Source organism: Morchella importuna (assembly GCF_003444635.1).
Source record: "Morchella importuna strain M04M26 chromosome Unknown Morimp01GS014, whole genome shotgun sequence".
NCBI lineage: Eukaryota > Fungi > Ascomycota > Pezizomycetes > Pezizales > Morchellaceae > Morchella > Morchella importuna.
Genome location: NW_025763411.1, coordinates 776,202 through 845,592, shown reverse-complemented (window position 1 = coordinate 845,592; position 69,391 = coordinate 776,202). Strand labels below are relative to the sequence as shown.

The 69,391-nt window shown below is 46.2% G+C and overlaps 15 protein-coding genes across 15 annotated transcripts; 8 read left to right on the top strand and 7 right to left on the bottom strand.

The window, feature by feature from the left end:
- Nucleotides 1–1,877: 1,877 nt before the first annotated feature.
- Nucleotides 1,878–2,984, top strand: LAJ45_05395 (uncharacterized protein; the record flags this gene model as incomplete). Its single annotated transcript, XM_046114966.1, has 1 exon — nt 1,878–2,984. One exon carries the CDS (start codon nt 1,878–1,880, stop codon nt 2,982–2,984), a length of 1,107 nt encoding a protein of 368 aa, XP_045972003.1.
- A 6,128-nt stretch (nt 2,985–9,112) lies between these two features.
- Nucleotides 9,113–10,019, bottom strand: LAJ45_05394 (uncharacterized protein; the record flags this gene model as incomplete). The annotated part of the gene is made up of 2 exons (XM_046114965.1): nt 9,113–9,525; nt 9,641–10,019. The coding sequence occupies 2 exons, from the start codon at nt 10,017–10,019 to the stop codon at nt 9,113–9,115; spliced, it is 792 nt and encodes a 263-aa protein (XP_045972002.1).
- Nucleotides 10,020–13,054: 3,035 nt separating this feature from the next.
- On the top strand, nt 13,055–14,050 carry LAJ45_05393 (uncharacterized protein; the record flags this gene model as incomplete). The annotated part of the gene is made up of 5 exons (XM_046114964.1): nt 13,055–13,061; nt 13,122–13,178; nt 13,227–13,327; nt 13,392–13,604; nt 13,661–14,050. The coding sequence occupies 5 exons, from the start codon at nt 13,055–13,057 to the stop codon at nt 14,048–14,050; spliced, it is 768 nt and encodes a 255-aa protein (XP_045972001.1).
- Nucleotides 14,051–17,042: 2,992 nt separating this feature from the next.
- Nucleotides 17,043–19,618, bottom strand: LAJ45_05392 (uncharacterized protein; the record flags this gene model as incomplete). Its single annotated transcript, XM_046114963.1, has 6 exons — nt 17,043–18,458; nt 18,526–18,711; nt 18,765–19,058; nt 19,112–19,154; nt 19,244–19,390; nt 19,485–19,618. The coding sequence occupies 6 exons, from the start codon at nt 19,616–19,618 to the stop codon at nt 17,043–17,045; spliced, it is 2,220 nt and encodes a 739-aa protein (XP_045972000.1).
- A 9,446-nt stretch (nt 19,619–29,064) lies between these two features.
- LAJ45_05391 (uncharacterized protein) lies at nt 29,065–31,125 on the bottom strand (the record flags this gene model as incomplete). Its single annotated transcript, XM_046114962.1, has 4 exons — nt 29,065–30,405; nt 30,467–30,535; nt 30,588–30,879; nt 30,965–31,125. 4 exons carry the CDS (start codon nt 31,123–31,125, stop codon nt 29,065–29,067), a joined length of 1,863 nt encoding a protein of 620 aa, XP_045971999.1.
- A 1,111-nt stretch (nt 31,126–32,236) lies between these two features.
- Nucleotides 32,237–33,251, bottom strand: LAJ45_05390 (uncharacterized protein; the record flags this gene model as incomplete). Its single annotated transcript, XM_046114961.1, has 2 exons — nt 32,237–33,066; nt 33,140–33,251. The coding sequence occupies 2 exons, from the start codon at nt 33,249–33,251 to the stop codon at nt 32,237–32,239; spliced, it is 942 nt and encodes a 313-aa protein (XP_045971998.1).
- Nucleotides 33,252–34,365: 1,114 nt separating this feature from the next.
- LAJ45_05389 (uncharacterized protein) lies at nt 34,366–35,637 on the top strand (the record flags this gene model as incomplete). Its single annotated transcript, XM_046114960.1, has 5 exons — nt 34,366–34,649; nt 34,712–34,788; nt 34,840–34,860; nt 34,910–34,968; nt 35,038–35,637. 5 exons carry the CDS (start codon nt 34,366–34,368, stop codon nt 35,635–35,637), a joined length of 1,041 nt encoding a protein of 346 aa, XP_045971997.1.
- Nucleotides 35,638–35,951: 314 nt separating this feature from the next.
- Nucleotides 35,952–37,751, top strand: LAJ45_05388 (uncharacterized protein; the record flags this gene model as incomplete). The annotated part of the gene is made up of 4 exons (XM_046114959.1): nt 35,952–36,013; nt 36,104–36,266; nt 36,465–36,678; nt 37,165–37,751. The coding sequence occupies 4 exons, from the start codon at nt 35,952–35,954 to the stop codon at nt 37,749–37,751; spliced, it is 1,026 nt and encodes a 341-aa protein (XP_045971996.1).
- A 3,274-nt stretch (nt 37,752–41,025) lies between these two features.
- On the top strand, nt 41,026–41,271 carry LAJ45_05387 (uncharacterized protein; the record flags this gene model as incomplete). The annotated part of the gene is made up of 1 exon (XM_046114958.1): nt 41,026–41,271. The coding sequence occupies one exon, from the start codon at nt 41,026–41,028 to the stop codon at nt 41,269–41,271; it is 246 nt and encodes an 81-aa protein (XP_045971995.1).
- Nucleotides 41,272–43,241: 1,970 nt separating this feature from the next.
- On the bottom strand, nt 43,242–43,761 carry LAJ45_05386 (uncharacterized protein; the record flags this gene model as incomplete). Its single annotated transcript, XM_046114957.1, has 2 exons — nt 43,242–43,635; nt 43,688–43,761. The coding sequence occupies 2 exons, from the start codon at nt 43,759–43,761 to the stop codon at nt 43,242–43,244; spliced, it is 468 nt and encodes a 155-aa protein (XP_045971994.1).
- Nucleotides 43,762–45,124: 1,363 nt separating this feature from the next.
- LAJ45_05385 (uncharacterized protein) lies at nt 45,125–47,999 on the top strand (the record flags this gene model as incomplete). Its single annotated transcript, XM_046114956.1, has 3 exons — nt 45,125–45,647; nt 45,720–46,078; nt 46,149–47,999. 3 exons carry the CDS (start codon nt 45,125–45,127, stop codon nt 47,997–47,999), a joined length of 2,733 nt encoding a protein of 910 aa, XP_045971993.1.
- Nucleotides 48,000–49,586: 1,587 nt separating this feature from the next.
- On the bottom strand, nt 49,587–51,609 carry LAJ45_05384 (uncharacterized protein; the record flags this gene model as incomplete). Its single annotated transcript, XM_046114955.1, has 6 exons — nt 49,587–49,660; nt 49,722–50,445; nt 50,507–50,782; nt 50,839–51,194; nt 51,254–51,528; nt 51,587–51,609. 6 exons carry the CDS (start codon nt 51,607–51,609, stop codon nt 49,587–49,589), a joined length of 1,728 nt encoding a protein of 575 aa, XP_045971992.1.
- A 6,019-nt stretch (nt 51,610–57,628) lies between these two features.
- Nucleotides 57,629–58,119, top strand: LAJ45_05383 (uncharacterized protein; the record flags this gene model as incomplete). Its single annotated transcript, XM_046114954.1, has 3 exons — nt 57,629–57,667; nt 57,744–57,905; nt 57,967–58,119. 3 exons carry the CDS (start codon nt 57,629–57,631, stop codon nt 58,117–58,119), a joined length of 354 nt encoding a protein of 117 aa, XP_045971991.1.
- Nucleotides 58,120–60,889: 2,770 nt separating this feature from the next.
- LAJ45_05382 (uncharacterized protein) lies at nt 60,890–64,145 on the bottom strand (the record flags this gene model as incomplete). Its single annotated transcript, XM_046114953.1, has 4 exons — nt 60,890–62,211; nt 62,260–63,031; nt 63,110–63,913; nt 63,978–64,145. 4 exons carry the CDS (start codon nt 64,143–64,145, stop codon nt 60,890–60,892), a joined length of 3,066 nt encoding a protein of 1,021 aa, XP_045971990.1.
- A 2,285-nt stretch (nt 64,146–66,430) lies between these two features.
- LAJ45_05381 (uncharacterized protein) lies at nt 66,431–67,411 on the top strand (the record flags this gene model as incomplete). The annotated part of the gene is made up of 3 exons (XM_046114952.1): nt 66,431–67,238; nt 67,306–67,322; nt 67,394–67,411. The coding sequence occupies 3 exons, from the start codon at nt 66,431–66,433 to the stop codon at nt 67,409–67,411; spliced, it is 843 nt and encodes a 280-aa protein (XP_045971989.1).
- Nucleotides 67,412–69,391: the final 1,980 nt, after the last annotated feature.

Genomic DNA, 69,391 nt, shown 5'->3' with positions numbered 1-69,391 from the left:
TTTTCTCTCTTTTCGACCAGGAATGTTTTCCCTCTACCCCTCCCCATTTATCAGTATGTAGATATGTAAACGAATTTTCCATGATCCCTTGCAGAGAAAGAAAAAAAAACGGGTATTTTCCCGGCGTGATTTGATTTCTTCCATCCAAGGCACACCACAGTCTCGCGATTCTCAACAGCAGCTTCTGTCGAGAGATCAGACAACTTTGTGGAACGGCGCTTGTATGCTGTTTTGGATTAGAGCCAATTGACGGGCAACGGCCAGCCCCCAGCAACTCCCCCTCCTCGAACCCCAGCCCTTACCCAAACCCAAAACAATCAGGTCAATCCAGGTTTACTACCAATTATCTCACCGCGACAGCCTTTCTTTTCTGCCTTCACCGTAGGGTACCGTAACTAGCGGCGTGAGTTACCGTACCTAAGCAATTCATCACCCAGTCCCTTGCCTCGAATCACGGACAAGGGTTTGTGGGAGTGGAGGTCCGTGTCGCATTCTGTACCAAGATCATTTACATGCGTCCAGACCCCCCCTCCCCAATCTGCACATTTACAGACAGACAAGCAACCCCTCCTGGACTGCTGCTGCTGGTGCTGCTGTGAACCATGGCCCACTCGACTCAGCCAGTCATAGTAAACAAGCAACACCATACCATACCAGACGGGTCTCACACATCCCCCATACCCATACCAATCCATACCTCCTCTCACACACACCTCTCAAATTGCCTAGTAGTTTCTGTAACCCATTTTTCTGTTCGCCTGCTCTTCTCTATTCTATCTTCGCATTGCCACCGTCCAGTTCGTTCCTCGGGAAAACTGCATAGGGCAACTTGAAGCCCACCAGCCAATTTGTTTTTTTACTATGTACTACTCCCCTTAATTCTTTAGAAGAAGACTTGGAAGCCTTTTTGTATTTTTTATCGTATCAGTTACTGCCCAATTATCCTTTATTTAACGCTTGTTTCCGAAGAGAGAGATTTTTTTCTTTGCAGCCTGCCGAAAAATTAGTTGCAGCAAGCAAGCATTCTAGAGTAGGAGTCTAGGACCTCTTTTTTATTTTTATCAACTCAGTGATTAAGTCACCGTCACCATCCATCATCATCGGGGGCAGGGGCGGGAGCTAAAGTAGTTTTTTCGAGAAGAAGATAAGACCAGATCTAAGGGAAGAAGGCAGACCACAAAAAACCATTTTTTTGTTAGACCCCGGAAGATTATCGGACTGGCTCGTCAACTGCAGAGATTATTGTTTTTGCCTACCTGGAACAGGTAACGCGAAGGGGGGGTGGGAGAGGAAGCGTAGTCTGAAGGAAACAGGCGCTTCAACTTGCTGGGTAGTTGAATTATTATTCATTAGAACCTCCCAGTCAGTGTCGGTTGTCGGCCGGTGGAGTGAGTGTCTGTAGAGTAGACCGACGTACATGGGCTACAGCTAGGAACCCACGGACTCTCTACTCTCACACACACCCACCACACACACACCTCCCTCTTCCTTCTTAACCCTTCACCCACCCCAGTCACTACGGTCCCTACCCTCCCTCGTACATAACATCCTGCCCACCCCCCCTTTATCTATTCAACAACGCCCGCAGTACAAGGTGGGCTTCCGAATGATATACAAACTCACAGCCCAATGCCATTCTCTAACACTGTTATTTAGCGCTCTCCCCACGCTTCTAAACTGTCTTCCATTCAGTCTACCCACGCCTTGACTCGATCCGTCAAACACATACATCATACACATACATCATAACAGCCACTCATCCACACCTACTTCAATAACCTCCCCCCCCCCCCCCCATCAACAGTTCTCGTTACAACTCGGTGGTGGATTTCTAAATAGTTTCATTCTTTTTTTTTTTTATAAAAAAAATATCAAATATGTCTGGTCGCAGATCACGCCGTCCGCCTTCATTGAACCTTTCCCTTTCGTCCCGCGAAACTTCACCTGCAAACCGAACAACCCCTTCACCTGAACCAGACACAGACGACGAGAGAATGTCAAGTAGCTGTAGCAGCCGGCCCTTGAGCTCGGGATATTCATCGGGACCTTACTGCGTAAAGAGACCTTCATTATCGGAGGTGTTAAATGGAAATGCACCAGCTCCTTACACATTGAGTGCCTTTACAGCGTACCTTTCACAGAATCACTGCTTGGAGACTTTGGAGTTTACAATGGATGCTGGACGCTACAAGGACCACTGGAAAGCGATCACTGGCGACGACACTCTACCAACACCCGAGAGCAAAGGATGTGAATACGTGCGGATGCTTTGGCAGAGATTGATGGCTACTTACATTGTGCCCAATGGGCCAAAGGAGGTGAACTTGCCGTGCACAGTCAGGAACCACATCTTGTCGATCCCAACAAACCAGATTCCCCCTCCACCAGAATCACTCGACTCAGCAGTTCACATTGTCTACGAGCTTATGCAGGAGAGCGTATTGATGCCATTCATCAGCGATTGCCAGCAGCAGGCGAGTTGTGGGAGCTCGTGCGGTTGGGGTGCTCAGGGCTCGGATGAGAACTTGTACATGCGCGGGAGCCTCGACGAGAGAATGTTGCAGAGGAAAAGGAACTCGAACTCGCCTCCACCAATGTTGGGATTCGTGTCTAACTCGTATCCTACTGGGTCTGGGTCATCGCGTCACAACAGCCAGAGAGCAGCTTCACCCTTCAGTGTGAGCTTGGGATGGCATAGACACTCGTCACCCATGGGACCGGGTTCGTGGTCTACCAGTGGTGACAGCTTTGAGGAGTCATACACTTCTTCACCAACACTTTCATCGTGCCCCATGACTCCTCCCACTACTCCCCCGACATCTGAGGCCATGCTTCATGGATCAATCACTAGCTCGCCAAAGCACAGCAAGACCGTTGACAAGGCTGAGAAGAGCTGGAAGAAGATGACTGGGAACTTTGGGAAGCAGTTTGGATTCGGAAAGAAGAAGACTCCTCAGTTCTGGGGAGAGCACGTTTCATATTGACTCCATCACCACTGAACATTCCTCGACATGCCGTTGATGTGACCACGAATTCCTTATACCACTCATGCACTTAAACTCAACGTTGCTTCTTACCGTTCATACGACACGAGAATTACGCAGCTTGCCATCATCATCATCCAACATAATCATTCACACATCCTCCTCATCCTCATCCTCATCCTCCTCTTCATCCTCCTCATACCTTACTCTCGCGAAGCCTCTTCGCATGTTAATAGACCTCTAAGAGAACGGAAATAGTATCTCTTGTACTTTTACAAAAAGCGGATTGGGTTTTCTTTTTTTCCATTTCTTTTTTACACTTGCATCACTATTACGGGGATTTCTTTTTGTTTATTCATTGCATTGTACTTTGGCGCATGCGGGGTGTGCTTTGTTTTTTTATGGGAGACTAGGGCGAACAGTGAGATGGAAACATTTGGGATTTGTCAGACGAAGAAGGGGCGGAAGGGATGGTATGGGATTGGGAGTACTTTTTGGAGCTTTTTTGGGTTGGCGGTTACGGATTGGAAACTATCCGATTGACGCCGCGATACTACTGCCCTCCTGGCGCTTTGGGATAAGTAATGGGTTGATGGGGACTTGGGGGAGGAGGATTTGTTTTCTTTTCCCACCAAGCTCTAGCTTACTATATAGGTCTATATTTGAAAAAAGACCTTTGTATTACTTACACTTCCTTTTGTCTGGTTTTCTTTTATTCGATTCTTTTTCTTATGTTCATTTTGGTATCCGGTTTTTGTTTCGTTTGTTTGAGACTCTTCATCACCATTTGCATGTAGCGGCGTCTGGATTTGGAGCTGGCGTTCGTGCGGTCTTTTTGTTTCTGTTTATTATTCTACTTCTTCGGTTGGGGCTTTTTAAAAAAAATATTTCATCTCTACCATACCACTGCAAAAAAAAGAATCAAAAAGGATCATACTATGAACTCACTACTATATTTGTGAGCAATCAAAAAAAAAAAGCATGGGCACTTCATTTTCATCATTTTCATTTATTTATTTCCCACATCCGTGATCACCAATTCATCCATGCGAAGGGCCAGAATGATCATACCCTCTCTAGCTCTACTGCCTACTGCCTACTGCCCTACCCTACTACCCTACTACATGTACAAAACCTACTGTATGTATCCATGTAGTCATGCAGCACTGAGTTTTGACCTGTTCGCCTAGCTAACCAGCTACCCTCTAAAGTGCATTTTTTTTTCTCTCTCCCTCTTTCCCATACCATGCTCTCGATGATTACTGATAGTGTAGCTACGTTAGCTACGTTGCCCACATTCCAACCAACCCCCATCCCTCCTCTCCTCCCTCCGCCCCCCCCATCTTCGCGTGCGGGGGGCCGGTGGGGGGGGGGGGGGGGGAGCTAGGTGGTTTGTGGTTTGTTCTCTGGGGCTTCTGGATCTGCTGGCAGGGCGCGCGCGGGGGAAGGTTTCTAACTGGGATTTTCCAATTTTGGGCGTTGGTGATGGTAGGAGGAGAGGGAGAGGAAGGTTTGGGGATCTGCGGGAGGGAGCACGGGTGTGGACGTCATGAGTGGAGGGATCGGGGGGTGGGTCGCTTTGATGCGGATGCTGATGCGGATGGGGAGAGAGGTAGAGGCAGGTATGTAGGGGCGGGGTTTGCCGGGGGGGTGGTGATTGGGTGGCAGTGGATGTAGAGGCTGTAGGAGGAGGAGTAGAGGCTTCGGAGATGGACGACGTCGACTGAAACTAATTGTAATAAACAGTGTTCTGATCGGGGTTAGTGGGCTGGCAGAGTGGAGAGAGTAGAGTAGAATGAAGAGTTACTCTGCTAGACTGACTGAATCAGGAGCAGTAATTAATCACAACTAACTGAACTGAACTCATGAACTGATCCGTTTAGGCTAGCTAGGAGGATTAGTTAGATGGCCTGGGGAATTACAAGTCAAAAGAAGCCAAACTAGCCAACCAACCAACCAACCATTCGATTCGATTCACACTACTAGCCCAATATCAATATCAACTTCCCCCCTCACTCAATTAATCACCACCAGCTACTTCCAACCAACTACATACATGTACCAAGTTTCACTCTGCCTAAGTAAACAATCACATCTGTAGAGTACCTACCTACTCCACTCAAATCTCCGAAATCACAAACACCCCCCCCCCCCACCCACATAGCCAACCCGTCCTGCTGCCCTGTCTTCCTGTCTTGTGCCACAGAACATTCCATAACGGCGCAGATAACCGATCTCAACTTACCGGTCCACAGCACAGCTGAAGATTCGCATAAAAAAGCTGGTAGAGCCGTGTCGTGGAGTTAGGGTTAATTAATCAAACTTACCGGCCGCGGGCCCGCCCATTAAGGATAGGTAATAAGAGGGGGGGAGGGGTGGCGGTTGCGTGTATACTGTCATGTATACGTATACTCTATCTCTATTGCCCTTAATGCTGTGAGGCTTTTTGAGGAGTTTCGTTTGCACTGCCGTCTGCACTGGCTGGGTTGTGCTGGGTTGGGTTGATACTGCCTACTTTACCTAGGTACATACATGTACCTACCGTACCTGCTCTAATCTACGCTACTATTCCGGCCGCCGCGGCGTCGTTTCGTTTGCTTGCACTTGCACTTTCACGTTTGCCACTGGCATGAGATGAATGCTGCAAAGAAAGAAAGAAAAAGAAAAAAAATCTCTTCTCCTCCAATTCCCCCTGAGAGCAGGCAGATAGGCAGGAGGCAATTTTCACTTCTCGCTTCTTTTTCCACTCGTTTTTTTTAATCTCCTTCCTGGAGAGTGCAGTGTGCGTCGACGCCGGGGCGCTTAGAGGTCCATGGGCCGGAAATATCGATATCCTCCGAGTTAAGGCATATATACAGGATAGCAATTAACGAACCGATGAACGGCAAGTAGGGTAATGGGGTCGGAATCGAAATGCCATGTTTTTTTATCTCACTCTCTTTTGATGTTTAATTATATCGTAGCTAATGGAAGGGAAGAGGTGCCGGTCCGCCACCGCCGGCTGTATGTAGTAAAGTGGCAGAGAGGATGGGGAAGTTGGGAATGTCCATGGGGAAGAGCAGCTGAGCAGCGTATCCTGGTATCGGGATTTGGGAGATTCATCATGCTACTCTCTGCTGTGCTGGCTATCTAAAACCAGAGTAATTATTAGATAGATGCTAACAATTACTACTATACCACCGCCACTGCTATTATACTACCCGTGTTACTACTAAGTTCTACTCTACTACGCCGCTACTATTAGTATTACTCCATGTATCAACCTTGATGGATACTCTAGAGATAGAAAGTCCGTGGATGATGTGAGAACGCTGATTGGGGGGGGAGGCACGCGTCCATGCAATTACGACAGCAAGATCTGTGTATCGGGAAGGCGTAACTTTGTTTAAGCGATCCCCCTCAATAACTTTTGCTCTCCATCACAGACAGCTACCGGAAGGGAGCTGCATCGCTTTTTTGTTACTATTTTTTTTTGCATCATAGATACAGCATCCCATCCCTCACCTCATCGATCAACCCATCTTTATCCCTAATCCCTATCCCCTCCGGCCATTCCCACGTTTTTTCCTCTTTTTTTCTTTTTCCCCCCCCGTTTTTTCCCTGAACGATAATGATGAGCGGTTGACTGATCGTCGTCGGTGGAAGGAGGAGGAGGGGTGGGTGGGTTTGGTGTGGTGTGGTGTGACAAAACAGGAAAGTTTCCAGAACGCATCATGGGGATTCAGGGTTTGGGTCCCTTCTTTCTTGATCGCTGCTGATCAGCGAGGAACAGGCGGGGCAAGCAAAGAGAGCAAAGGGGGGTTGAGACATGGGACGTCACTCGCGTTGTTTCGAAACGTCACGTCACGTGAAGGACTGACTGACGCGCGTGCGTTCGGGCAGTGTAAGGAAGGTAACTCATTAATGGAAATGGATCATGTCCCAGCTGCCCAGCTACCTACCTTACGTCCCACGGTCCAGAGTAGGTAGAGGACCTGCTCTACCGGGGCAGTTCATCCCCCTAGAGAGAGAAGAGTGCGCTGCCCGGTTTCAAACAATGGGCCTTGGCGGCTTGAGGGTGGTTTATGCCTTAAGCTACATCCATGCATGCGCCAACCAACCACCCAATCAAACGTCCTGGTGGGCCAGTGTTTGTATCTGGCTCTCTCTCTACCAGCTACTTACTCCAAGTACTCTACCACCGGCCTGGGTTGATTAGGTTTTGGCCAAAGCAATCGCAGCAGCGAAACGAGTGAAACCAACCACGAATAAAGCTAACGACCAGATTCGGAATCTCTAGCCCCAGCGTCAGCCTGATTGCTACACTGGAACCATGCCTCACTCACTCCTTTTGCCTGTCTGTGTCGTATGTTGGAACGAGTGATAAACAACGACTAAGTTCCAAACGAATTCCCAGGGGGCCAAAATAGAGTACCGGAGGTACTTTCGAGAAATCTTTTTAGGTTTGGCTATCTCCGGCCAGGGATTATCGCTCGAGTGATTGGTTGAATGGCATCGATCTGCATCAGAAGTTTCCCATACAAGTAATTTTGATCTCTGGAAGCTAGCCAATTTTTCGAGATATGGCGGTACTTTGTTTTTCCACTACAGCGGGTAACGTACCCGTGGTGTGGTGGGGTGAAAAGGGGTGGGACAAGACAGAACAAAACAGAACTGGACAGGACCGGGTGAGCGAGTGAGGTATTTTGTTTGGTTTTTTTTATTTTTTTATTTTTTTCTTTTTGGTCAGTCAGTGATGGATGGGATGGGACAGATACATTGTTCAGTTAGTTAGAATTAGTTACATAGCTAGTTTGGTTTTTAGACAGATCGTGATCATATCACGTTTTTTTTGCGGAGAAGTTTCTTTTTTGTGATGGAATCGTACTCGTGCTAACTAGACATAGATGCGTTCCCATGGCCATCATGATCACGGAGCGAAGAAGAAAAAGAAAAGAAAGAGAAAATCGTGAATCGGGCCTTTTACACATACATTGACAGCTGCTACTTTACCTACCATACCTATACGGTTTCCAATATATCCATCGGGACAACTAACTAGGTAGCTAGAGTAAAGCAGATGGAGGGCTAGGCAGGTATGCTAAGTTAAACTAGGGCATCGATATCGCCCGACTGGCACAGCAGTAGCGTGAGGTTTATGAAATGGTCAACTTAACCTTGTTCTCGTGCTACACCGTCATGTGAAGAAATTAATTTACAACCCCAAATTGCAATTGGCCGGGAAATTGGGCTAGCTAGAGTAGCTAGTGCTCTAGCTAGCCATCTACTTTATCTACATCTGGCACCGTACCGGTGCACTGCCATATGGGTGAATGCACTTTAGGTATGAGGTGCTTTGCTATTCACCCACCAAAGGTATCTACAGACTACATACCACCAAAGCAAACCTCTGTACCTACGTATGTATCAGCATCACGAGAAGCACCACAAGGCAAAGCAAAAAAGAACAATAAAACCCTCATCTCCACATGCGTCCCCGCCAACAACAACAAGCCTTCCAATTGCTTTACCCCCGCTCCCCAAAACCATAAACCATAAACCCGGATCTTTCTAAAATCCCGAGGGGTCCGTGGGTTTGACTTCCCGACGGTTGCGGATGCGGGGTGGGCGGAAGGACGGAAGGATGGGTACTTGGTTGGTTGGTGGAGGGTACTGTGGTATGTTGGGTTTGTCTCACGGGGTCTGGTGGCTGTGCTGTGGTGGTTGTGGTTGTGGTACGGGTATCCTAAGGGAGAGAGAAATGATCGGTATGACAGGTATGTCTAACTAACCCTAAAAGTCTTAAAGACAGCCAACAACAAAACGTGGGAGAGTTAAGCACAAAGACAACTTTTAGAATAAGATTTATTTTACAATAAAAACCGGAAAAAACGGTTGATGATAGCCTTACTCAAAAACTGATGTTCCGGAATCCCGCTCTTTTTTTTTTCTCCCTCCAAACCCAACCCCCACAAAGTTACCGCAGCTGAAAGACACAGAGAAAAAGAGAAAAAGTAGTAGTAAAAGAAGAAGGAGATGAAGAAAAGGTAGTAGGAGAAAAGGGAAACGGGGAAGTAGTAGTAGTAGAGGTAAGAAACAAACTATTTAGGTACTTAATTGGGAACCGAAAAACGAAAAACGCCCCAACTCTAAGCATCTGAAATCGTTGCAGCTTCTACCAACTTGACGGCCTCATCGTAAGCCTCCCTGAAACCGTCATCGGTCTCTTCCTCAACAATATCCATCTTGTCGCCATCCTTGCTCTTCTTGCTCTTCTTCTTCTTATCCTTACTTCCGCCAATACCGGGCACGATCATGACAACGCTGGTAGGCCTCTTGGTAGAGCTTGCAGCACCGAGCTCGGCCCTGGAGGTGACAAAGATGTACGGAATGTTGTGGTCCTCGCACAGAACAGGGATGTGTGAGATGACATCCATGGGGGAGATGTCAGCGGCGAGGACAACGAGCCCGGTCGAGGCGGCCGCATTGGTGCCGGTGGGTGCTTTTCGGAGCGCCTTCACGACCTCTTTAACTCCGCGCTTGAGAGACTTGTTCTTGGATGCTGCATGTCTCAATTAGCACTTCTGCATTGACCAGGAAGGAAGGAAAGGAAGAATATGGAAGAAGCGGGGTGGAGAAAAATTGCAATTGGATTATAGCGGGGTAGGAGAACGAACCCTTCTTGACGGTCTTCAACACCTTCTTACTCAGCTTCTCATCCGCGAGTGGCTTCGCGAATGGTACCAGCAGGTCGCTCAATGGTCCCTGGGCCTTTGTAACCTCAGAGATGATAGCGCTTGCGACGGTGCCGCGGCTGGTACCCTCACCCGACTTTGTCTCCTCTCCGTTCTTGACCAATGCCTCGAGGAGAGCCCCAGCGGCATCGCCCTCAGTTTTTGGGGCCTTCTTGTCCTTTTTTTCCTTCTTTGAGGATTTTGAGACTTTAGTTGTGTCGTCCTCGACCGGGGAGATTATGTCTTTGGACTTCTTCTCTTTCTTGTCCTTTTTGTCCTTCTTCTCCTTCTTGTCCTTGGACACAGATCTGTCTTTGGCCATTGCGAATTGAGATGGGATTGGACGGGTGGGGAGAACGTTGCTGGTTGGGTTGGGTTGTTGGTTGTGGCTATCGAGGGCGCGGTGAGGTTGGTTGTTGGAGGTTGAAGAAAAAAGTTCAACCATGCCCGTGCTAAACGAATTGGGATAAGATGGGAAGAGCCGCAACTAGTAACCCTAGCCCATAATTTTAAAGCCTAACCCTTGAAATTGTAACTTCAACTTCCAACTTCACATGTGCACTACTCATGATCATGAGATTTGGAGTGTGGTTTCGAGTTGAGGTATGAAAATTTTTTACAGCTCCAGTCAGGCTTTGTTTATGCCACGCTAAGAGCCGCCTGGTTCTGTTCTCACTTTTTTTTCAAGAGCATGATACTCAGGGTGAAACGGACTGAATGGCTACGCTGCATGCGCATTGGGGAGCTGGTAGGCGCACAGAGGGCCACCAGGCATTCGTAGATTTGATATCCAGACCCCAAATCTTCGCTTCTGGGAAGGAGTGCATAGAACAACCGTTTCATGGAAGTGAAATTTGGTAAGTTGATGAGCATCGCGTTCGCATCTCCTTGAGTTCCAACTAAGACAATTTACTTTCAGAAGATCTATCTACCGACAAGACAACGATTACTTCCTTCCTGTGGATTTCTGCACTCAGCACTGCAGATAGCCTATCTTCAGCTATTCTGGGGCACTGCTAGCCGACAACATCCGACCTTTGACTCTCTTTGGAGAGGTTACCTATGTACCTCTCTCTGTATGTACAGGTCCAGTTCGTGAGAAGGTTTGTGTGTCGCGGCACCACGAATATTGTTGTCCAGATCATACATACCATGCATATGTCGTCGAGTCCTCGTGATGGTCAACAACTCTCACTGCGTTGTCCATTTGCTTAGCTCCCTTCCCTTTTAAACCCTGGTTCCCCTTGTTGCCTGCAGGGCCCAAGTTGGGAGTAACTATTTACTGTATCTCCGAAACCCTTCCAATACACTCCTACAATATTCCCGAGTATCCCTCCTCAACAACAGCATAAGCATTCTGAACCCAACGGCCCGCATGACTCGGAGTCGGATTATGTGGTTAACCTCCCTCCCTCCTGTGCCCACGGCTCGCTTGTTGCCTTCTCTATCTCCGAAAGAAGTCGTATCTAGGTGAAATATGTGGATGTCCATGTCAATAGTGTTCCATCCAACGCATAGGCTCACGCGATGGCTATCCTCTCCGCCAATTATTTCAGCACGACATGTGTGGCCGTATTAGAGCCAGTTCCTGACAGCATGGTGGAATTGCGCACGTTACTACGTCTTTGCGGCTTGCATTGATAAGCAAAGTCAGCCGAAATTCGCACTTCAGGCGTTGGATCCGGATCCGACCATGGGTCAAATTAGAGTGCTTTTGCCAACATGTTAACAGCCACTAATCTATGGGGGGCAAGAGTTCTTTTTTGGAGGCTCTATAAAGTTGGTTTGCTGACGTTGCCAGTGTTATATCTTTGTTATGTATGTAAATAGTACGGGCTTAGTCCTGGGTTCCGCTGGGCGTTGATGTGTTCAGATGAGGTGAGACGTGGTAGGCAAATAGGGGATGAATTCGAGGTAGGTACTCTATGCACAATATGCGGGTATTGATGATTGAGCCCTAACCCTGGGACACTGCATGGAGCCCCAAGAAACCCTCTCTCGGAATCTGGGAAACCTCCCGATGTTCCAAAGAATCTTCCAGTACGGAGCTTTGGCCAGTAGAAATGCGGTATATTTACGATGACGGCTTCTAGCCTCGTTGGGGATTTATTGACACCATTTCAGGTGAGGCTGCCCCAGCGGGGTTGGGCGGTTTTCCCAGGCCAGCGATCTCGATATCTTTTCGATAACTTGCATCAACAAGGATGTATTCTGGTTGTTGATATCGAGAAAAAAACGCTCAAATGCTAGCTGGCTCGTACCTGCACACATCCCCCGTTCCGTACTAGACTTTTTCGTGATGTGTCAATTTCTTACCCCACAAAAAATATATCACGTAGGGTTAAGGTTCCAACAGCTGTGCCCTAACTGAACACGCTTCTCCTCCTACATGCCTATTACATGCTCTGCTACTCCTCTAAGGCAAGTGTTGGTAACGGACCGGCAGGTGTGGAAATCTCCGTGCGATAGAGAAGTTTCCAGGTCGGCGATGATGCGTGCACGCGGTCCGCATCAGCATCATACCTACTTTACGCTCACAATACTTTACCTACACTACTCAGGTGCGTGGCTTAATTAAACCTGTCAATGTGAGGAAAAAAGAAATGTGGTTCTCTTTTTCTCAGATCTTGATGATGCTGTGCGTGTTTCTCCCAACGCTGTTCGGTTTGTGGTTTTAAATCGTGAAACGTGATATCATTTTGTGTTGTGATCGTCTCCGTTATCGTGGAATTTCTGGGGGCATGGGGCTGGGTTATAAGTTGGTTGTGGGAATGAATGTTCTCTATCTTTCGGGAGGTATCGTCTAGAGTCTTGACCTACTGAACTTGCTGTGGGCTGGTTGAGAATCTGTAGGTCCTCTGGGTCAGACAGACGGAGAGATATTCTAAAGTACCTACACGCGTACATACATGGCTCAGAAGTCTCGCTCCAGCCTTATCAAACCTATAAATAATCCAATCAAGGGTACTTTATCTTGCATCCGCTTCAAGCTGGAGAGATGATCGTCATTTGTTGTAGATTTGCATCATCACCGCGCGTGATAACGGGAATCAAGGGAAATGAACTGATTTCAAACATATGCGAGTGAATAAAGCTTTGACTGCGATTCCTGCGGTACGATGGTACAGGACATGTCGCGAAAGATGGTTATGCATTTGAGGATACTTTCCAGGTTGTGTGCGGTGGCGGCGATTTCAATTGCGCCACCTGTTCATATCGAGTGACACGCCATGAACTTAAAACTTAAAGTACAACGTTCTCATGACATCAACATTCTTCTCAGCATATCTAATTCCCCAATACTCTCAACGATTGAATATCATCTAACCTTTGGGGTTTTAGTCTAAGAAGATCAAAATGTCAGGTTTGTTGAATTATGAAGCTTCATTGTATTGACAAAATTGAAAGCTGAAAACAAGGCAAGACTACACAGACAGATACATCACTGTATTCTCGCCCGAGGGAAGGCTTTTTCAAGTTGGTAAGTTCAATATTTCCATTGCTGTCGAGTTTGCTGATGATCCCTCAGAGTATGCATCGAAGGCAATTACAGGATCAAACACATATGTCAATTCCATTGGTATTCGCAGTAAAGATTATGCAATTGTTATCGCATATAAACGTTTACCAGTGAGTATAACATTCTAGCCTCATTTGTGTAAAAGGAATACTAACGCCAATCATTGCATCCCAGGAAAAACTCGTTGATCCCATCTCTATCACCCACATATTCCAGATCTCTCCCTCAATTGGGTGTGTGATGGCAGGCAGCGTGCCCGATGCTCGTGCCCTTGTAACCCGAGCTCGAAGCGAAGCTGCAGAGTTTCATAAAACAAACGGCTATGAGATACCGTGTAATGCTCTCTCCCAGAGGCTGGCCAACATCAATCAAGTTTATACCCAACGTGTAAGGGTTTTCCCCCTAAACCTGACCAGCCGAGATATTGCTAAAGTAAAGCCAAGGCTCATATGCGCCCACTTGGGGTGGCAATGACACTCATATCTGTAGACGACGAGTTTGGTCCGCGGATCTTCAAAGTCAACCCAGCTGCCGAATGCATCGAATATAATGCTGTTGCTTCAGGTCCTAAAGAGCATCAGCTACTTACGTATCTTGAAAGAAAGCTTGGAGACCGGAGATATGCCTTCGGTAACTGGCGGCGACTTGCCAATATGGGAGTGAAAGCCTTGAATGCGGCTTTGGCCACGACATTGGAGAGTGATGAGGTCGAGGTTGGGGTTGTAGGCATAAACGGATTTAGGAAATTGACTCTTAGAGAAGTCAAGAATGTCCTTAGAGACGTCAAGTGGGATATTTTGATAGAGAGAGAATCTCGCCCTTGTGTAGTCTGATAGGGACTGTTAATGTAAAAGGGGATTGGTGTTGCCCTTGATTCGGGGGACCACAGGAATCACGCATGGTTCTAGAAGGTTGGGAGATCTTTGAAACTGGTTGGAATCTTGTGTTTCATAGACACAGTAAAAAGAGGGAGGGGTATGCAATTCGTCTCGTGGTTTTGTGTCACTGCATAAAAACGCCGAATGAGACACGAATAATATCTTACCGTATAGCGAAGTTTGATGGTATGCTAAAATTATTGACTTTCAAAATACAGCTTTGCCTTACCAAAATAGCATCCCTCGGCACTCAATATTCAGCATTGTTCCCTAGTTCATAAACCAAACCACATTTTCCACAACTTTGAATGATTATCCCACCTGGCTACAGGGTGTATTTCCCCTTCTACATATCCCAGTGGGATTTCTTTCTCCTTCAGAAAGGCATCTATATCCTCACCATTAAGGGTTGTCAGTTTGTAATTCCAAAGTGTTGTTCTTAATTTGATTATCAATTACGAGACTTAGGGCTAAAATTAAAGGTACCTATCTATATATATTGTGAGCAGGAGACATTATAAATTGACGGTCAAAGAATCATTACCGCGCCTCCGGAGAGTCGACCAAATATCCTAATGTTTTGGGCCATTCACATATATTTAATGGATTTATAGCATGGTATAGAAATGAGTACCTCTAGCCAACTAGTCTCAAAGGCGTTTATGGAGACTGGCCAGCTGGTTACCTCGTGTTTCAATTTTCTGATATCTCGAAAGAGAAGGAATTAGTAGAAAATGTAACACTACGTTCTCGGAAAGTCACTGCTGAGAGATAATAACGATGTTTCAATCATTGACCTCAAACCCAACTGGTTCTAGTATGATGGGAATGCCGTTGTAGTATATTCATAAAAGATTTGTATCTATGATCAACCCTAATTCTATAACACTTACAACTTGCTCAAGCTAAAATTAAGTTCTCCGAGGTCAAAAAGAGTTTAATTATTGGAGACTGTTTGATGAGATGATGTGTAGTTCATATGGGAAGCTCGATCATCCTGGAAATTCGGGAAGGGGTATCTTGTTTATCAAGAATGATACTGAACACACAATAATCTACCTCAGCTGAATCGACAGGTAGATGTTTACTTGGATTTTACGGTAGGATTGTGCGATGAAATTCTCTGTTCCAGTATATCAAGTACTTCAGTCGTGGCGCGATATCTACATTCTTCTCTGGCTCGTCGTAGCTGAATGATTTCAAATGGCCACTCTTTAAAGAAATTTTAAAGAATAGGAAAATATTCTCGTCGAATTGGGCTCGTTGTGCTGCATTCATCCAAATTTCTGGGCAAGGAGAGGTAAATATATAAGATCCATACATCATCAATCTAACATGGACTAGAGGGCTATTAAGTTATAAGTTGGACTAGTCAAGTTTATCAAGACCTGGGGCAAGCCCGGTCTACTTATAGATCTGGCCTGGTTCAGACAGCTCCCTGTATCCGCTGGTCTATCAAAATCTCTGTTGACAATATATTAATACAGAACGAGCTCAGAGATAAAATTTTCTCGTCGAACAGCGACCTAGTTACGGACTTTTAATTTAAATTGGAGAATGTCTTGACTAGTACGCAAACGCATATTAATGAATTAAACAAAAAACAAAAAAAACGCAAACGCATAGGCAGGAATTTGAAGAAAGTATCTGTAATTGTTCGGGGGTCCGAAAGAGTGACGATATCTTAGAATGTCTATTCGTCATTACATTGACCCAAAAATTACACATGTTGACTGAGATCATGTGTAATGGGATTAAGGCATGTTAAATATCAATACCTGAGCTCACATATCGACTTTCTTTGATTCTAACAGCTGAGAGAAATACTACTACTCACACTCACAGAATCAACCGTGGTTCAGCTGGCGCTCCCTTTGACTTCCTTGCTGTACTACTAAATGATTGATTGATTGGTTAGTTGATTGATAGTTCATTTGTGTATTTATATACTACTAGTGTTTAATAGGCAAAATAATTATTTGACTGGCTTTTTATAACACTCGTTAATTTAGAAAGGGCCTGGTACATTCATAAAACTTCTCAACCGGTTCTTGTTTAGCATAAGACTTCACAGGCAGGGCAGGCAGGGCAGAGACACAAATGGCGGCGCAGATTGTCATTACAGTTTTTGCCATAAAGTGTCCTATATATCGCTGCAGAGGTGGTAAATATGTATGTAGTGATAACCAAATATAATACATTTATGACTCCGGGGCTCGGAAGTCTATTTCAACACTATGAATGCAATTAATGAATTAAACAAAAAACAAAAAACTATTTCAACACTATTAGTATCGGCGAGTGATATTTCATGAATATGAATTCATTATATCGCAAAAGTACATACATCACAATGAGCTAATGACGACCCCAAGTCACCTTCTCGCACAATATAGATGAGATGTATTAAGATAATTAGTCAAACCAAGTTCTACCTAGTAAAATACTTTTTACTGGTAAGTATCTTCTGCAGAAGATGATATCTCATATCAAATTTCACTTTGGATACATACACTCGTACGTACATGTACTTGCCTCTAATTTAAGTACCTTGAGCGTGTGGTCTAATGAATTAAGTAATATTAGTGTTCGCCGTTAGCTCATTACGTACGAAGTATTGTCTTGAGACGAGAGGTGTTTTCTGTTCCAGAAATTCAGCGTTATATACGTTGACTTACAGTCATGACCGTGTATTAACATACCAAGGATTCAATATAATAATCATAACCCAAACATCCAATTATAAAAAGAGACTGTGGGCCCTAACTAAAGACATTACAAAAGAAATCGTTTTAAACGCCCATTTTATCCGGCATCCCATATCCCGCATCCCATATCCCATATCCAATTCATTTACCATTGATCCCATTAACGCCCTCCTCGATATTATTACACATAATTCCAGTCTATGTGCCGAAATAACGCAAAAGTGATAGATTAGGTCTAACTAGGACCTCCTTGCATTTCCAGCGGCGATTGCTTCCCTAAATAATGTATCCGCCCAAGTAGGTTGCTCAATATCTTCCTCTTTTACCACAGCAGTACTGGGTCCCATTGCGCGCATCTCAATATTACCCTCTCCCTTGGCTTCATCGTGCTCAACAGAGACTGATTGAGAAACCATAATTCCCCCATTAAGAAAAGGATTTCCTGTTGGGTACTCAAGAACCAAATTCTTCTCTGAAGATGAAGATGCACGGCTCGAAAGGGTAGTCGCTGTAATAGTCGGCCCCTTTTGCCACGGAGTCAACGTGTTGGCAAACTTTGCGCGCATTGGCTGGGAAATTTTGGGAACATGGGCGATCCTTGCTGAGAATTCTCTATGTGTCCGTCTTGCGTGGATTGCATGATCCGGAGAGAAGGGGTAACACCGTTGCTGCAAGGAGAAAAAGGGCAATGATACAAACTCAAATGCAGTGTTGTTGGTGATTGTTCGAGAGTGGATAGGCACCATAGTCTTAAAAGTTATTATATGAGCAGTGCCTGTTTCATTTTTATTGAGATCCAAGTACGGTATGGGGATGGGAGTAAGAACAAGTGTAGCATCGGCAAAGAATGGATCTTGGATCTCGTTAATGAGTTCTCGGAGAGCATCATGGAACATGATGACAAATGGGGAGACATCAAGTGTTCCACCTGACTCAGGGCGTCGTAACGCTTGTGAACCGCTAATGATTTGCATAGCTGTTTTGTTTTCTTGTTCTTGTAAGTAGTGGAGTTGGGTCTGTTCAAGTGTGGTTATTGGAAGCTTTACGGTGGGTAGCTGGTTACGGGCATTTGCACGAACTAGAACGTCAAAACTACCTTTTACGTTCGCTCGAACCGCAAAGCAACCGATATAGACGCCTGGATGAAGCTCATACTCTGCGGAAGCACAGTGTTTCATTGTGTTCATGTGTGTTGTAATGGTTTCCTTAGTGACTTGCATAGATCTGGCGATGTTTTCCGCTACATTACTGGGGCTGGTGAACCTGAAACCATGTGCGGCTAGACGTACAGCATCCGATTTGGTGACTTCGTTCACGAGGAAAAGAAACTTTCCCTTCCCATGACTGGCTTCGAGATCGGTATGCTTTTTGGCAAGGGATGTTCCTCCAGTGACGATTATCTCGTCATAGAGGAACCCCATCTTGTCTAGTGACCGATGAGTACCATCGGCCAGATCTTGGGCAGCAACACAGAATTGTTCCCGAAAGATAAAGCCGTAGTCTTCGACATAATCCGTCGAATGGGTTTGAGAATTATACTGTTGGACATGTGCTTTCATCCCCTCGAGAAGGCCGTTTAAGGAGTTCCAATGCCTTGTTGTTCGATAGATCCATTGAAATATAGCGTGCGATTTATCGAAACCTTCTTCAAGTGACTGAAGTACGTCAACAATTAGTTAATTTCTGGTTGGATAGAATGCCATGTCTGTACAGTGAACTTACCTTCTCACGGAAAGCATCGGTAATCTCCTTGGTTGGAAGTATCCCATCTGGTAGTACCATCAGCCGACCCAGAGGGTCAAAGGTTGCCGATGCAAGAACAATTTTTTGAGCACGATTGTATTTTTGTGCTCTTGCCCTTTTGACCCCAATGGCAAAGAATAGCATGAGAAAACACGAGACTACAGACTTCATTGGTCGTTAGAAAATCAGTACGATAAAGGTTCATCCCAGTAACTTACCATCACAATTGTAATAACCACGGTCATATGCCGAGTGTCATGCCCAAACCTATTGCCGGCTTCTGTATTTACTTGATATACGGTCCCAAGGGCCGCAGTCCAATGCATCCCACTCACTGCTCCGCTGAGAATAATCGCACATAAGACCCTTTTATACCAAGAATTGGTGAAATTCTTCCGCAATATAAAGAAGAGAGTTAAGGCGATCGTGGTGGCCACAACTGCAATCACAACAGATCCAACCACATGCCCTGGGACGTAAGTAGGCTTGTAGTTGTAAATACCGGCTTGTCCCTTCAGATAGTTAGTAGTAGTTCCTACAATAAAACTCCGACTGGATGACATACAAGGTAATGCATGCCGCAGATGCTCAGTCCCGCAAACATCCCCCTGTGCCCAGTCGAATCCACGACACGGACTCACTTGCGCCCATCAACAGATATGAGAAAAAAATAAAAACAACTGGTAAAAAGAAGGACACAGTAGTGTATCCAGGACTGTAGATGAGCTGTAGTTTATTCTGCTCATCAAAACCGGGATAGAGTATAATAGCACAATTTCCTATATAGTGCATTGCCCAGATAGCCACGCCCCCCATGGTCAATGATGAACCTGCCAGGAGATACCTTTATCATTGCGCTACGTTAGCAAAATAGCTGGAGTTTACTTGTTGATAGCTCTAAAGAAGAAGAAGAAGAAGTAGGAATAAGAATTCCATACCAATTGTACATTCCCCTCCTCGAAGTTCGTCTTTGCAGTAATTCAACTGTAGATAGTGATCCAATGAAAGAAATGATGTATGATAGGGCAATATAACCAGCCGAAAATGCCTGTGGGGCATACTCTATAGCCATGGTGGTGATGATGGTGAGGTCCAAGGATCGGGTTGGTTTTGATAAAATCTAGATGATCTAGGTCGAGCGACGTCCGGACCGGAAGAATGGATTGACGTCTGCGAGCCCCGTCCGTGGCTACTCGCTCAATAGTAAGCTGACTGTTCAGTGCCAGCAAACGACGAATAAGAGTTGTCGGACACGTAGGGTAGCCAGTGATTCGTGAAAGACTCAAAATCAAGTATTAAGGGCGAACCTTATGCTTTTGAAGTAGCCCTAGTTGGGGTCGTACGGCCATCGGGTTCTATTAACGATGCAGCACCGGGTCTATCCATTCAACTTGACCCTGATTGGTGTTAAGCGATTACATTCCTACCATCGTTGAAAGTGAGGAAAAAGCAATTGCTTGAAAAAAGAAAGAAAAAGAAACACCGGCAGTGGGAAAGCGGAGCCATTCCCGGGTGCATGTCGCCGAACGTAGTACCCTTGGTTCTGTTATGTATTTCTCCAAGGGTGAGGTTTTCAGCTGTATTTTGGGGATCCATTAGCAGGGATTCATGAAGATTTTGGCCGTGGTTTGGGATCTTGGGCCGTCCGCCTGCCTTTGCATCCGCCTCTTGCCTCTACCTATAGAGGGATACAGCTGATTCTCATCGATGGTTAAAATGAACCACTGAGGTGCTGATATTGTGATAGCTGAGATTGTTCTTGTGCATCACCATTGCGCCGGAGGGGGTGGGGGTGGGCAAATCATCCATCCTGTTCCCGGGGAAAAAAATGCTTATGATCTACGTTTTGATAGTGATGTTGGCCAATCAATAAACGTGGTGGGGGATGTTACGCAGGAACGCTAGTGGCACCCTTGATGCCTGTTTCTCTGCATTCCCACCCCGATACAGGGTCAAAATAGTACGGTACTGTAGTATGCTACATTTTTAGAATGATTGTTCTCTCCAGTGCTAGCAACAAACTTCTCAAAAGAACATTTACAACAATCGGAATGGCTACATAAACGCGAATTTTTCAGCCTGGGACGAGTGCTCGAACGTACGTTTTGCCTCCTTTTGTTCTTCATAAGGTACCCTGATATATATCTGCTGGAAGTCACTACATGATGGTCAACAAATCATAGAATAAAACAGCTCTCTATAGAGGTTATGATGGCATGCTGCTAGCTCTTTGTGATCTAGACACTTCGTTTCTAGCTGTGTTCTTTCTCTGTTCGATGTTCGATATTTCGAACGCACGGCCCAAATGTTGCAGTAAAGCTAATTGTTTGGTGCGTTTAAATCTCCTTGCTAAATTCATATCTACTCTAGTCATCTGAATCAAACTGCAAAATATAGCTATTGATCCCATATATACAAAAGGGACCCTTCGAATTCGGCGATTCTCAACACCCTATGACAAAGGCCCCACACTACTCGGACGCAATCCAATCACAATTTACGTCCTGAGACAGCCGAGTATATATAGTGGTATGCGGTGCATGCATACATGTGTAGAACACACCGTCACTTTCTGTACGACATTAGGGGTTCTCCAGTGTAAGTGCATCAAAACTCGACTAAGTGCACAGTAGCCTAATTAAATTCCAACGCGAGATAGGCACTTCGGGAATCGATTTACTCTTCAGGAGACTTGCTAGATTGGATAAAGGCACTTGTTTCGTATTCGGCCCGCCCCTAAATTTCTGCTAAAGGGCCGATTGATTAATCTAGGAAAGTTGCCTATACAATTAAGGAAGCTTGCAATTGTGATACATATCCAAAATCAAAGCTCGAGCACAATGTTTTCTTTAAACCACAACATCGGTGCCTTGATGTGGTGGTAAATAGTTCTAGCAAGGTTTATTTTCCGCCACGAGCGTTGGATACATGATCCTGCGAGAATGTACAAGACATTTTCAAACGTTCTAGGAGTTTTATAGCGCTGTTACTCAAGATCACTTGACGTGACTATCTGCGGATAAAATCTCCTCTGTTCCGATGATATGGAACTCAAACGGACGTTAGTCATGTCAGCTGTCAATGTCAAAAGATGCACTGTCTCACTTAGCTCATCAATTGCCGGTTTGGCTCTTCAACAAACAACTACACTTGAGGACCGAGGTCGATCCGGTTTGGATATCTACTTGATACAGCATTAGAGGCTTTCAGTTGATCCCTGTTATCCATTTCCAAAGTGAAAAGGAAACTCCTGCAGCCAAGAGTCTGTCCTGAGCGCGTTGAACTATCGATAAAAAGGGCATCCTGCAGGTGCGGACCGAGAAATACTTGAGGATGGAATATTTAGCATTGGGTATTTACCAGAAGGTGACATGTCAGCTGCAGAAGCAGACGCAACTTTAGCTGCATGAGTTTCCCTTTCACTTTGAAAATGAAAATTCGGGTCAACTGAAAGCCTCTGTTGTTATTAGCGCCAGCAACGACGCCAAGATTTCTGGTACTGATGCAACCGATGCTGATGCAACCGGAAATGGGCAAAAAAGAAAAAGAAAAAGAAAAAAAACGGAGGTCAACATCAAGCCAATAACTTTTTTCTGTGAAAGGCTTCACGCTGAGCATGCTAGTATCGAATTTAAACACATAGAACGGTATTCCTCTACAATTTTAGAGGAAGTTATTCTGTGGTAGGAACTGTAACTTCCACCGCGTTGCCAAGACAGCGGTACAACTTAGGCTGATATGGATGCATGGACTGGAAATTTTGTCTTAGTACCCAGCCTGCGGCGTGCGTTTCTACTCCCATTCACCTCAAGCTTAACCATGATACCCATGGTGCCGTCAGAAGCAGGTTAAGATTTAACTTGGATCATAGGAAGCGCTATACTATTACAGTAGTTATGCACTCTCCTGATACTCGGGTCCCAAATCACTTTATGGGAAAACACCGAAAGGAAAAGAGATTCGCTGACGTTTATCATTTGAAGATAAACAAATTCTTCCTGCGATTTGGCGGGTAAACGTTGCGAGTTAATGTTGATTCCGGGAAAACAGCGCGTATAATTATTGAATTCAATGAAGGGAACAAAACTTATTAAAACAGGACATAACAGTTTATCTTTGCTCTTTGTGGCGAGTTACTTTTAGAAATACAAGCACTTTTATAATATTGGAATATTGGATAGCTTACTGTGGGACAGGGTTTTCCTGTACAACGTTGTCCCAAGGTCCCAGGCATTGGTGGTCTAGATCGCCTAGGCCTGCATATAGTAGTTCGTCTCGTTAACCCCCTGTAGGTACCAACCCCTACTTTAGTTCAATATTCATGATAATCGGGCACGATACATAACCGAGGTTTTTCGTAGCGCTAACACTGCCAATATCTTCTCTAAACAAAGGTTTGTGAGTACCCCCGTGTGAGGCGTCTTCCCTACATACGGATCGCCTGGAGATCCTCTTTCAAGGCAGAGCCATCAACGAATAATGGGCGTTACGCTGCTTTATCATGGTACAAGTTGACTCTTCGGCCCAGAGAATGGTTGATGTTACATCAGTTCCTCATAATCAGGAACTAGGCTGCCGATTACCATTGAGGTTTTGGGAAAGGAGATCAAAACAAAAGCTTTGAAGTGCTGGGTTTGAACCATTCGAACAGACACCACCATGGCCATGTATGTGCTCTCTTCAGACAACTACGGCTAAGATTCATATATGTGTAGGTACATTCAATTGACTCTGCAGTTGTAAGAACTCTTCTAATATCAGTATTAAGGAATCCGAATCAACCCAGCTGCCTGGCAACAGGGAAACGTGATACCCTACCTGCATTTGAGACATTCCCAAAGCATAGGTAGGTGCAAATCGCTTATACCGTACGCGCGGATTCCGTGCAGCGATTATTAGATGCTTTAGAAGGACTAAGAGACTATGTAATAACGTGCTTGAGTTAGGAGATCTGTCTAGAAAATTCCCGGATCCCACTCCATAGCAACCAAACCGCGACCCACGAATATCTCAACAACTACAGATTGAATAGACATGAAATTGAAATTGTGGGATAATTAGATAGTAAAGAAATGAATATAAAAAAGCTACTATTTTGTGTGGCCCCCATTTGCCTCATAACCCTGATTCACCCTTGGCATACTATGAGCTCAAGGCGCATCAAAGGTCTCTTGGGGGAAAATATCCCCACTCCTCAATGGAAGCTCTCCATAACTCATCTATACTATGAGGCCTTCTCTACCTCTTGTGCTACCCTTTCCATAACTTAGATTTAAGCAAACCCCATGGGTTTCGTGGTGGTGTTTGGTCGTGGTCTGGTTGCTATGGTGCGGGATCCGGGAATTTTCTAGACACGAGTGTATATGTGTACTACATGATATTACTGCGACAACTTCGTTTCCAAATACACGTACGCAATTATTGTCTCCAAAAACCGCAGGTAAGGAGAGGAGTATCAATCTATCCGGAGCTCCTTTGCACGTGCTGCCGAAGTCCTAGGCGTATTATAGGTACGTAATCCGTTTCTTGCTCAGTCGGGCCGGTAGGCTTCTCGGGCAAGCCCGAGCTGCTATCCTCGCCTAATACCCTTCGCCTATATGCCTGCAGTTAGTCACTCACTCGTTTCAGATCTCAGACATCTACATTTACCGCGGTATAACTTAACTAGTAGCTTTCTCCCTTTTCCAGAGAGAGAGTATCGAATTGTCGTCGGTCGGTGAGAGGATAAATCCTTTGGATACAATTAACTCGTATAGTTCAACTTCTAGTGGCCGACATTTGAAAACTCCGATTCATGGTAGTTACGACGGACGCGTAGTGCGCAGATGAATTAGTAGGATTCACTGGTCTGGTTGGTTCTCTTTCCGTTTGTTTAGCGATGCTTTCTTACGTAGTACTACTGTATACTAACTAGCTTATGTTCCGAATAACCACAACTTCACCAGAAAACGCCTTGAACACCATGGAACTATAAGATAGATATTATCTAAAAGAACGAGATAATTACCGATCCTTCATAATCGCCCGGTAATTCCTCCTGAGTACAGAATCTCAATGCAAGTTTAGTATTGCCTTATCAACACTAAATCCGAATCATGATCTATCACTCGTCATGCACAATCGTCGACCAGTTCATCACTTCCTGCATCCAAACCCAGGATTTGGGGAACATTAAATTAAGGGGGTGGAGATTTTAGTCTCTTATTATATATAGTTCTATGCCAGTTTATTTCATCATTTGTATGCATCTATCCGATTAAACACTCAGCTATTTATTCTTGGTATACATCATACTAGGCTCGTCCCCAACTGGGCAGCTTGCTGCAAGTAACGGGCTGGGTACGAGACTAACATCATACATACATTGTGTCGGGTTGGCACATAGTAGAATACATACTCGAAGGTCATAAATACCTACCTTCGAAAGAATTATGCCAATTGTATGAGGACAACAATTGTAAGATCAGTTTACCTCTCCCGTGGCGTCTCGTTTTTGAGGCTAGTGTGTAATTTGACCCATATACATACCGTCATTTACCTCGCATGTAGCACTTGTAACAATCTACTCTGTAGCTAAGTATATGTTTCTCTCTTGATTGATAATAACGGCATTAGAGATGATTAAGTTATAATATGATTAGTACCTTCTCACTCATATCTCGACAATCGTCAAGAGTATACAAAAGCAAAAGCTTGATCCATATCTAGCTAGAGACGAACAACCAATGTTTTCTTGACCATGGTTTTTAGGAAAGTATAGAGTTCTGCTCACACTTGAGTATTCAATGTCTTTCCCAGCTTCTCTCAAAGATTTGAGAATATTGTACATACACAAATTAATTATAGAAAGGGATATGCTGTGAAATAAACGACCAATACTATCCCGAGCGGCCAAATGTCTCAGGCCCCTGAGACAAACTGCATTGTATCGATATCCGGTGTTACCTGAATATTTCGATGGGTATATTGAAGTCTTTTTGTATCGAAATCTACTAGGGGTTGGCGCTCCCCCCCGCCCCCCGGGGGGGGGGGGGGTGCGGAGCATTTCAAACTCACCAGATTTACTGGACTTCATCACAAGTTGAAAAATGGCAGTGGCATAACGACTGTTTTGGATTTCTGTAGTATCCCGTAACATGCATGTACATATGTACATATGGTAACCACATCATATATCCTGCATATATATATTAAATTTCTTCCGTCGAGGTACATACCCTCGATCGGCCGGTTATGAGTACCGCAGATCATAATTGAGTTCTCGATATGGACTTCCAGAAAAGTCCGTGAGCATGCATACGCACATCTGAGGAATATATATTTTAAATAACAATTTAGGGCTCTCTCGGATATGTTTGTAATTTCAGTAACCGGCGGTCAACAAGATTTGACAAGTTCAAGGACGATTACATATATATGCAGAATTACAGTTCCGCTTACGCACATCGATCAATCTCCTGATCCACTCCTGTGACTCCCCGCTACGCTACCGTTACGCGCACGATTTCTCGCATTGAAACTACTTTCGAGGCGTTTCATTCGGAATCTTAATACCTAGCGGTTGTGTTATTGTTACTCATTTGCGCAACCATCAACTGGGGTCACCTTTCCAATCAAGGCAAAACTAACCCTTTTCATTAAATCCTGTTTTATTTATATCATAAAATTTATCGATGATATCGATACCAAAAGCCAATAGTACTGGATTAGATAGATAGCGTCGGTGAGTACAGTAGATATCCCAAGTCATTTAGTTCGACTGATTAGTTATACATGACTGCAGTTACTAGGTTTAGATAATTTAACTTCTTTAAGAAGTTTCAACGGTGTGTTAAAGATTCCTAATATGGACCTTTATTGGAAATCGGAGTGGTTCATAATATATCACTCGGACTCACTTAATACTTATTAGCTCTATTCTGGGCAAAGGATAGGTAATAAATTTTTTCGATGATATGGATATGGTCCATGCATGGGTGAATTGATCTATAAAGACTGATGATAGTTTAATGACTAATCGTAGCCGGTTCTAATGCTTCAGCGAGCCAATATCATACCCGCTTGGCACATATATTCATTGGGGAAATAAACGTGATGATATGATAATTAAATGAGCCGAGCCTAGTCGAGCCATAGCAAAGCTCGTGTTTTGATAGGTTGATATAGCTTGAATAGATGGGTCAATGACCAAAAATTCTCTTATCTCACTCTAAGACTCGGGTCAAGCTCATTTTGAATTAAAAAGAAAAGGCTAGAGCCACAAATCTCGAGCTTATGGTAAAATTCTAGTCATCTGAATTTATGGACTGCTTTACACACCTGCTAAGGTAGAAGGCTGTGCTAAACTAATGCTTTTGCGCGGCGAATGAGAACTGTTCGTACGCGGCATTCAAGGGAATGAGTAACTTGAACGTTGTTCATAAAATATAGAATATAATGGGAATGGCAACTTAACTGCAGCTTTAGGCTGGGCGGTCTAGATCTGATAACACTTACGCGGCGGATGACATGACGTTACCTGATGAAGAATGTTAATATGGCGGGCATGTCAATACTCGCATTTGGCTCAAATTATTTTTACGGCTGCTGAATATCGATTCCACTCATGGCCTAACGGTAGTGAGGTCAGGTACTAGGTCTATTTAACGTGGGAACCCACGTCCGATTCACCTCCCCGGCAAGATAGAAGAATCTGGGCCACGGGGTTACAGAAGGATGTAGTTTCCTTTTGCATTTTCCTCGGCCAGAATTTTATATTGTGATAGTTTAGTATCTGTGCACGTGAGTTTGATGACTTGTTTATATACTTTGCGCCGCTTCCGCTACGAAGCCTATCAGGTGCATGGGTTCAGCAAATCCTCTAGCCCGGACCACGTATTTGGTCTTTGTCCACTTATTCCCCCCAAAGCTGATTAAAAGCTCAACACCTTCACCAAGATCTCATTGAAGAGGGCACATTCTTAGGTATTTACTGGAACAAAATCAATGGCACACCGCCTCGCGACTCGCGCATGACCTTTCATATTCCATGCACTATAACGGGTGGGTAGTCGTGGCTCCCTATGAAGGATAACATTTTTTGGCTATTCAGAAGTTTTTCCGGACGCGGAGAACTTGTAGGGGGTGCTTTTTACCCAACTTCGGTATCCCGCTCCTACTCTATAAGTGGATCCAACGCGCGTGGGACAGACGTCGAGGCAACAGGAGTTCATATCATCGAAGCCTCCCCACCCCGAGTTATTGACTTTACGAGACCCATCCAGTCCATGGTATGACCATAGAGGTACTTGTAAAAACTTTGGGGCATGAAATAGCATTGGAAACAGCTCTGATACCAGGCCGCTCTGTCGAGCAATTAAATATTGGAAATCAATGATTGTAGAGGCGATATATCGGCACAATAACCAGGTAGCAGGAAGAAAGTTTTAGAATGAGCCTAGTATCTAGATCTCTATCCCTTCATCATTTTCTCAGTCTATAGACCATTTTCATTCTGTAATATTGATAGTCTTTGATATCTGACTAATTTTGGTACGTTCTAGACAAACGAGTGATATTCTATGAAGAGAATATTTGACACTGAGCAACGACTACATATATGTACAGCCACTTAGCAAAAGTGTTCGTGATATGGTTTTCATGTCAGTGCGCAGTGTGGCGCACCCGTAATACTAATGTTATTAAAGTTGGGATTCAAAACAACGAAAAATATATAATATAGTTTGTGACTATATATAAAAAGAAGATAGGTTATTGATCTTATTCTTCATTAATTTGGGCGCCATTGGTTGGGAAAGTCTTCTCTTGGGGGGTTCTGGATGGTCCGCCGCGGTTGCATATGGAGAAATGTCACTCCGAAATCGGAATCACGAACACTTTTGCAGAGTGGCTGTAGTTAGACCTCGCACTTGATTTTATGAAATAATGGGCACTTAGCAGCCGTCGTTTTCAATTTTGCAATAACTGATCGGACCAGTCGCTAGGGCTGAGAGGGACAAATCTATGGAGGCAGGGAATTCAAAAAAGATCTATCATAGAATAAAACTACTGTTACAATCTGACCATATCAGGAGCAGAGCTAAGGAAAAGAATGACAATGATATATGACCAGAAGCATTTCTGGGTCACCGCCCTCTTCCTTCCCGTGCGCCGCTGCCAACACGGATACAAAAGAAGAAGTAAGGAGAAAACGATGTAAGAAATAAGAAATAAACCCGCCCTGAACATCATATTACACTCATAAACAAAGAAAGCGAGATAGAAAGAAAAGAAAACTGAACAAGACATACATGTATATACACGCCCAATTCGCCGACAATTCAGAAAGAGGATAGCCTACGACTGGTGCCTCCCCTTTAAGTGTTGTTTCTTCTCTTCCGCCCTCGTAGACCTGCATGTAACTACTACCTACTTTCGCAACCCCGCAGACACAAGCACCAAACACCAGCACAACTCGAAAAAAGAAAGAAATGAAAAGATCAGCCACCAATTCCTATAACTATTCCTCTACTTATATGATCATTTTCGCTCCTTTGCTGCACTCCCCTCTCCGTCACTCTCATCACTCCCCACACTGTACCTCGATTGCCTCGCTGCACCACCACTTTCGGGGTCTCTCTCAAACATTGGCGTTTCGACTGTCAGATCCTTCAATTCATCCTCGTCAAAGCTCTCCTCACTCCTCATATTCCTCCTCTTCATACCAATCCCTACACCCCGGTAAGCGCCTTTCCCATCATTTCTGGAGTTCCTGTAACTGCGCCTTTGGCGATATACAAAAATACCCCAAATAATAGCGGAAATAGCAACAAACACGAGGGCAATTTCACCGGAGCGGTAATACGCGTCCCAGCGTGCTTTATCAACTTTCGACTTCTCCTTCTCAATGGCGGTGGTGGAATTAGGAGTGCCGCCAACAGATGTAACCGGACCTTTCTCACCACCGATAATGGAATCTGTAGGGATACCGCCGATTTTCCCGATGTCAACGCCCATGAAACGATCGAGCATATCGCGCGTACGGCGAGGGAAATCGAAGGGAACCATATGTGATGAATTGTAAAAGAGAACGTATGTAAGGTTACGTGCACTTTGGTAGTATCCAGCTGGTTCGCCTTCGAAAACCCAGTCTTCCCGAGGAGCCCAAGTGCCAGGAGCATCAAGCTCAAATCCTTTCCCACCGTTGAATTCCATAGCATGAATCAATTCCTCCGTTCCTATGTGGTTGCAAATCAAATCTTTGTCGCCAGAGAATAGTAACACGGGCATATTAGCCAATAGATTTGGCATAAGCTCGATTGAAGGTTTGGAATTCTTCGCGCGGAACGCAGAGCTAACACCACCAGCACATTCAGTCCATCCGGATTTCTTGCCTGGGTTAACGTGCAGAGCCTTTACAACATCCGGTTTCCTCAGATATGGAGTCAAATCTTTCAAATCTGGAGGCCAGTTCATTCCACAAGAGGGGTAAGTGTCGTCAAGGCGAACATCGTACATGTTCACACATCTTTCCTCTCCATTCTTCATCTTTTTCGTCTTTTCGAGCATATCTGTGAGGATTCTCTCGCAGATAGGAACATCAACATGATTGGCTCCCTTTTCAGAAAGTGTCTTTGCGCAGATTGAGACCTGTTTTTCGAGTGATTTTGCAACATCGGTGCCAGCCTCAACGATCCCTTCCTTGTACGCAAATGTCAGATAGGAAAGATATTGTGGTGCAGGATCGATCCAGCCGTTTCCAATAAGAAGACCCTCAATTTTCCATTTTGTGGCCGAGGAGGATTTAGCGTTTCGGTCAAGAATTGCCTGAGCGATGTAGGGGATATGTTGCCCGGCGTATGATTCTCCAGCTATGTAAAGCTAAATCTCTTGTAAGTTCCAGTCTAATTTTAAGCTGGGGATGTAGAGTTCATAAGCTTACATCATCGGCTTCATACTCTGGAAACAATGCAAACCATTTCTCTAAAAACTTGATGAAATGATCCGCCATCTGAAATGAAGTTAGCTTTAACTCCCATTTCTAAGATAAGAACATATCGTACCTGGTCCAAATCTGTCAAGTAGTGGTTGCTATCGACATAGCTAAACCCGGTACCGACAGGTTGATCCACAAATAGTAGATTGGCAAACTCGTGCCAACTTCCGGGGTTCTCTTCGAGCGACTGATCTTCTTTCACTCTGTAGGGACCAATTTCCATCAAAGTGCCATCCATGCTGCTACATCCCGGACCCCCGTTAAGCCATATTACGGTACGTTGCCGGTTCGCGATGTGTTTATTTTGAAAATGCCAGAAGAAGAGGTTCCCGTTCGTAGCGGCATCGACTTCGATGTGTCTATTTCGTAGTTGTTAGAGCTGGGTTGGCGATGATGGAGGAAACACGGGATAGGAAGGGATAAAGGGGAGCAATGTCAAAGTACCCAGCATGCATCTTGACCAGTGGCCCCTTCGGCTGCCCGGGAAGGGACTTCACGAAATACTGTGCAGAAGAAGCGGGCGCATCTGTAGGAGCTGCGAGAACTCCTCCTATAGCTGATAATGCAATAGCTCCGAAGAGGAGTGATGACGCTGTTAAGCGCATCTTGACAGACCGGCTCGCAAGGTGTTTAGACAAGGGATGAAAGGAATTCCGTTGGAATAGTGTTAGGGAGTTCTGTAGAATAGTAACTTAGAAGTATATCAACCTGATCCAGCCCGACGATGAAGATCAGAAAATCGTGGGGAAGGAATGACTGAAGTGGGGGAGAGTTTGGGAGGGTCGTCGTCAGCTCTAGTATGCTGACCCTTGACTTAAGATGAAGATGTTTGAACCTCGAGAAAAGCGTTCGTGGCCTGGACCGGAGTCTTGGCGTGTTCGGGCGGTGTTAATACGCCCCCTGGACCTCAACGTCGCGTTTAAGGAATCTGCTCCTTTGCAGTGTAGACCGTATTCCCCACGGCCCGATAATCTTATGCACATCTTGAGGAGGTAGGTGCTCTATTTAGATGGTCTCATCCTCCAATCATGAGCTCCGTTTTGCTGCGCCTTTCTATCAATAATTACTCCGTGCCACCTTGGGACTAGCAGTATGTACCTACATCCCGGTGTGGCGTCTATATCAGCCCTAGTATAATTTATTCGAATTGCATAAAGTTCGGGTTTTACTTCGAGTGGAATGCAGTAGTTGCATCTCCTATCGAAGATCTGAGGTAGGAACTCATGTAACATGATCTCATAACTGCGATACGCAATACCAAGAGTTTGATAACGTGTTACATAAATACATATCTTGAGCGCGTTCAACAGAGGCGCACAGATTCAGGATTCCGACTAACAGCCTATGGGACAAATTGCAAAAGTAAGAAAGAAATACTAGAATGACTACATTTAGTTGTCAGGCTCCGAATGTTCCTGCCAATGGGACAATACTATTTAACCGAGTCATACTCTATGATCTCGCGCCATTTACCTTGACTGGCTTGGTCCTTTCTATAAGTACATCACGTACTACATGTAGTACATCATGAACTACACAATGGAAAGATACATGTACTTCTTATATTATGTAAGTTGCATATGTAGGTAAATGTACCTGAATGGACATCATTATATTAATAAGGTCTGTGCCAAATGGGCATTTAACATATATGGTCCTGACCTATCAATTAATAATTGACTTCAGTATGTTTCTGGTTGCGCAGTAACTAATAATTTAAATCCATATCATATCCTCGTCCCCCACATTCTCGACAGATGTCTCGAATGCAAATAAAGATTCAGGCTCATAACTTTCAAGGGAAGGGGGCTCATTTTCGTTTGTAAAGAGTCCTAGGTCCATGAGTGGGCTTCTGGGGGTCTCAAACAATGAGGAGTCATCCTCGTCTTCCCAACCAAACAAACTGTCACTTTTGCCTCCCCCGCCGCATTCGCTTTTTTCATCCCATGAGAAAAAGCTATTTTCGTCCGCAGAGATATCATCAAAAAATAGTTCCTCCTTTTGATCCTCCTCAAAATCTTCCTCGGGTAGAAATAAGACGTCCTGCTCCTCGCTATTACACGTAGTCTTGCTGGCTATTAGATCCCCTTCAATATTAATCAAGCTTTTTAAGATACCTCTCGCCCTTCCTTTGTTCTCATCTGAAATCCTCAATAAACACCCCCACAATTTTCTTTCTGTCCCACCATTACCGCCCAGCTCTTCAATGGACCTTGTTAGCGACTTATTGTGACTCTTTGCGCCGATATTTGTGATTGCGTCGCTGATAACAGTGATGTACTCGGAGTTCTGGCTAATACTTTCCAAGTACCCAATCTTTCCTAGAATTGGTGCTAGCTGTGCTATCTTATCATTCCAGAGACCACGAATTGCCGTATCGATCTGTGGCATTAGTTCCGTAGAACTTAGCGTTCCATAGGGGCAGTAGGATTCATTTGAATTGAAGAGGAAGTTGAGAGATATATCTGATAGGAAAGCAGTAGGTATGAATTTTGGTAGGAAAAGTTCAGTAGCTGCCGATAACTGACACGTGCGAATCAGGACAACTGAGAGAAAACTTAGAAGTGAATTGAACTGATAGGCGCTATGTTTTAGTTTTCATGGGTATTTGGGCCTTACTTATCACATCTGGCCCAGGCTCCTCACTATCAATTCCACCACTTGCATCAATCCCAACTTGTACCCGCTCTGGAATCTCCAACGATGCTGAAAGTAGCAACTGAGACCACATTTCTGCTCCTGATATCCATCTTCCTAGTTCTTCTATCGAGGTTTCTTCCATATGCTGTCCGTTCCATTGGAACTTGATTTTCAACTGGAGAGCACATTTAACGCTGGGACCCGAGGGGGAAAAATGGGGGGGGGGGGTAGGAGGAAGAGCATACACAAAACCCCGATCCCCTAATGATTTCCAAATCTCTCCATCTAAAATCCGCCAGCCAACTGGAATCAGGGAGCGAGAGGTTAAGGGAAGATGTGAAATTTAAGCGAAACTTGCTGGTACTGTAATCTAATAGGAGCGGGGGAACCTCGATGGATAACGAGACGGGTATCTTGGAAGTCATTTTTAGGTATAAAACGGCTTTGGGCCTCTAAAACCTTGTGGTAAAGTAAAGGATAATTCTTCAAGGCATTCGTCTGATATGGGGAGTGTTGGTATTAGGCCGAATTTAAGATTTTAGACACGTATCACTTGCTTAACCATAACTCCTAAGATACACGTATCCAAATAAATAGTGAAAAGGTCATATAAGCGCTTAACTGATCTGTCACGAAATAGTAATTGTAGGCGAATACATTTCATTTAGTGTCAATTGCAAATATAAAAAGGATGTATGTGAATACATCTACTCCAAGAATTCAATGCTGACAGAACTTACAAAAATCAAAAGTTCATGGCCGATCCTTAAACAAACTGCCTAACGGGAGCAAACATCCTTTATGTCCCTGTCTCTCGAATGGGATTGAGTAATATACATGACCGCTCATATATCAATAGGCTAACATAAAGTTCTGACATATATATTGGCCGGTTCCCAGCACCCACAGTATGCAGGCAAAATCGACCAGCCCGATCGAATGTTTAGGCCAGCCAAACGATAATATTTTCAGGGTCCTCTTGGCCTCAACGGGATCCTAGGATCAATCCCGACTCCCAAGAACCTCACACACACCCCGCACCTCCAAGCGTTGATCGACAGCTAACCCTCCCCCACCCCAAACTCCGACAAAGCTTGGCTTTCACGTAGCACTAGTAGTCTAGTGACCTAGCCCCGCTACTCATATATTTAGTTAGTCCCATCCTCTGAAGATCTTTGAGCATGTTCACCATCAAAAAAGCAATTATGTCCTCATCCAAACTCTCAGCTTCCTACCTCCTCAAGAATACTCCAGGTCATCTATCGATCCCTTCAATTGGTTTCGGTACCTTCGATCCAAGCCTCTTCATCAATCCCACTGCGTCGAAAGACCCGGTACGAGTTGCAACGCTAGAGGCACTAGAGGCCGGGTATCGCCATATCGACACTGCATTCTCATATGGGAGTGAAAAAGAAGTGGGAAAAGCGATTACTCAGTGGATCGCAGAGGGAAAGGGTAAGAGGGAGGATCTATGGGTTACGAGTAAATTGTATGTTTGTGTGAGGTGATAAATAATATCGAACGCTGATTGGTGGGGCCGGGAACATTTAGATATAACACCTTTCATAAGCCGGAGGATGTTAAAATTGGGATCGAGATCAGTTTGAAAGACTTGGGTCTTGATTACGGTTAGGACTGCACCCCAATATATGTAGAAATTTAACTGATGTTATGAGTAGTTGATTTGTATCTTATGCACTGTATGATGCCATACCTGCTAAACCCCGATATGGAGCTTACAAATAATAGTTCCAACTGCTTATGTTCCGGGAGAAAATTATGCCACCAAGAAGCGGCCCGACGGAGGCGTATGTCTCCCATTGATCGAAGCCACAGGATTATTTCTCCCGGGAATATATTAACGTTCTTGTGTGTAGCCTGAGGTAGACATCGCTGGATCTAGAGACTTTATGTCTACTTGGCGCGCAATGGAGGATCTTGTGGATACTGGTCACACCAAAGCAATCGGGATCTCTAACTTCTCCATCCTCAAAACCAAGCGTCTCCTTTCTTCAAATCCACGCATTCTCCCCGCAATAAATCAGATCGAACTACACCCCTACCTACCCCAACATGACCTCATTGCCTTCCTCACCGCAAATGGTATTCACGCCACTGCGCATTCGCCCCTCGGCGGACGTCCAGTTCCGGCAGTAGCCTTGAACGCCCACCTGTCGGGCCCACTGACCGATCCTACGATCCTGAGTATTGCGGGTAAATATGACAAATCCCCAGCACAAGTCTTGCTGTCATGGGGTGTGCAGAGAGGGACCAGTATTGTTCCGAAATCTGCATCGAGGGAGCGAATCAGGGAGAACAGAGAGCTATTCATATTAGAGGAAAGTGACATGGTGAGGATAAATGAAATTTGGAAGGGTTTGCCGGAGGTCAAGGAGGGAAAGCAGGGGAGGAGGGCGAACGATCCGAGTGAACACACGGGATTTGATATCTACTCTGAAGAGAGAGAGGAACCGTAAGTCGAATTTGGCCGCATTAGTCGAGGCGGTGAGCACGTACCCTTCCAAGATTTCCCAGCTATTCACTTTTCAGAAGGTAGCAGTTTTAGAAGAACAAGATAAAGCGTAGAGTTTTAAAACTAGAAAAAGAAGAAATTGATAAGTCTTTCCTCCTCATCCAGGGTGTAACAATCCGCCCTACTATTCCTACTCCACAAACGGAAAGGTTGTAAACCTGCATGCGCAGCTTCCCAGCAAGCACAGATGCTACCCAATTAGAATCGCTTCCAAAACGATGATCCCTGCATCTAGATATTTCGACAGAATCCACCACGATGGCGTCTTCGAAGTCGACGTACAGTATTGACACGCACTCCTGCGATCGCAATGAACAGATGTATGTACCTCCATACCTGGATATATACTGTTCCACCCCCATGTAGATTATAACCAAAAACATACCAAATTTATCATAAGCCTAAAGTAGAGATCGGAGAGTGGAGGAAAGACCTTCTACGTTAGAGATGGTATACCATTTGCCATCTCGATTCAGCTGCGATCAGATAGATCAGTTATCACAGCTTGGCACCGGCTGTGTGAACTATGATACATGCTCTAGCGAGGGAGAGGGGATACGGGAAGATAGAAAGGTGGGTCGGCGGGGGGGGGGGGGGCAGTTGTGAGAATATTAGGCACGAGAGCAACATCATTTTCTCTCTTTCTTTCTTTCTTTCCTTCCTTCTTTTTCGAAAAAAACTCTACACCTGCATTACTATTCTGGAAACAATCTTCGTAACTTCTTCTTTCGCGCACTCAAAGCCATGTCAGCTCCAGGCGGTGGTCTTCAGGACCTAAACGCCCTACCATTACCATCAACTGATATCGATGACACTGACGTCGCCTTCAATCCGGACGACTTGGCCATCTTTACGAACACACGGTTCTTTGACTTCGATATTGGTCCTGATGACAGGCGCAACCATAATAGGGAGGGTGGTGAGACTGGAAGGACGGATTTGATTGATCCGGAGCTGAAGAATGGGGGTATGGATTTCCTTAATGGTAAGAAATGAAATTTCTTTATTCATGAACGTGAAGTCGTCGATGAGCTTGTTTGGTCCGGGCCTTTTGGCATTGGGAGCCGTTCTCGACTCTCATGTCCCTCTCCCAAATATGCAGGAAGTGGTTGGTGATCATGAGCACACCCTCATTCCTAGCATTAAATCCCCCACCACCACCACCCGGTTCTGCACACGTCTTGTTCTGTACGAATCACCATTTTGATATCTACCAATTAAGCATGAAACCTCCCGTACCCCATACCCATGGGTTTTCGGGGGGAGCTCCTCACAAAGAAAGAGGATACTCGCTATCGGCTATTTTTTTCTTCTTAAATATCTTTTTGATTACCTTATAGTAATCAATATCTATCTCCATCCATGTATCTACCTATTGATTACTTACATCAGCAAGAACATACCCCAGGGTACCATAACAGTTATTTATGTAGATCTTGACAGCTAACCACACACCTCTCTGGATATGTAGACTTTGACCCCTACGGTTATGATACGTACCCTTTTGGTCCTACCCAGCCCTCCCCATCTTCTCCAAATATCGATAGAAGCTTCACGCCGTCCACGATTTCCCCTAGTACTCGCAATCGTCCTGTCCAACCATTAGCTCCACCACCTCCACCTCCTACTGCACCACAATCAGAGGCATCGTCTCCCGGCCAGTCGCCTTATCCATCCCGCAGTAACATGCGAGCCCGAAAAGCATCAACCGCAAGCTCTTCCGACCATATTCAGTCCCCTTCCTCCGAGCAATTCGGGGACGAGTCTGTGTCCCGGGTGGGCGCGGCAGTTGATGAAGATAAACGTCGACGAAACACCGCGGCGTCAGCTAGGTTCCGTGTCAAGAAAAAGGAAAAGGAAGCACAGCTGGCAAAAGACGCAAAGGACGCTGCGGAGAAGGTCAGATTGATGGAGGCACGGATTAAGAAGCTAGAGGAGCAGAATGAATGGCTGAAGAGCCTATTGTTGGAGAAGAAGAGGGCGGTCCCGGCAGTTACAAAAGATGGTGATGGTGGAAGCACGCCTTCTGGGAACGATAAAGGGGAGGTGTTGAAGTAGTGCCAGAGTTTTTGGTTATTTCTTTTTTTTCTGTACGGGAATTTGTTTTGCTTTTGTGGTTTTGTTTCCCTTTTGGAGCATGGCGCGATTCAAAAGATCGATCGTAAGAGAATAGTGAGCTAAATGGTTAGTATAAGCTTTGTTTATTTGCTTTTATTTGATTATGAGCTTAAGTATATCTATGTTGTTTTGTGATAGTCAATACTACATGTAAGCACATCTCGTTTCTACAAGCTTGAACAAAAATGCCCTAGTCATCCACATACCTCCATCCAAAACAAAATCCCAAAACACGCCGGGAGCCTAATCATCCGAAGCTGTGTAAATAATAGAGCACAATACACATTACCATGAATTACCTCACCGAAGCGCGAAGAGCTCTGTACCCCATACCTACCTTCGATTGCGCCATCACCACAAGTTCTTGCGAAATTGGTTAAACGGTTATGCAGGCTCATGTACTGGCGCGGCGGTGGGATGCCGCGGGGAATTTCAATTGGCTTGGCCAAAGTTCGCTACGACCTGGAAGCTTGTTTTCTGCAGTGCGGATACGGGCGGTATCGGAGTTACAGGGGGTCCGCTAGGCAGCTACGCGGCCAATTCACGATGCCAAGAACCTGTGAGGATTGGATTAGGAGCGTATGGTAAAGTTCTGGCGCTGCATAAACTATTCTACCTATGTAGTTTAGATTTTTTTCTTTCTCTGCATGTATTATCACTCGATATGTGCCAAGCTGCTTACCGGTCAAATCTATCAATAGAATACATGTAGGTCTAGTACTACATTTGCCGTTATCCCTTCGTTCGTTCCCGCAATTCACAACTTTTTGCCGAAGAAGCGGCGTGGTGATATTCAGCATACTAGCTGTGATTGGATTGTAACGCTGCCAAAAAGAGAATAAACTCGTTCAAAAAACGAAACGATCTGCTGAAGGAAGGGTGACGAGCGTTACATTCACACCAAAGAGGTTCACGGAGTGAGGGTTAGGTTTATTAGTAGAGGATTTACAAGAGATTTTGCTTGACCGGTTTAGTCTCTCCAAATAGCGCCCGGTCCTGAAAACGCACGGAGGGATTTCGAAAACTCCGTGATTCTTTTTTTTCTCAATCGAGCGTGAATCGTGTAACCTAGCCCCTAGATTATTCCGAAGGTCTAGACTTGTGAAAGATACATCTGCTCAGTATATGAGGTCAAACTTGAGCCAAGAACTGACAATAGGTATGGTTTGACCCACAAGGCCAAAGAGCTATTTTTCTCGCCCCGTGGCGTAGAAGAGGTCCGCAACGGGGTTAATACACTCCAACATAGCACATCTTTTAGGTATCGATAAAGGAAGACTTTAATATTCCATTCGGTTTCCCATAGGTAGGTTAAATGTATAAAAAAGCGTGGGAGTTGAGTAATAAAAAGGCCTCATGAGTTTAATTTAAAAACGTCGCCACCACTTGGGGCATCGCATCGTTGCTCTCTTGCTTCCCGAGTTTGACCACGGATCCTGCAGATCAAGATATCATTAATGATATAGGCGCTAAACGACCATCCGATGAATTGGCTGAGTGGTCTATGACAAGTGAACTTGTCATTCGAATGCACTGCTGATGTAGATAGACCACTTCATCACTCACTCGGGCACTGGCTTTCAGGTGGACAGTGGTGGCGATTAGTTGAGAAGAGGTGTAGAAGCCGGCAAAAATGTAGATTCCCTTATTTCTGTGTCAAACGTCTAGGCGGGCGGAGTGTGGCGGTGGGTAAAGGTGTTTATGTAGCCAGATCTCCCAGAACCAGCACGTTTCACCAGCTAGAAAGTCCTAAGATGTCGATCTCGTGGACCATCAGAATATAGAGCAGGCCCAGTAGGTATATACCTGAATCATATTATTTGGAAAAAGCCCACTTCGAATTCTTCAAGATGGTGATGGATGAGCTGCAGCACTAAGCGTAAGTTGTGTGTTGTAAGTTGCAGAGGAGGCCGAGAGGAGGTGTGTTCTTGGCGCGCGAGTGATTTCCTGTGATCACATAAGTCATGATGCTGCGGCGTATTAGCGATGCAGCCGACAATTCTATGGGTCACGTGCCCCCTTCTTTGCATGGAGCCTTCAGTATTTGGTGCGTAGACCTTAGAATAATAAGTCACATGACCCATAGAATTGTCGGCACTGCTATATGTAGTATGTACCTACAGTACCGCGTAGAATCTAGCGGAAAGGCTCTGAACATATATAACCAAGCAAAAGGCGGCTTGCACGCTAGATCCCACCTTCCTGATCTACCTTAACTTCGCATCTTCAATCAACGCCCCGCCTATCAACTAGAGCTCTATCACCAGTTGCCGCTCTCTCCTCATCTTGCTGGAGCCAAAAACTACCTTTAACCTCGGTGGACGCTGGGCAGTTGTCATGAATAAATTGGCTCCGTCCTAGCTGGGACTTTGGTGTTTTCCCAGGCCCGGGGCTTTTTGAGCAAAGCTTGGAATACAAGGCTGGGGCTCTTTGTGTGGAGTAGTTACAAGGCTCTTTGAGTTGACCAATTGGAGCGTGCCTTGGGGGTGGAAGGGTATGAGCTAATATAACCTCTTATATGACAGCGCAGTATGTATTCCATTTGGGATGGCTGGATACGACTAATGGCCGTGCATCTGGATAGCGAGACTCGTTTAGATCCCATAGGACCGAGCTTGCTTAAACCGCGGTTTTGAACCATGTGCGGGATTGGGTGCCAGCATTTGACAAGTGCAGGGCTAGTTAGGTGTTTAGGTACTCGAGCATATCGAACACAGACTCATACATTCGCTTAGTGTATCAAGTCATAGGCCTAGATATAGCACTGTTGTTCAAAACTCGCTTCCCAATTATTTATCACTTTGGGATCTAAAAGAGTCTTGCCATTTAGCCAAAGCTTCTGAGCCTCTCTCTCTACTACCCGAGCTTGCTCAGGCCAAAGGCCAAGCTCGTACATAACGTTCAACGTACTCAAAATTCAACTTGAATGTCGCTGACAGTGCAATATTAATGATCACATGTGGCCATAGCCTTTACATTCGTTTGCGTGGGTAGCTACGCAGAAAACTTGAATCTATTTTGGGGTTCATGCGGAGGCTGTGATATCTTGATATCTCAATGCCCATTGACGCCTATATATGTTGAACGGGTTCTCCCCAATGTCATAAAACTTACTATGCCTACGCTATAATCACATTATAATTAAATTATAAGGAATACCAGCTTACAGCTCATATTATTAACATTAACATCTTGAAAGACACACTAAAAAATCATGAATAATAGTAATATTAGCAGCAGAGCCAACCCAGGGCAGCGCACTCGGAACAACACATCAGGCCCCAACCGTGACGGCAGAGACTTCATTGACCGACTCCTCGACTTCTTCCACGCACCCCCCAACCCACTCCCCGAAAGGCCCCGCAGCGTCTCTCCAACCTCATCCGCATCCGCCACCTCAGACCATGAAATCGCCGACAACCTCCTCTGCACCGCCGTAGAAATAAAGTCCTCTTCTTAATATGCGGGCACCGTGCCTGCACTAGCTGTACTAAGCGGCTGTGGAATTCGATGAGGCAGTTGCCGGGGAAGCCCTACGACCCGCGGCCAGTTTTTTTCCCGTGTCCGTTTTGTAGAGAGTTGGTCACGCGGGTTAGGGATGATTTGGTGGTAGACACCGCGACTGGTGGGTACCCGGCAGCGGACAGTGCGGGTGGTTGGGGGGAGGGGGTAAGGGTGGTGGAGTGGATGTTGAGAGTCTCGGGGAAGACGAGGGAGAGGTTGGAGGTGGAGATGATTAGCGTACTATAGAGTGAGTTTGCCGATGGTCAGCCTATGTAGTTTTTGTTAATGACCGCACGTTTGACAGGGTTGAGGATAGATGCTGGTTATGGTGCGAGTGAGAGAGAGCAATGTTTGGAATTTAGTAGCACTCTGATTAGATGGCATAGGTAGTCTACCACAGACTGTGCCCTGACAGTGTCTACTGTGACACTGTAGCTCTACACCGCAGCCCATGGGGTACCCATGGGATAGATTTGTGGAAGATATTTAGAGAGAAAGAATAAAAAGCGAACTTAAACCCCGTTGAAGTACGAACCCATATCTTGAATTCTCCGGGCCAGCCAATCTGAGAATCCAAGCATCCGAGATTGAGCTGAGATTGAGCTAAATCGTAACACTAAAGCTGGTATCAGACCACAGCCAGCTGCCCTCTCATCTGATAATAATGTGTAGAGGAAATCGCAGTCATGAAATATCACTCGCTCGTAATCTATCTTGGATTTGTACTGGTGAGCTGTTTGAACTTCTGACTGTCGATACCTGTCACTGCCATGTAGACACTTGGCCTATTGGCGACTATATAACTACTTAGTTTGACTCTTTGGCGAGATCAGAACCAAGTCACTGATTATCTCGTCCTACTTTTCCAAATAGGGAACTTCACACTCACCATTAATTCACCGCTCACCGGTACCACTCACCGCTCAACACTCACAACTCACCACTCAACACTTAAAGCTACTCACCCGGACAACTACAACCCCTCACCCGGGCAGCCAAAACACGAAAAAAGAAGATGTAAGTTACGTAGTTACAGCCACAGCCATGGCAGACAGATCCAGTGTCAGTAGCGCTATCTCTCGAGCTCTGGTGTTTCTGATGTATGTCTGTAGCTAGATAAATTCGGTTCACCACTCACCTAACAACACCCAGACCCCCTGCACTAGTTAGGAGGTTGGTAGTTGTTGGTTGAGGAGCTGTGGGGCAGGTGACTGTGCCTCCCAGTCTCTGTCACTGCTCAGCGTTAACGTAAGTTTTCTGTTACCCATTTTCCACCGAGTTCAGTGTGTATGGGGCACAGGGTCGTTTGGGCCATGGATATGAGGCCTCCTCCGCGCATATAGACGCCGTCGTTAGATACTGAGCGCAGATATGCGTATTGAAATCTGTACTGCCGGTGTGTATATCTATGTGCTAATACCCTAGTTGTTGAAAGGGCAGATACCCAATATATCAGGAGCTCAAGGGCTGGGGCGACTATGCTATCATCGCCTTAGTTAGCTAGCCCTGTATCAGACACAGAGCTGCCTAAAGTATTTTTACTTGTTATTTATTTCGAGGACATTAATAAAGATGGTAAGAATGGTTCTATACGCGGCTATCTAGCTTAGTACCTGTCTATAATATGCACCAATAGGTGACTATCATCAAAGCATGGGTCTTTGCACGACACCGGACCGAAATTACATTGAGCAGACAGCGCTGCTTTTTGCTGCGATATTTATGTTACCGATACGAAACAGCAGCAAGGGGAAAAAAGGGAGGAAAGCAAAGCAAAGAAAAGAAAGAAGAAAAGAAAGCCCTAATACTATTAATAAAACCCCACAAAACACCCTACCGCTCCAGAAAACAGCCACAAAACAAAGAGCCATCACTGGATCTCCGCCACCCTCGCCTTCTTCTTCCTCTTGACCGTCTTTACCGGCCCTACCCCACCTCCCGTCCCCGTCCCCGCCCCCGCCCCGCGCCCTCAGCCGCTCCATCCCCGCCCTCAGCCCCACCCTCCCCCTCACTCACCGCAGCCTCCCTCTCATCCATCACCCTCGCCCTCAACACCGTTCTGTCCCTCTCCCTCTCGCCCCTCCGCCCCTCCTCGATCCTCTTCAAGTTGGCACGCCGCCGCGCCCCCGCCTCCAGCGCCCGCCGCTTCAGCTCCGCAACGTCCCGCTGCTGCTGCGCCATCGCCGCCTTGAGCCGCGCGAGCTTGCTCTCGTAGTGCGGGATCTGTGAGAGTGTTGGTGCGATGGCGGTGTAGTTGGGGAGGGTGGAGAGAGTGCTGCAGGTTAGGTGCAGCGAGGTGAGGAGTGTGGTTTGTTCATGCCTAGGAGGGGGATGTTAGTGCGGGAGAGGAGGAAGGGGGGGGGGGGACGGACTCGAGGTGGCGGAGTTGCGCGGTGAGGATGTCGACGGCGGCGCGGGCTTGGGTCGCGATTAGGTCGACTTCCATTTTTGGGGTGTGCGGGGTGGAATGGAAATGGAGTGTCGTTGGCGGATGAGATGAGGTTCACGATGTTGGTTGTTGGTTGTGTAGTCCGATCATCACTTAAAGCACCTGGCCGGATATATTGCGGCTGTCACGTCTACATCTACTTGCACCCTGATCTATTCCAATTCTAGAATACACATGTTTTCGTGCTGCAGTTGCAGGTGCGGGGAAAGGCCTACTCTACTTTCTACACATGCTTTTGTCCCGTTTTCAGAAGTCATGAAGCCATGTCATGTCTCCTCCGCTTCCGTGGCGGTGCGGTGCGAGGATAAAGGTGGGGAGGGGGGGGAAGTGTTTTATCGATAGCAACACCCGGCTGTTGTGTATCAGCCACGAGACGATCAGACACGGGCTACAAGCTAGGCACAACCAACGCTCAAGCCGCGACTCGTAGAGCAGTGGACGGGTAAAGTGGAGCTTCTGTCGGAGGAGGGATGGGATGGGATGGGAAATGAAATGAGCGATTACAAAGTGTGCAGGTATTGATTGGCATGCGCGAGAAGGTTCCAGAATGGAGTGTCAGCAGGAGGTATGTGGGAGGTAGAGAGGTGCAGTGGGGAGGGAAGGGATGGGATGGGATGGGATGGGAGTAGCTGGGATGGATAGATGATCTTGTCTTGAGGTAGGTGGAGTGAGCAGAGCAGAGCAGAGCAGACAGTAGACAGGGAATCTCCATACACATGCTTCGGAAGGAGGCCACAGCACGTGTCACAATTGGCCCTGTGTGTTTCTGTTTCACGAACCTGGCCTGGAACTCGTAGACTCACGGTGGATCCTGTCTGTTGTCCTGTCTGTCCTGTCTGTTGTGTCTGTTCTGTCCTGTCTGTCCTGTCTGTCCTGTCTGTCCTGTCTGTCCTGTCTGTCCTGTCTGTCCTGTCTGTCCTGCCATATCCTGTTCCTGTTCTGTCTGTCCTGCCATATCCTGTCTGTTCTGTCCTGTCATATCCTGTCTGTCCTGTCTGTCCCATCCTGTCTGTCCTGTCTGTCCTGTCGTGTGCTCTTCGTATCCAGGTCAAGCTAGTTAATCGGTTTGTGCCCAGATACTCGGGCTGGCAGTAGAGTGCAGCACCCAGCCTCCCTCCCTCCCGAGGACTACTTCCACGACTCTCTTTCTCTTCTCTCATCTCTCATCTCTCATCTCTCATCTCATCTCTCATCTCATCTCTCATCTCATCTCGCTCTGATCATCCTTTCTTGCTTCTTTATTTGCACAACTACTTCACCGATTACTGCTGCGGATACCGTTACATAGCGATACACACCGAGGATATACATACACACCCACATACCATACCACACATACAACACCCCAACCACCACCACCATGCTCCACAACCCCGACGACACCCCCACCCCAACCACCACCACCACCTGGAACCCCCCGCCCCACCTCGCCGCCCGCTTCTCACGCAAGCGCCGCCGCCCCACCACAGGCACCCACTCGCCCTGCAGCGCGCCGCTCACCGCCTCCAGTCTCGCCACCACGCGCCGGCAGCTCCTCCTCGACAGCCGCAAGTCGCTGCTGCGCCAGCGCGCGCAGCACGTCGAGAAGGTGCGGCGCGCGCGGGCCAACAGCCATGAAGCCGTGGGCGCGCGCCTCCTCGCGCTGCAGCAGGCGCTGAGCCAGGCGCAGGAGAGCCGGAATGCAATCTTGGCCAAGATCGCGGGCAGCTGTGCGAGTGAGGTTGCGAAGGCGAAGAGGCTGGCGGGGGAGACGAGGGAGCGGCGGGAGAGGGAGGCGAGGGCGTTGAGGTGTGGGGTGGAGGAGAGGATGTTGGAGGCGGAGAGGAGGCGGATGGAGGTGTTGAGGGAGAGGAGGGGCGGAGGAGGACTGGTGGGGTGGGGTGGTGAGGGTGGATGGAGGGAGTGATGTGGAGGTGGAGGAGGAGGAGGGGGCTGCGACGGCGGCGGCGACGCAGAGGGTCAAGTTGGGGGGGTTGAGGGTGAAGAGTGGGGAGGAGGTGAGGGGGAGGCCGCGAGGTGCATACAGAGGGTGTGGAGGGGGCATGTCAGGGGGGAGGTTGTGAAGCGCTTCTTGGGGTTGGGACTGACGATTGAGAGCGTGAGAGATACGAGCTTTGAGGATATCTCGAATAAGTTCCGGGAGGAGGGCGTCCAGAAGGCCACTGCCCGGCTGTTGAAGCTTTGCGGGCTGCTGGGCAGCTCGGCCGCCGAGGGAGAGGTCGACGTCGAGGTTGCCTGTAGGACCTTCCTGAGTGCATATCTAATCCTGGGGCACCCAGCAGAAGTCTTGAGCAATGACGGCGAGAACGAAAAGGTAAGATGAGCTCTTTTCTTTTTTACATGTGACTGGTGCATCATGGATACTGACTCGGTTCGTGAAACAGGCGTTAATCACCAAATCCAAAGATCTCCTAATCGCTTTCGAGTCCTTCTTATCTGCGCCGACATTCCCGCCTGCAAAGCACCTGGCCGAGACCTGGGAGTCCTTCAGCACGGCGTTCACCTCGTGGAAGGCCCGTGACTCGGAGATTCTGATCAATACCATGGTTGCGCAGTATGCCGAGCTGGACCTGATCTGGCAGAAGGTCAAAGACGACACCGAGCAGCATGTAGCGGCGGACTTTAAGGGGGGCATCAGGGAGAACCAGTTGATACTGCTTGTGCGCATCCGCAGGCTTGCCGGCGAGAAGACGAGAGGCCTCATCAGACAGGCTGTCAAGGAGGCTAGGAGGACCCGGCTGCCAAAGAAGGAGAAGGGCGATACAAGGCCCCGCGAGACTCCGAGCTCCTCGGAGGGTAATACTGTCTCTACCGCGGTCACGGCAGCTTCTAGGGTTGCAAACACACCCGCGTCCCCCATCACCGACCAAGCCTCCGTCCCCATAGCCGCCCCGCCCACTGCGGACCCCACACACGACGCCTTCTCCCAGTTCTCAAACAGCGGCACCCTCAGCAACCGCCAAATCGTGCACGAGCTCGCCCTCAACCGCGACTTCAAGCTAACGCAGCGCCAAAAGCCACCGCTCGAACAGCTCGTCGAGCGCGAGGCCAAACGCGCCTTCTGGGACCTCATGCGCGACGACGTCCTCCACAACCGCAACCTCACAAAATGGCTCCCGCCCATGGCCCACTCCGTCAAGTCCAAGCTCCTCCACCTCCTCGACCCCGCCGGCTCCCTCCACCGCACAATCACCGACGCAATCGACACGGACCTCATCGCCCAGCAGTGCCAGCACGGCACATACGACCACGAGCGCTTCTTCGCCTTTGTCCTCGACCTCCTGCCGCGCATATGCTCGCCCGCCAGAGACGCGGACGTCCAGGCGCTCCGCAGCCACACCGGCGACTACATCGACCGTCTCCAGCGCCTCTTCGACGTCCTCGAGCTCCTGCAGCTCGACCACGCGAACTTCCTCCTCATGATGTCCGCGCAGTACGTCATCCCCGAGGCGGCGCCCTACGAGCGCCGCCTCTTTGCCGCCGACCTCGCCGCGGGCCGTACTATGCTCAGTCGCACAACGGCGTGGCTGCAGGCCGCTAAGGAGGCGAAGCTGGCCGAGGCGGCGGCGAGAGACACGGAGGGCGTGCACCACCCGGAGAGCCGTCCGACGCCGGTGCAGATCTGGAACCATGCGTTCTTGGGGCTGATTACGACGCTTGACACAACGCTGCTGACGGTGGATACGGCGCCGGAGACGCTGCATCTCGATATCGACCGGCTGAACGGGTTCCGTGCGGCGTTCCGCGCGGTGGTGCTGGGTGCTGCGATCACGATTACGACGAAGAACTTGCTGCGGCGTGATGTGCGGTCGGGCTGGAAGGCGCTGAAGGAGCGTGTTGCGGCTCTACTCCTCTCTGCGGAGCAGCGGGGTGAGATGGGGGGGAAGGAGGTGGGCGAGGGCATCTGCGCGTTCCTGACCGAGACGGTTGCCACGCCGCGGGGCGTGCTGGGTCATGTTTCGGGCGCCGTGGGGCGGATTTTGGGGCGGGGCGGGGCGGACCCCGTGGTGCGGGTTGTGGAGGGACGGGTGAGGGGGTTTGTGGCGGCGAGGCTGGGCGCGGAGGGGAGTAGGGAGAGGGTGCGGCTTGCGACGGGGGGCGGGGAGACGTTGAGTGGGTTTGGGGTGGCGGAGTGGATTGCGGAGGTGGGGGGGTTGGTGGAGGGGGTGGTGGGGTGTGGGGGCGTGAATAGGGAGGTGTATAGGGAGTGGTATGATGGGGTTTTGGTGGAGTAGTGTGTGGGGGAAGGGGGGAGGGGGTTATGTGCGGTTTTGTGTGTTTTGATTGTTGCTGTTTCTTCTTGTTGCTTCTTGCTTGTGTATGCTTGGTGATGCTTGCTTCTTGTTGCTATTGCTATCGGCATGATGGTTGCTTCTGGAGGGTTAGGTAGCTTAGCTAGTTAGTTAGTTACTGAGTTACTGAGTTAGCCGGGCCCAGACAGACTGGTTGGTGGAAATTGTAGCCACTGCTTATGAGTCCCTTTTTTTTGTGCTTGTCCTGCTCCTGTGCTTGTTTTTGTTTGATCTGCTCTTTTTTTTTTTTTTTTTTTTTTGCTTACCTGTCGATCGTGCCTGTGATTGATTATAATTGTGGCTTGCTTGTCGTTCTGGTCTTTGTTGTGCTTGTGCTTGTGCTTGTGCCTGTGATTACCTGCACTCATCTTCTTGCTCGCTCTGCTCTGCTCTGCTCTGCTTTCTGGACTTGCTTGGTACACCGCGTTCCTCCGTTGCATGCACACACACGGTATCATATCATTGACCCTACCCTCTCTCTATCTCTATCTCTAGCTCTAGCTCCCCCGCCCGCCCTGATCTGGGCTCGCTCTTAAGATCTGGCAGATTCTGTACATGTAGTCGGTCTTGGCTTTGGGGTGGTTAGACTGTAGACTGTAGACTCTGCTTAATTATAGATTCTGGATTCTAGACTAGACTAGACTAGACTAGACTAGATGCTGCACTGCGGCTGCTGTATCATACGTAGGTTTAATTAGAAGTGGAGTGTGGTATAGTAGAGCTAAGATTATTTTGAAACTTTGTGCTTTTTTTTTTTTTTCAATTTTCTCGGGTGGTGGATAATATTCTGGTGGGCCTGGGGCTACATACATACATACATACATGTAGCTTTGTAGCTTTGTAGTGATTGGAAATTGCCATAGCTAGTGTAAGGCTGCGTGCAATTAATGAATTAAACAAAAAAAAAAAAAAAAAAAGAATTAGTGGGATTGGTTGGGTCGAGTGAGAGTGTATGATGGCGCGCGCTAGTTAGTCAGTTACGTTGGGTGGGTGTTCTAATAATTGGTGGGCGTTGTGACAGGTGGGGTGGGTGTATGGTAGCGGGGCCTAGGTATGTACTAAGCTATTTGGGGAGGTAGTAGTAGTAGTATCTATTATTGGGTGATGAAGTATGATGAAGTACATAGCTTGGTATTCTTGGGTGGCTGCTGCTCGATCTCACATAATGTCCGCTAGATGTACATGCCACTGCGAGGATTTTGACCACTGTATGGAGTTGTAAATCGAGTACACTACTTTTATCATCTAGTGAACCGTACATACATGGACCATGTGTAACTACATAGTAGAGTACATCGTGTAGAGTACGTGACCGTTCTAATCATGAAGAAAGAGAAAAGAAAATTCGTGACAAAGAAAAAAGACATCATTGCTGGAGGGAGTAAAAACTCGTATGCAGATCTACATGAAACTCTTTACTGAATGAAAAGATTTGTAGAAGTGAAGGAAAAAATTAACGAGATGAACTATGCAGCAGAAAATTATACTGGAAAAAAAAATGTTACAAAGGAAAAGAAAAAAAGGCGGAATCTACGCCCTGGTGCGGCTGCGGCTGCGGATACGCTTGAGGGCGAAGTACGCCATGGTTTTGTCGACAACCAGGACTGTGAGTGACTCTGTTAGTTTTTTGTGCTAGGTTTTGAAGAAAGGGAGTAGTTGACTTACCAAAGATCATGATGAAGCAAACTGTGGGAATCGGCCACGGACCGCCCCACATGAAGTTGATATAGCTATCACGCTTGACGGGGTTGAAATACAAGCCCAACATCGAAATGAATGTCAAGCTTGCTGCGAACCTCAGGCCAATGGAGACATAATCAAAGACATCCATGTGTCTCCTGACAATGATTGCAAATACTCCATACAGGAGAAACACAACAGCCAGGGCGATAAAGAAGTACTGGAACACAAGGTCAAAGACCCTCAACATTGCGGTCAGCTGTTGGGTACTATCGGTCTCTTTCGGTGCCTTGATTCCATAGTACTCGCCAAGGCCTGTGTACGCGTCAAAGAGGATTGTGTGAAGGTATGACTCGTACTCGACAGAGGGGTTTGGTGCTGCTTCCATGGCGTCAATTGTGGACAGGATTTTTGAGTAGCCCTTCAGAACCGACTTCGAAGTGCCGTCTTCGTAAATGATTTCGAAGATTTCGCGGAAATATTCGGCAAGGCCTGTGGAAGTCAAAGGTTCGAGTAGAGTTACGGTGGCACCGATATCACTTGCGAGTAGGTTAAAGGATTGCATAGTTGTAAGCTGGCGCAGACCTTCGACGACGAGAACAAGGGAAAGATGGAAGGGGAAGTGCAGCATGGCCCAAATCTGTTGCCTGATGGTGCCATAGTGAATATCGCGAGGAGTGTAGTCGAAATAGAACATCCAGAAAAGATACTAGTTATTCGTTTAGCCAATATACAAAAAAATAACGCTTGATATGGAAGGTAAAACTTACGATGACGCAAAGTGCAGCAGCGACGACTCCAAAGCTCGACTTTGTCCATCCAAACCCTTTAACGACGGCATTGATGGCTTTCAGCATGACAATAATACCCTCTCCAAGAATAATGAGTGTCAACAGTCCCATGCGCTCTACCAAATGCGTCTTCTTAAAGCTTACGGACTTCCAAACGCTCGATGTTATGATAGTTGCAGCAATCTCGAATGCGGCCATCGCATACCAGCCCAGGTACGACTTCTTCTTCGTGGCCTCCTGGAAACCCCAAAACATCTAGACGTTTCACAGTCAGCATCCGTCCAGCCTCAACATAAAAGAAAATCACTCACTCCCAAATATACACCAGCCGAAATGAACATCACAATCGCATGGATCGCAGTTGGAATTACTGCCTTTCTCCTAGAACGCCCATAGACCATGATCACGATATACTGAATCCCAAGGACGATTCTCGAAAACATGAGTGTCAGTGTCATCGTCTTCAGTGATCTCACACTGTAAACGTCGTCAGGACTAAAAGGATCCCAATCAGTTGAGACAGAAGAGAATGCAGCCATGACAGCGAAATGCATGGCTTTGCAGACGCGCTCATAGACCGAATCAACAGAGAAGCGGACATCCAGAAGAGTAACATGCAACCAGGTAAACCAGAGAATGATGAAAAACAGAATGTAGGATGACAAGTCTGCTCTATAATATTAGTGTCTATATCAGCGGAAAAGAAAATGGGGGGGGGGAACATACTCCTCCATTCAGTGATATACTGAACACCAGTGACAGTAGTCAAATTGGCCACGAAGAAGAGATCATAGAACAGCTCAATCGGAGTGGCTTCTTCAACCTCAATATGCTCCTCAAGAGTCTCAATTGCTGCCTCTACTGCTTGAGCCTCCTCGGGATGCTTGGGGGTTAGTGCGTAATTCGCTCCCTCAGCATGATGCCCATGAGGATGCTCATATTTGGTGAAAGGGTCAGCAATCCAAGAGAGGAGCTGCGACTCCCTCATGTGGATGATGCCCCTAAATTCCTTTTTTAGCTATTTGATGATTGAGATAAAGATATAGAGAGAAAACTTACTCTCTACTTAGTGGAGGCAACATGATTCTAGCTTTTCAGTGCTTTGCGCCACCTAATTCTAGAAATATATTTGGTTGTGTAGATGTACTTCACGAAAGAAATCCCACACAGAAGTTCAATCTCGTGGTGTATGAGATTCAATGATGATGTTGTTGTTGAGATGTTGTTGATGATGTGAGGTGAGGTGTACCGGAGAGAGAGAGGGTTGGTCGACTTTATACGCGGGAAGCTAAGCTTTCGCCCGCACAACCAAGTCACAGTTTTTGTTGTTCCGAAACCCCACTAATCTTATCTGGGCCGCACTGCTTGGTCACTCCTCCCTCCCTTTCCCTTCCTTTCTTCCTTTCTTCCCTCTGTCAAGCTACACGGCTCAGCCCTATTCCCTTGTCTTTGGGGGTTGGAGTAACTGTGTATATGAGCGTTATAGCTCCCACGTGTTGATTGATGGTGGGAGAGAGTAATCGTGAATAGAATAGCAGATGTCAGGGTTACGGGCCTGGGCTAAAGCTTGTTTCGAGGTTTCAGCCCCTTATTGCTGGCATTTATAGAACTACGTTACGGATGTTTGAAGGCTCATGTAAGGATTATACAATGCGTAACTAGAAAAACCGAGATCTGGTGGTGGTGGTGGGTAGGTAGGTATGCTGTGCCTACTTTGTCCAGGGTCTTTTGTAAACGCCAGCACCATGCATAGAGGCGAGCATTGGCAAACAGACACAAGCATTGGCGTATCGGACACTAAGTGTGGACTGGGTATATGATCATCCCTCCAAGTCCCGATAATAACATCAGCATCCTTGCATCTACCTGTACCTAGGTACGGTGTCGGACAGCCAAAACCAGCCGGCTAGAGCAACCACCGACTCCCCTTCACCCCATCGACTTTCAACAACGCAACACTTGTCCAGAAATAATGTTCTTTTGTAAAATGGGTCTAATCATGGTTTTAAACATCCCCATAAAAGGGGATTTAAAATAATTAAGAACTGGCTGCACTATGACCTCTCAAATATTTGGTGCAATCTGCCCGAAAAAAACATAGGTGTGAAATAATAACTTTAATAGCTTTATGCCAAGGCGGCCACATTAATTTGGGATAATTCTTACCATATTTTGATAATTAGATGATCATTATTACCCGATTAGGACTAGTTTCTGGCTTGAAAAGAACATGAGGGTTGATTTTGACTGTCCGGCGCCGACCATGAGGCCACTAATGTCAAGTAAATAAACAAATTTGACATTATGGGTGTAGGAATAAACGTATCAGACCCTTTCACACCTTCGTTCCAAGCTATTGCACTCCCGATGTATTCACCCATCCAATGCTACTGTCGTTGCAAGGATCAAACCGGTAAGTTACGGCAGGAGTATTCGTATTTCAGCAGTTCTGACCACACCTACTGGGCGCATACGTACTCTACCGTTGCCGGTGCACTTATGTGTCTAAGAAAGTGCACTTCTGGCCAATTGATAACATATACCAGCCCCACGGTAATCATAGCAGACAAGCTTTTCGAGGAAGCGATGTGCTCACTTCAGCCTCACCGGCAGGTATGTGTTGGCAGGCACCGAGACGGTGTACTCTACCATCTGATGATAGATGAGGGCCTTCGAGAAGGGCAAATGTACCTACATGATGGTTTTCTCTCACCAAGATACTTGTATGTAGAAGCTAGAAATTAAAGTACACACATACATACATGTAGTGTAAAAGTAAGTATATGTAGTTTAAAAACGCCGTGCAGGGACATACGTCAACAATATTGCGAAATGGTTCACGCAGTCGCAGATGCTTGGACAAAAAGGATTGTCTCAGGTTGCGGGTGGTAAGTATCTGGACAGTCCTACCGAGCCCGATTTGGGGTACTGGGCAAGCTGCACCAACTTGCATCTCGCGAAACGACTCACTACTCTAGATCATCAGCTCTCACTCGATTAGCTAATCAATTCTTAACCTATTGGAAAGGTATGGGCTTGGCAACTTCATAGATCACGTCTCTACATACGACATAGAGCGCGAGATAACTCTTGAATCCCACAAGTCTAAACATAAGAGCCGATTACTCCGCACCGATGCAACCACACGCTAGAGCTGACTCACCGAGTTTGCATCTGCTCAATAGATTAGTAACCGCGGGATAATCGGGTAATTATGCCCGTCCGGCGGCTACTGTCCAATCAGTGTATGCAGCACCCAACGTTCAATCTGCACGTGGCTGAGCCTTCCCATCCCCATCCTCCTCATTTACTGTACAGTCTTTTACCGTCTCTTGAGGAATACTGCCAGTTGACCAACAGGGGACTTTGGGCCAATAGAAATTAAAAGGACCGGAGATCTCGTAGCTTGGCAGTTGCTTGACTGTTTCTTTCCATACTTGGAATCCCTGTTCGTCAAGTGGCAGTATTCGTCAAGAGACGGTAAAAGACTGTAGGTACATATCTCCATACACGTTTTCTTCAGGAGATGGGGTAAGTCATAATTATGTAGATTATGAAAGATATACATATTCTACACAACTGACAGGGGCAGGGGATGGCTCATGCTCAAACCAATAAAATACAGCTATCAGCTGCAGACGATCAAAGGGTATTTTAGGTTCTTACTGGTGTCCTGCTTCTTGGTGATACCTGGATGTTTGACTTTCCCAGTGGTCAGTTAAAACATATGCGAACCACCATAGCCTTCAAGTGCCGAACTACCCGAAGGGTCAAGCCAATGCACCTCCTGTAAAGAATAACGTAGAGAAATCTAGAGCGTATGTACGTGTGTGGCTGAGTCCGATCCTAGCATATGCTTTCAAGCTCATGATCTGATACACCTCTACTCCAAAACTATCAAGTCGAGGGTTATCGTAGTGACGCAAGCGCGTCCTTGGCAGGTATCTACGCGGTTACAGAAACTACTCCACCTTTCCGCAACGAACTTCATCAAAGAAGACGGAGTACGGGGTTTTGGCACCTCACCGAGTGTCGTCGGACTCTCTATCGGATATCACGGAATCAAGGGCTTGGCTATTTTTGGCATGGATTTTGCGCGCCTGGCCGGTCGATTGGTCGGCACCGCGTTGTATATCGAGATCTGCTCTGTTCCATAATTGCGGGGTTTATTATTTCGACTAACAGTGGGACCCCATTTTTGGTCGGTTAGGCAGATCTGAATCTTACGGATCTTTTAACTACATGTAGTGGCTCATGATGGCTTCAGGACCTGGCTTAGTGCTCGAACGCGGGGCGGGGGTTTCCATTTACACAAAAGTATGACCCTCAGAGGAAATTGGGGGGTCGCTCCTGGGGAAGACAAACTACGCCAAAACTGAACTTCTTGGTGCGGGACACCAGCGTGCAACACCACAGATACCCTCAGCTTCCCCACGCAACCGTGTCTAAGTACATGAAATCCCGCGGTAGGCAATGAATCAGCCTGTGAAATATCTTCCTGGAATTAGAATTACACTCCTCGCATCGGTTCAGACATCCATTCGGCCTATTTTACCTTCCGCGGGAAAGGGACAGATACTCTGACTCGAGTGCTGGATCGTGACACAACACTTTTCTCTTCTCTTTTTCATATCCCGTGTGAGGTGCAGTCGATTATCCATGGAAGCTGGTGCCTAGGGCTGAATCTATCTTCCGACATCGAACGGTCTAGGATGAGTAAATTACTAGGACACATTGCCAGAAGTCTTCAGCTTCATGGTGGGGGCCAAAAGCTGGGTGTCCGTGATATTGAGTTGGAGGTATTAGGCTTGATATTGCCGTTTGATATGAAACTGGCTTGGGTAGCTGCATGTAGTTCTGTAAGTTACATCATTATAGTAATGGGTTACGAACGAGGATACTACATGTACTCGTTGATAGTAGTACCAGCACTGCCCTGCCATAACAATTAAGATAAGCTTAACCATAACCACACAATTGCCACAATTACGGCTAATACAAATTTTAAAATTTTCTGAATCATAATTCTTAAGGCCTAGTGCAGTACTGATTCAACTCCACAGGGCTGAAGATCGCATTCGATATGTTAATCACTATGCTAAGCTTTTAGCAGCACCTGACATGACAGCTAACTGGGTGGGTATTTTGTGGGATTAAGCATATTTCTAACTTTAATTCGCGAGTGTGAAAGAGAAGAGTCAGATTAATTTGTTGTATTCCATGGCTCTATACATGTTTTGGATGGATTGATCATGAGAGTTGAGGATTGACTCGCACACGAAATTACGGGTAAGTACGTAACTTCTACCCTCAATCCCATAGCCTAAGCTAAAGAGCAATGTTTTCATTTATATACAACCTAACAACCGCTCCCATGCGCTACTATAGAAACGTTTAGGCTCAGCCTCGAAGACTATCGCCAGAGATCTCGTGTACAAATGTAACTCAACCAACAATCACACGAACCCCATGAGTCAAGAAGCCTGTTTCAGAAATATTAGAGGATCATGGAGTTGGGGGTTTGTCGGGTCCCGTCTTCTCGGCTTGATGCATGATATGTGGCTCGATAATAATAATCGTTCCAATTCCCTCACTGACTGTGCTTCTAGCTTTGAACGATAATAGCTATTGCTATATATTAGGCGTGACATGTAAATGGAGTAGTACTCTTCGAACCCACGACTATCTTTGTCCTGGGGTAGTACCCTTGCTAAGATAACAAATTGGATGTATAGAAATATATGATGTAGGTACACACCAGCCCCCGATAGCAGAAATGAAATGATTCCACACACACCAGCCCCGATAGCCCCGGGATATTACCTTTTGAGGCATATAGCACAGCATAACGTATATCACAAAAAAGTTGCAATGCACTCTTTGCTCGTAGGGCTGTAAACATGGAATTAACTATAACTCAACCCCACTGTAGCCCATACCATAATTAAACGAGCTTATTTGCATATATAGCAGCTAGTCTATTGTAGCGACATTACAAGCATTGAACCCACCTACCACATAAAGTCTAGTGAATCTGCGGGGCTAAAGGGAACTTTGATGAATTATACTCTTTTTAGAAGATTCAGCACTTTCAGCTACAGTTGGCGAACTATTTTGGGTAGAAGCGGTCAATATATATTATTGCACTTAAGTCTAGGCAGAAGCGCCAGGCATTGATTGTAAGTATTTGTCAATCACAGCAGATTAAGTTGAATGATTAGTTAACATTGCAGATTTGTCATGATCAACTGAATCTAACACACTTAGACTGTAATTGGCCAACAGTTTTTGGATGATGTAAGACATGGGATGCATAGATCTATAGATACAACTCCAAATCCTAAAGTCGAATTTTAGAATACCTGATATTTTTCCTGCGGAATTCCAGAAGTTCTAGTATGTAAGTAGTACTAGTAAGGGGCTGCGAGCACTATGGATATAAACACGCCATAACTTACAACGACGCACATGTTGAATATTACTCTACTTACATGTAGTCACATTGTTAATGCATCTACGAAAATTTAAAATTAAAGTATTGCGAGTAAGGGTAAGCGAAAATTCACGTTGCAACCAAAATTAGTATGAGAGTGCAAATTCAGGTGCTTGTTTCTCCACAGCCACAAGGGTATAGAGCAAAAGAATATTAGATATGAATTCCCCGGCAGTGATAGTATCTATGGCCCAAATGTCATTTTTGGACTTGTATGGTTACTATCGATCTATGCCCACCTACTTGTGGTAACGAGCAATACTAGCGCTCATATAATATCCATAAAACTCAAATGCTTGAAATTTATAACATAGATGTACTCGGCTACGCTAAGACCGCGTCTCCTCTCTCTAAAGCACTGGTTTAGCGTGTTTTCGCTGCCAAGGATCTCTGTATTGTAGTGATTACTAAGTATGAAATATTGGCGATTTCAAATCAAAAGAATATGGGAGAAAGAAAGGGCGATAGGGCATCAAGAGATGCCTTCTGGTAGAATAAGAGAAGAACACAAGTAGTTAAAGAAATCAGAAGGAGAGAAAGATATCATATCAAACCTCAAAATCGAAAGAACATCACTCAAAATTCAAACACCCCTTCTCAATCCAAAAATGAAAACTATCGTAGTTCTTGGAGCCACCGGCGAGCAGGTAAGATCCTAAAATCTGCCTTGTCAATGCCAGTTGGTTTGAGTAAACACCGTAAGCAAAGTCTCACAATAAACAGGGCACAGCTATAATAAACACCCTCCTTACCCACCGCACTTACAGAATACGTGCTGTAACTCGAAATCTTACATCCCCCAAAGCACTCGCTCTATCCCAACAGGGCATCGAAGTTGTTCCAGGTGACTTCGACGATAAAGCTTCTCTCATCAGTGCTTTCCAAGTATGAATATCCCCAGCATTGCTAGAGAGAGAAACGGAGACAGCTATTAACTAACCAACAGGATGCAAGTGCCATCTATGCTGTCACTGACTTCTGGGCTCCCTTCATCGGCGGTCTCAGTGCTTCAGAAGCCCAAGCTCTCGAAACTAGACACGGCAAGAACATCGTGGACGCAGCGCTAGAGATTCCGAATTTGGAGCACTTCATCTGGTAGACATTACAATCGGCGAAGCACAAAGGTGGTGACATTGCGGTCAATTTCGTTGACGGGAAGGATGATGTAGACGAGTACATTAAGAACTCGCCCCTGTTGCCGAAGACCACCTTTTTGTGGATTGGGTTTTATGCGCAGAATCTCCACTGAGCACCGATGATGGTTACCAAGCTTGTGAGTGCTATCCACTCCTTTAATTAGAACGCTCGACTAATGGCAAGCAGATTCAAGCTGGGAAAACGACCTATGCCCACCTCTTCCCAACACCGCCTGATACCCCAATCCCGTTCATCGAGCACAAGAGCGATCTGGGACCAATCGTTTATGCGATTCTGGTACAGCCAGAAAAGACTTTGAATGGGAGATACGTCTTGGCCACGAACGGTGAGGACCTCACTGTTGGACAGATGTTTAAACTGTGGGCAGAGTCTGCGGGCGTACAGGATTTAAAGTATATCCAAATAACCGAGGAAGCGTATGGAGTACTACATGGAAAGACAGGGCTGGATATTAGTAGTGAGTTAGAGGTATGGAGCAAGTATGGTGCAGGCTCAGGCAATGTAGAGGCTTTGTTGCCAAGTGATTTGGGCCTAAATAGGGGTAAGAGTATTAGAGAATATTTGGAGTCGCAGGATTGGAGTGGATACTTGTAAGCTTAATTTAAGGGGGATAAACTTGATGTACAGGTACTAGCGCTCACATGGGCACTAGCTGCAGCGCAGCTAGGCAGCCGTGTAGGAAGAAAATGATAAAATACATACATGTATGCATATACTACCCAGGCATCCGAGTGATACGACGGATGATGATTCTATAACTGATATATAACTGCATAGTTTTATGAGATGGCAAGTAATCAGATATTATCCGGATAATGATATATAGCAATATCTGTGCGATGTCGACTTTTGAACCACGCTCGCGATCGTAATTTGCCATCAAGATTCAATAATGATTATTTTAATATCCTATAAACGTGAAGAAGATCACACGCGAGGTTTAATCGATAGTAGTGAAGCTGACATTTGCCCTACATAGTTTCGCACTCCATACCTTAAAAGGAGAGGACTCATTTGACCCGAGTGATGTATTGTGATTCTAATTATAAACAGCCCAAGTGGCCACGTACGTGAGCAAGAATGTACATAGTGGGTTTCCCCTACAACCCGTATACAATAAGTACTAAAATTAAGCATACACTCTTCTAAATTTGAACAATTTGAACAATTTGTACATGTAGTAAGTACGAGTATTTGAATGTGAATATCGAGTGCGATAAACGAAAGGATTCCTGTACGGCTTCTATGATGATTGTTCCTCCTTAATGGATATCCGCCTGCACTCTACTGCATGCAAAGCCAATAAAATATATACTACAGCACTATGCAGTGAAAATAAGTATACATGCTACCTAACTCCGTCCTCCTGACTAAATTCTATAGTTCAACACGCTTGCACTGTATATGTACTAGTGAATGGCACTGTATTTCTTCAACCATGGCCATACATATAATAGATGCAGCGCCCCTCGTAAACCCATTTCAGTCACCAGTTCTTCTCACACACCCCCATGAACACAACTATTTTTACTCGAAATGGCGATTCCAAACATCCACCTCTACGTCCTCCTCCTTATATTCACGAACAGCCTCTCACTAGCAGTCTTACACATCTTTTATACTGACCCTGCTGGTATAGTTCTCGGCTTCCGTTGCCAGAAGGCCTTACTGAACACCCTTTGGTTGATAGTGTCGGTTCTAATCGTTATATATAGTTGCGGGGGCCTGGGCGTTTCTGCCTGGAGATTAAGATATGCTTACAAATTAGTAGGCGTAGAGAAGTATCAGTTTCCCCCGCAGCGGTCAAACACAACTTTCAGATCCATAACACCTACATGTCCGAGCATATGCCCGACTCATAGAAGTCTTTCCCTTAATTCTGCTTGGAACTCTTCGGACACATGTGTGAACAGATTGGGGCCTACAACTCCAGGATTTTACCCTTCGGTTTCGCCAGTAGGATCGCAAAGAAAACATAGGCCTACCTGTAATATCCAGATAACATCAGGAGGCCCGATCCCTCTTATTTCCCCTAACTCAGAGGGAAGATATTCTATGAACAGTACAGATTCTAACCCACAAAATACGGCCTACGAGCCTACAGCGGTACAGATCCCAGAATCTTGCCACTTCCCGTCAAGCAACCGGCTGTCAACTGGTGTATACGGAGCCTCTACAGTGCCATTTTATATGTCAGCCTCTGACGTTTGCCCATTACCGGAACCCAGGAGACCAGAACAGGCTTGGTCCAAATCTTCACACGAGTGGTTGCAGGGAAGTGCTGATAATTCACGGCAAAGTGAGGAAGACGATAGCCCCGGGCGGTTTGACCAGGACACTATCAACAGTGAGCCAGAGTTTAGGGAAACATGTATTTATGATGCAGATGGCAAAAAGATCACACTTTATGGGGTGTGATATGCTTTTGCCACGCGTATGCGGCTTCGTCGGTTGGATAAATTTGCAGGGGACGAATATACATTTATTGGAAATAGTTTACAGAACCTGGGGGGGTTTTATAGCAGTATCAGGAGGAGAAGAGAGACATATTGAAATTATTATCATGAAACATATTCCATGGTTGCACCACCGCTTTTGCGACATCAATATAGAACTGATTAATTATATAATTAACTCCACACGTTGATAAACCCAGGTATTATAACTAAAAACGCGAATTGATCTCGAATTATCATCAACTAAAAGTCTCATTAACTCAAATCCATCCCACTAACATCACCTAAAAGCTCATGACCAGCCATCAAGTCTCCATCACCCAGCATACCCATATCATCTCCCATTCCCAAATCAACACCTCCAAGGTCAACCTCGACGTCCCCAACTCCTCCATCACCCACGTCTCCGTTTCCTGGGGCCCCGCCAACATTTGCGTGGTGATGCTGTACCGGGCTAAATGGTGACATTTGCCTCTCTACTCTTCTAAGTACGCCCCTCACAGCCTCAGCCCTGATGCCATCGCTCCCTCGCTCTTCAGCCTCCTCAGCTCGCAGTGATTCCAGAAGCCCCATTCGCCCGCTACCGCTATCCTCACTAGAGTTCGCCCCGACGGAAAGAATGAAGGATACTGCGACGTCCTCCGCGTATCCGGGTGCGGTACCCTGCATTCGACATTTGACAACCTCGCCGATAATTCCCTGGACTACGATCTTTGCACCAAGAACCCTCCATGCCGAAAGGATGAGGCGGTGGGTGTACGTCGTTGCTGGGCGAGCAACATTGATATCGCCTTGGCTTACGCTCCAGGTGACAAGATTCTGAAAGGCGATTCCAAGACTCTGGATCAAGCCCCCGCCACCTGCATGGTGTGTCCAGTTCTCCAGTTCTTCTCTTGTTGCAGTACCAGCTCGTTTGAATGACGTGTATGGTTGAAGATTGGACACAATCTGCTCCACAACCTTTTGCTGAGGTCCCGTAGTCCCACGGCGGAGAAGTTCCCGAAGAACACGATCTATTTGTCGGGCAGAGATTGAAACGACTGTACGGTGGACCTCTGCCGCCTCGGGAGAGATATTTGGGACAATCAGAAGAGAGTGGAGTATCTGCAGAGGAGTCGTGATATCCTCATGATGTTCCCAGAGATGATTGCCCAGCCAACCTAATCCACAAACTAGGGATGGGAGTAGAAAGGGCTCAAGAAGAAACGCAAAACCTTCTTTTAGTGTATCTAGCTCGAGTACACCCTTTTCACATGCTAACACACTCTGCATGAATAATGTGGGGACGAGTCTATAAAAATCTTGCGGCCTACAAGAGCTCATAAGACCATCGGAGATGCCTTCGCCCTCAAAGATCTCACGGATCCATCCTCCAAGCTGTGCATGCTTGTCTGAGCTTCCTAGATTCTCAATGCGTTGAGAGGTTGCCTCTCTAGGTAGTAATTGCGGAATAAAAGAATCATTATTCGGAGTTCCAGAGGCAGAGAGATCAGAGAGAGAAAGGTCGTAACGATGTATTATTGTTAGGACAAGAAGTAAAATGTAGCCGAACTCCTCATATATTGGTTGATATTCACCTGGACACAATTAGAACAGATTCTCAGGCAATACCATGGGGTTCTTACTTTGATCCTCCTCATATCGCCATGTATCCAATAACTCACATAGCGGCTCCAGAAGATACTCTGGTTTGACAAAAAGCAACATAACATCCAAGCTACTAGTCTTCCTTGTTAAAAAGGAGCATACATTCCTCAGGGGCATTGTTTCCTTTTGCTCACACATGCCTCTCATTATCTCTACTACAGTTCTCACCACCGCTCCGGAGTTTCCTTCAACTCCTTCGATCTCCTCTAGTAATCTCTCGACTCGGTCTGGGTCTTGAGTGCACGAGTTTACAAGATCGCTAAGCTCGTATCTTCCTGTCATTGGCAACGCTCCGAGCGGTAGCTCTCCGAGAATACCCTGGATGTCTTCTTCGCCGACTACACCGTGAAGCGCACAGGCAAATAAAAGCTCTTGACGGAGGTCAACCGGAAGATCGCCATTGAAAAGCATGTCTGGATTTGTGGCGGTGTTATGGGCATACGGATCGAAAGAAGAAGGAGTCAGGTTGGTAAGGGTAGATTGGTCAGTCCGGAGAAGCGCTTGGCTGAGGGCGAACGATGCAGTAAGAGTTGATGGAGAGAGACGAGCAAGTATGATGGGAACCTTATTAGTAAGGAAGGAACGATGAAGAAACAAAGTGCTCGCAGGTTCGTTACGGAGGATTGCATTGGAGATGGTATCGAGGACGGCAGTAACAAAGTCTGTAAGGAGAGTGCTTGTATCCTCCCTGTATCTGCTGTACAAATACCCAATTACTGCCTCGTCATCCACCTGTGGCCTTCCAACTAACTATAGACCGCCTCATAAAATGTTAGGTAAGTCATCATCTTCCACAATTGGAAAGCTCAAAAGAGCCAATAGACGCACCAGCGCATTGAGCCACACGAACAGGCCTCCTCTCGACCACACAACGGGCCCTCCTGCGCCGTCTCCACCGTCTCCCATACCCATCATCATCCCATCTATTTCGTTCCCAGCGGCATTCTTACTGGCCCGCCCGCCGGATCGATTCTGTCTGGGGGACTGGTTTTGCCTGAACAAACTCTCCATTCTTTGTGCGAGACTCGGATTTTGCGCCTGAATATACTGCGTAAACAGACTCAAACTAGTTTGGAACATCAGCCTTCTCTCCTTTCTACCTCCCTCCCCGAGTATTCTTCCAGCGTCCACGTTCCCGCCAAGCGCAATCACCACCTCTGCTAATGCCTCTCTCCGGCCTTTGCCCTCACTTCCAGAGCCCGGCATCCCTTCTACGTTATCTCCTGTTCCGGCATCATCCAACATCATTCCTGTTCCTGATACGGCCATAACAGCCTCCATCCAGTCGCTCAGCACTTGCACTGCGCTCCATACCGAGTCAGAAGATTTCGGCTTTTTGGTTGCCAGCACAGTTGCTAGGACAAGAAATAGATCCGTTTCCAGAACTTCTCTATTTCCTCCATTATTAGTAGCATCAGGCGATGTAGATGCTGTGGACCTGGCGGGAGAGGTCCGTAGTAGAGCGAGGAGGATATCCGCAAGGCTGACTATGTCCTTCTCAACAAGGCGCTGGACATATTGCAGGTGCAATGGGTCAACGATTGCAGTGAGCTGGGGTGATAGTATCTCTGTACATATCGCGGGAGGTTGCAAAGGTGCTTTAAGGAGGAGCTGAGTAGTATATTTCTCGAACTGGTAGAAGAGCAAAGTATCAGCTTGACCGCTAAAGCGGAGAATCGAGTAGGGGTATACAGACGCGCTCCACATCCGATCGCTTCAGCAAACATTTTTGAAAGAGCTTCTGAAATGTTTGAGAATGGGGATTTGTGTTGAAGGAGGAAGAGCTTGCCATGGCGCGTTGGATGAGCCGTTCAAGGCTAAGTCGGTGTAAGACCTCGTCTTTCACTAAGGTAAGGTACTTCATATTCTAATGTTACAGTATATTCTGTCCCACCAAGGTTCTGATCCTGGAGATGTAACATGCATAACTACATGTAGACTAGGTAGATGTACATACATGTATGTACCTGCCCTGCTTGGCAATGATACATTAGTTTTAGTTTAGAAAACCCCACACTCTATAGTCGCACCTCGGATTAAGGAACCCTAGTGTACGGAATATCTGCCCTAAGGAAATAGATTTGAGGATTGTTTTCCGCCCTAGAAAAACAAAAATACCTTGATATGTACATATAAGGAAAAATTGGCTATAGTGTAGTGGATGAAATCTCCAGATCGGACACACCCTGTTCCCATACAACTGAACCTGCTGTAAGGAATTATCACTCCAAATTTGTGATTAATGTCAATCGCTGGTGATAATGAGGCGTTCGCTTCTAATTTTTTCCTGCTAGACTACATGTACTTGCCTACATGCACTACATACCTTTACTGGCAACGTAGGCTTTTCGCTATTTGCGTGTACAGTATCTGGTAAAATTATTGCGAAAGTGGGTTCTCCGTGACCCGATAGTCCCATTGGCTCTTGAAACGACCTTTGCTGTGAGCACGGACCAAGAAATCCACTCCTTTAGCGCTGACTTTCGCATTAATTCTACCAGACTCTGTATCTACCGTCAAAAGACTAGCGAGGACTGTCAAACTGAGAGAAGAAATCTAACCCTTTTTAGTGTGGCTGAGTGGCCGAGGGACGCTAGTCTATATCAGGAACTGTAACACATAAGTACCGTAGCACTGCCGCATTCAAATTCTTGTAGTATTGGAATAACCCTAACCCCATGGCAACCAGCCCTCTCTGTCGCGCTAGTGAGCGCTTAGCTAGGATTATGCGCTCGTGTCACTATGTGTCACGAGAACAATGCACTACCACCCGATTAACAGGATGGCATTGGAGGTGGAATTGACTAGAGGTGGAATTGACTAGAGGTGGCATGTGAGTACATGTATGTACCTACAGTTCACTGTCCAGTTATACGGGATTCTCGAACACCCACATACCCGGTATAAATCAATGTACAGCGCCGGACAGTCAAAATCAACCCTCATGTTCTTTTCAAGCCAGAAACTAGTCCTAATCGGGTAATAATGATCATCTAATTATCCCAATATGGTAAGAATTATCCCAAATTAATGTGGCCGCCTTGGCATAAAGCTATTAAAGTTATTATTTCACACCTATGTTTTTTTCGGGCAGATTGCACCAAATGTTTGAGAGGTCATAGTGCAGCCAGTTCTTAATTATTTTAAATCCCCTTTGATGGGGATGTTTACAACCATGATTAGACCCATTTTACAAAAGATTATTTCTGGACAAGTGTTGCGTTGTTGAAAGTCGATGGGGTGAAGGGGAGTCGGTGGTTGCTCTGGCCGGCTGGTTTTGGCTGTCCGACACCGTACCTACTGGCAAGACGGAAGCCCCCCGGATGAGACAAGAGCTTGAGACAAGGGAAATAAATATGACGCTATGGGGCAGTGATGGGTGTGACATGAAGTTCAACGGCCTTCGAGGTTCTATAGAACTACCTAAACGACATCTGAGATGCACAGATTTACATTACTATAATTATAAGAGGCTAGCGGTGCCGATTTACAAATTCGAACGTGTATCGACTCATGTTGGCCAAATAGCCGCACGCGCAAGCTGCTGTAGGGCCCGTGATTTTCTTTCTTTCATTTAATTCGTTAAGCGATATTGTGGGGGCCAGTGGCAGATATCTAGATGGTATTTAAGGTTATATATTCCTGGTGTCTTCGACCTTCAGCTCAGCTCGTTTACCTATATCTCTTCTACAATACCTCCGCATACTCTTTGAAGTTGCTTTCACCTGCGGGCGCGTCTACCCAAATATCTTCGCCGCCGATATATATACAACATAACCAGCTATAGCTATTGCTTCCTGGAGCTCTTTAAAAATCTATCCTAGCTCCTTCGATAAACATTTTCTTTATTTTCACTTCTTCTCCTCTCAGTCTATCATCCTTCGCCATTCAAATATTCATACTTTGCTGGGGTTGGCACCATTCTCTCCTCTAGCATTTAGGTTTCCCGGTCGCCCATCATTTTTTATCCATAAGAGCTTAAGTTATAGCAATAGCGAACCCGGAATCTAAGTCTGCGATCCCAACATCAGGATCATGCATCCTCCAGCAGCTACAGCTCATCTCTCACTAGAAGCAACTTGCAGACGCCATCCCACACTGTCCTGATCCGTCCGAAGTCCCTCACTAGGTGCTTGTGGAGTGGCCTCTATGCGCGCCCCCCCCGCTAAATGGATCTCCCCGGCAACCTACCTTCTTTCTCCTAAAGAAACGCCTCGTCGAAAGAATCGCACGGCCAATAGGCTCATTAATTCTTGCAAGAAGCTCACAAAAGAATGGTTTGCACATAAGAAAATAAGCCCCGAAAATATTCCCAACGCAAGACCCAACCGAAAATGTAAAGAATATCTCAATTGCTTCGTACTTCTCCTTGTTTGGGAGAAAGATAACATCGTGGGAGCATCGAAGGAGGCAGAATCGCTGAAGAAAGAGCTCGAGGAGAGATGGGGATTCTGGGGCGACATTTATAGGATTCCTTTTATCGAAGAGAAAGGCCGACAGCAAGCGGTTGTGGAGAAAGCTGTGGAATTGTTCATCGAAAATAGGGATTCAAAATCGAATTTACTACTTGTGCATTATGGAGGTCATGGAGGCATGAACGATTCAAATGAGTATGTCCTACAACAACACAATGACGGCAGACCCCACGAAGTAAAGCTCAAGCCAATTCGAGAGCGTCTCAGAGAATGCGAAGCTGATGTTGGAATGGTTCTCGATGCCTGTTATTCGGAGGCTGGTGTGTTTCGAAGTTTTGAACCGCACACGGTGGAAATACTGGCAGCGTGTTCAGCGGAGTGCAAAACCGCAGGCGTATCACCAGAGTCCTTCACCAACGGGATCCTCAGAGTACTGCGCCACCAAAACGAGGCTTTAAACATTTATGAACTATCGGAGGAGCTTCAGAGATTGGCCTACCCTACGTTGGGAACCCAGCCAAAACATCATCTACTTAAGCTGAGTGTGTGGGGCTCAATTAAGTTGCGGCCAGGTGTTGGAGGACCGATCCGGTACCCCAATATTAATAGTCTTTTTTCTTGTTAAGGTATGTGATATACAGATGGTTCAGGGCTTGTTAAGCAAACTATTTCTCTAACATAATATTGCTAGTGATAGGCCGTTATGGACCGATAAAACACAACCCACCCATGCATATGACGACGTCTCTTCTTTCCCTATGTTATATTATACTATCAGCCATTTCTCTAACTGTACATACATGTATGTACAGCGCAATGCCATAAATCATCGGAAGGTGTGAGGTCGCAACGCCGCAACGCCTGACTGCAATGCCTGACCACAAATTTTTTCCACAACCACCGATGGCGCCCAGAGACAGTGTACCCCATGCTCCTACAACTATTAAGTTTGTAAAGGTATACACCACAACCCTTACAACTCAGCGGTTGAAGGAGTGTGGGGTAGATGTTCTGGAGGACTAGCTTACCTATTCCCCTGACTTGAATCCCATTGAACATGTTTGAGTACATCTCAAGAAGCTTTACCATCAACACTACCCCCATTTGGGATATGATACTAGATCACCTTAAGTATTGAAGCCCCTTGTGGAGGAAGGTCTAATTCATTGCTAGGAACTATTACCTGATGATTTATTCTCTAGAGATTTGGTAGCTAGTTGGGGGCATGCCTAGGAGAATGGAGCTGTTATAAAGGCAAGGGATTGGTATACAAGATATTAAATGTCCAATTATCTTTATTTAGCTACTATTGAACAACTATACAAAAAAACAGCTCTCCAAAGGGTCAATTGTGGTTGCTGGGTGGGTAGTCATGATGGGGCGTGAGGTGTCGAAACCCGTTGCTACGCCGCCCCATACGACATATACAGCTCATCTAGCTATTAACTATAAATTTTCTTATATGTGTTTTTTTTTCTCTTGTATTAAATTTTTCTTATGGGCCGGGAGTATTTAGACGGCCAGACATGATACTTTAATATATTTTTATGTATGTAGAACGAAAAATGACACTTTGATCTATTCTTCGCTTGTTCCCGTAAAACCGAGACATTATATTAGCTACATTTGGGTTCACACGTCAACATGGCGATATTCAAGAAATTTAGCTCCCTAGTACAGAGTCTGGAGACATCAGATCAATAGGCCTAGGCCTAGGACGTAGATCAGGTGCCGGAAGGGCCATAGAAGATGCCTTTCAAACCCGGAGGGAGGCGTAAGGAGCTGAAAGGGGTGCACGTGGCCAATTAAAGGCTTCATTGATCAAAGCTCTCCCATATATGCATAATTCAATGTACATGTATTTGCAACTCGCGGTCGCGAGGCGGTACCCCTAGCAGTACGTACTATAAAGCTACATGTACTCATTGAAAGAACGCGCTGGCTTAGAGTGTATTTCTTTAACATATAGCTATAGTTCTTAGTACGTACAAGTAAATACTCGAGCTAATAGCACAGATTTCCCAGTACGAGGAAGATCATATTGAAGCTTAGTGCCTATACGTTTTGACAAGAAAATAATCCGCATAGTACCGTATGTATCTCCGTTTCCTTATTACATCCTTGGGCGGCCGGAGGCCGCACTCCGCTCTTATGATATATACCTTATGCTAGCGAGCAGCGCAGCGTACGTGAATATCGGCCATGATCTAGGGGGCCGAAGCTCCTATCGCTCTTGATTTACACGATTCTATATTGCGAAGCTAGATCGCCTTATATACATATATTCTGTCATTAAGCTACCTATTCGCGGATCCCTAAAGATTACCCTCTGCCGGTAAGTATATGTATATACTGACAACTTACTACATTTCTACTTTGAAGATTTCTATTGCTAGCTGCACACTGGGTGACGGGTGGTTATTTATGATCCAATTACAATTTACCCTTACAGTAGATTTTGCCCCTCTCAATAATATAGCTCCCTCCCGATAATAATCCTAGCTCTCTCGACCCTGCTCTGTCAACCCATAAATACTATGAGTTGCAATATACAGACACCATCTACAGCTATACATGGCCATGGCCAACAGAGACGTAGCAAAGTCGCTTATTATATTGGTCACGTGGAGAGTGGTGAGAGTGCAAAGGATAGCGGATCTTTGAGCACCGCTAGCTCCAAAAGCACGTGAGCAAT